Source organism: Chelonoidis abingdonii, chromosome 3, assembly GCF_003597395.2.
Source record: "Chelonoidis abingdonii isolate Lonesome George chromosome 3, CheloAbing_2.0, whole genome shotgun sequence".
Classification (NCBI taxonomy): domain Eukaryota; kingdom Metazoa; phylum Chordata; order Testudines; family Testudinidae; genus Chelonoidis; species Chelonoidis abingdonii.
This window is the reverse complement of record NC_133771.1, coordinates 76268121-76329850: the sequence shown is the minus strand read 5'-3', so window position 1 is coordinate 76329850 and position 61730 is coordinate 76268121. Positions and strand designations below refer to the sequence as shown.

The following is a 61730-nucleotide window of genomic DNA, read 5'->3' as shown; positions in this document are numbered from 1 at the left end:
GGTTGTGGAATCTCCATCTCTGGAGATATTTAAGAGTAGGTTAGATAAATGTCTATCAGGGATTTGGTCCTGCCATGAGGGCAGGGAACTGGACTTGATGACCTCTTGAGGTCCCTTCCAGAACCAGATAGTGCACCAGAACCAGATAGTATTTTCTTACTCTGTTAGGGCTCACCTTATCAGAGCACGAACCCCAGGGGCCGCGGAGAAGTGAGGAAGAGGGGTTAAGCACCCCAGTGGCGCCGCTCCTAGTTCTCCGCAGCCATCTGGAGTTCAATGTCCGAACTAGGAGAGTCTCATCTGGGGTGCCAGAAACTGTTACCGAAATATCGGGTCTGCCTAGCTGAAAGCCAATTAACAGCCTGACAGGGATAAGGAAAAAATGCTTTATTCTGCAGAAAAAGGAGAGCCTGTACCTTGGTACAAAAGACTCTGTCTTACATAAATTCCACAAACCTTTTATACACATTCAGACAAAGACCCTTGCGTGTTAATACATGATTAGTAAGTGTAAAATCTCACCTTCCCATTATCTGGGTAGTACTGACTGGTTTGGAGCAGGATTTTCCTGCCTTGAGGCAGAGGAAGAGAGAGTGCAAAAATGCAGGCTACTGTGACCATGAGCAGTACCTTCCCCACCCCCCACTGGCCGTTTGTAATCTATTAAGGGGGGGGTCAGCCAGCTTTCACATTACCTTCTCCAAACTTCAACTCCAAGTGTTCTTCCCTGATTCTTGAAAGGAACTTGCAGAATGGATACTATGTCTGTATACCCTGCCAGATTTGCCTTAAGCATTGAAAGCAAAGTGAAAACCTTCACTAATAAGGAGTATGAAGTGGGGTTAATCAGAGGATAATATGGAGATTAAAAGTCAGTTGCCCTTTCCTCAGAACCCAAAACAAGCTATTGCCACAATAGCCCTTCATAGCAACCTATTTCATGGGTGTAACCAGACCAGCCTGATCTGATCTAAACTTCTACGTCCACCCTCACAAATATCAGCATGGTATTTGTCATTAACAGGAGCCTCTTGAAGAGCTATCTTTCCCCTTTCATTTTGCTCCAGTTAGTTCACCTAAATTTCTCTTTTTAACCAAGGTTTAAATCCCTCAAAATTCATAAAAATAATTTAAAATCCCATTTCACTACTATATTGATCTTTGGCCTTTTTTAATGTATTCTTCAAATTACACTTTAAAAAGATAAGTAGTTATTTAAAATATCAGAGAGAAAGATTTCTGCTCTCACAATAAAGTATTTTAATAATCCAAAACCTTTAGATGACCATCACTTTTATGTTTCAGTTACAACCGTGCTTTTCATGACAGGAGTAAACTTCCTTCAAAAAGGCTACTGCTCTCACAGACGCGTACTGTAAAGAAAATGTTAAGGTCAAAAACATGAAGCCATTTGAAACATTAAGCCAAAGGTATACAGAGAGCTTTAACAAAAGTTCTAAATACCTATCAGAAACTCAGGACAACCTTTGTTAGATTACACCACCAATCTTAGACTGTACTCGTGCAAGTCATTTAAGTTGCGAGTACTATAGTTTTCAAATGCCACCACTTCTCAAAGGCTAACCTCAAGAGTTTCCCTGAGTAATCACACACTTGCTTTTTTTAAAGTCACTTTGGAAGAGACTATATACAAGAAATTTCATGGAGCATGTATTGTTAATGAGTGGAATGAGGGGGCAAGTTGGCGGAAGCAATGCTGCTCCCCAGCCCTTTTCTACAGAGTAATTTAAATGAAGCTACAATGTACATTTATCTGAAAAAGAAACAGGCACCCTTTTTTGTGAACTGAACATCTGATCATTAGGATAAGTAAGAATAATAGGAATCCTTTCCTTTTTCCTAACCTTAAGTCCAATATATATAGGGGGAAAAAAATCATTAGCAAAGTGTTTGAGGAAACAATATTCCATTTCTCTCTCTGATTAAGACACCTTTAACTAGGAACGCACTTGATAGACAGACAGCCAATACTTATTTTTTCTGGCATAGGAATACTGGTGAAGGTTTCTCATACTGAAATTAACCACTGAAAATTCCAGGAAGAGACCACCACTGGAATGTTAGTACTTCTTTCCTATCCTTTTTAAAGAATGTTTTATTACTCTCATCGTGTGGCCGATAATTTAAAAAATCTGTTGCATTATGTAGGAGACTTATAACAAGTTCATTATTATTATGTCTTACAACAGTATTAAGCAAAAGAGAAGCACTCAAAATTGCAAGTATAACAAATCAAACCGAGCATATTAACAACTGCAGGTTAAGCAACAAGTGCAAATCCAATCAATATATCCGCAGTTAAATCAACAGCAGAAACTATTTTATCCACTTAACCATTAACTTTATTAAAATAATTATATTTGCATAAAGATATCAGATTGTACAGTATTATTTACAAAATCATCAATGCCATTTAAAAGTGTGTACATTTAATATAGGAAAATTAGAACTATTTTGATTCAGTAACAAGAGGCTAAGTAAGTTTATTGTATGCAAACCATTTTTTTTAATAAAGTTAAAGCAGTCAGAATATTTTCCCCTTTTGCTTTTCTCTGACCCTTCTTTTCAGGTGACATGGTTGTACGGGGGCTTCTGGCTAGGACGATGGACACAAGTCTAAGTCTGGAGGGCAGAGAGTGGAGCTGCTCTTTTGTACAGGATCACTGCTGTTTTGTAAAGATATTATTGAATTTAATACAGTAATTTAGTGATTTTATATGTGATTCTGTTTTTTAAACTCCATTCTAAAAACATGCCTAAATGCAGTAAGACAAAAGTTCAGATCTCAAGTCACCTTTCTTTTGTTGCAATCACAGTTTTGGGGACATTTTTGGTTGACTTCTACCCAGTGCACACCACTGCACATGACCCGCAGGAATTTAACAGACAATGCTACTTGGTAACTTCTCTACAGTAGGTTTTTCTCAGTGCCAAAAAAGAGTTTTGGCAAGAGTGAGAGAATACTTAGAACAACTATTATTTTCATGGAACAGCAATGTCTATTACCTTACTATTCAGACTTGATTTTATGCAAGCAACTAGGTAACATTACAAGTATATATAATCATTGCATACTTCAGTGATAACAAGCTGAAACTGATTTGATAAATTAAAATTAAAACTGCTCCAAAACAAATAAAAAAATATACAACTGACATACAAAATGTATGTAATTAACTAATATCAGAAGGATTCTAGTTGGTATACTTTACACATATTTTCTCTAAGACACAGAATACACCCCATGTACAAATGAGGATGTAAATTACAACGGACATGACAAAAATATTGCTAAATAATATCAAATACCTCTGGGAATAGGTTAACACTAGAAAAAACACTGTAGAACATATCCAAAATGGTTAACATTTTCAGAATTTCTTTTAACAAACATACTGTAAAGTGAACAAAATTCTGAACCAAACTCTCTCAAATAAAAATGGCATATATAATAAATGTTTGCCCTTTAAGAAACCTCTCTAGGAATCCCTTCAGTTAAATGAACAAGCTAACTTGTATGCTAATTACAGAAGTCCTCACCTCACTCCCTCAAAAAAAACCAAAACAACTCAATACAGGTCACCTGCAGTTTTATGACAAATCATTAGCTAAGGGACATGAAATGAAAAATAATAGTGTGTGCAAAGTTCACTGGAATTCATTGAAAAAAATTCTAGAAATCCATCCTTAATTCAGCACCATAGCCTCTCTGGTTAATAACATTATTTGAACTGATCAGATATTTTTACTATTTTGTGCAGGTGTGCCTGACCACTTCATTATTAACCTCTGCACTGCTTAATATGCACTCCTGAAAAAGTTCAAATTCATGAGATCAAAAAAAGTAAAGATGACCTCTCATGCCATGCTATTACATACCTATAACCTTAATTTTAAAATGTAGCTGTGGAATCCAGACAAACGTTTACATTTTGATAATTACTATACAGGTAAAAAAAAGGGGAAGGGGGAATTCACATCTGAAAAGCAAATTATAAACTTATGGATATATGTATAAGAATTCTTAAGCATTTGAAAGAGCAAATATTTCCTGAAATACTACAGAAAGGCTCCATCTTAGAATTTTAATTACATAGCCAATTTAAGTGTTGCTATTAATGTCTTATGTAACAATGCATGCAATGTGGTAAAATATATTTTAAAGAATGTAAATCAAAATTCAGTTCCACCACTGCCTGTTATCCTTCAGGCTTCAATTCTATACGCAAAATTTTGGAAGCCAAGACTATCTCAACCATTCTTCACTACCCACAAAGTGAACTTCTTTCTCCTTTCAGAAAAAGATATTCTGACTGTTCGCTGGATTGAGATTTAATTAGAAGTTCACTCCTCTGTCACAGAAGATTTTCTGGGTCTGAGAACAAGATCTTTGAGAGAGGCGGTGATTTCTTGGAGTTCTTTTCGAATAGCATCTGGACATGCTTTCTCCCCTAGGTTATCATCCACTGTGTCATCATCCCCTTGTCCAATCTTATAATTCTGACTGATCAACTGTTTCACTACTAATCCCTGATATTTGACCAGAAGAGAATGCTGATCCTGAGGGGAGAAAAAAATTTAAGAAATGGGTTAAAGTTATTTAAAGGAGCACAGCTGACTTTGTGAGATTAAAGTAAGCAAATATTTTTCCATCAAGACATTTTACAATCTAAATTGTAACATGAATATTTTAAGGGACATCAAAAATAAAATGTCTGTAGTAATGAACAGGCATCTACACTACAGAAACAGCATGCTTAGCCACTGGAGGAGGGAGTGCTATGCCCTGATTGACAGCAGTTTGAAGCACATTTTTGGGTGCACCTTGGATTTTCTTTAAAATTAAATTGAAATAAGTCAGGATTGGGGAGAGGTAATGGTTAGAGAATGAGGACCTGTTCAATGGTCCACCCTAGGAAGGTGAATCCAATAAATTTGCAGATACCTGTAGACCAGGGGTGTGCAAACTATGGCCCAGGGGCCGCATCTGGCCCTTCAGATGTTTTCATCTGGCCCTCAAGCTCCTGCCAGGGAGCAGGGTTGGGCGCTTGCTCCATGCAGCTCGCAGAACCCCACCTCTAGTTCCTACATATAGGGGCTGCCAGGGGCTCCACACACTGCCCCCACCCCAAGCACCTCCCCTGTAGCTCTCACTGGCCAGCCAATGGAGCAAATGGGAACTGCAGGGGTGGTGCCTGCAGATGGGGCAGTGCGCAGAGCTGCCTGGCCGTGCCTCTGCATAGGGGCCAGAGCAGGGGGACATGCTGCTGCTTCTGGGAGCTGCTTGAGGTAAGCACCGCCCAGAGCCTGCACTCAGACTCCCTCCTGCGCCCCAACCCTGCCCCAGCCCTAACCCCCTCCTATCCTCCGAACCCTTCAGTCCCACCCTCCTGCACCCCAGATCCTGCACCCCCTGCCAAAACCCTCATCCCCTCCCACATCCAACCCCCAGTTTCATGAGCATTCATGGCTCATACAATTTCCATATCCAGATGTGGCCCTTGTGCCAAAAAGTCTGCCCACCCCTGCTCTAGACTCTGATAAACATTTATGCTGTTGATCTCATGAAACCACTCCATCAACGGCTCAATGAAATGACTACCTTTAAACTACAATCAAGGGTTGGAAATCGAGACAACTTAGCTCTGAATCATCCTCACAGATCACTAATTTACAGATGACATGTGACGGATGAAGCCACATGGAAGTGCTAGAGTGCTAACACCAACAAACAGATTGAGTCAGATAAAATAGAGAGACGTTTTATATTCTATACCTATAGATTCTATATCTTGATATTCTATACCTAGAACTATTCAGTGCTGGACAGTCCCATGTTTTTCTTAGAACAGTCAGACACTACAGGGTACTATTTCAAAAGCAGAATACCTCTGGGATCTTAGTAGTTAGGAAAGAAATGATTTGTGGTACGCATCTTCCTGGTGCATGAAGCATGCACTGTGTTGAAAACTGAAACAACAGGACCGATGTCAGGTGTAAAACAAGAGCTGGATCTTCTGTGACTTTCAGTTGTTCAATCAGAGCCTGTCTATGCTGAAACAGAATTTGCCTAAGAAAACAAAGTGCATAGAGAAAACATATTTGTTTCCATTTTGTTCTTTATCAGGTTGGAATTGCCAATACGTATTTAGATTTGATGGATATTAACTTTTTTCCTCCCAACAGACTGATTCTTAATATTAATGGGTGGCATTTTCAAAAATGCCATCCTGAGCTTTTAAAAAATGCCATCCTGAACTTTTAAAAGGACATCTCTGTAAAAAACGATATAGAGCAGCTAGCTCCACTATCAGAAAAATTAGTTTCAAACTTGGTACGCTATCTGCAAATTCAATATCTGATGTTTGGAAAGCTGCCTAAACTTTGTCTAAAAAAAGAAGACTCCTGAATTTATCTCCTCCTCCACATTTTATCTACCTACATGTTCCACTGCTACCAAGTTAATTATCTAAAATGTGTGCAGAAATGGTGCTATATTTCCCACTTTGCACAATTCTTTAAGGTAATAAATACAATTTAAAAAAGTTACCTTTCCTTCTTTTTGTCCCCTTTTTTAACCATAATATCACAAGCATCTGTTGAAGAATCGAGGCACAAAAGAAAGTCTTCTAAACTCTATAAAAAAAAATTAGACCCAGGTATAGACACTTAATTTGAAATAGTGGCTAAAAAACCTAGTTTACAAGCACACTGTTTTTCTCTCTTCAAAATGATGGCATTCAGATCATAGAGATGTAAAATAATTACCAATATAAGATGAGGGAAAGGATTCCGTTTAAAATAAAACACCACTAAACCTTTAAAAGTTTATATATTTAAATAGTAAAGGGTATAAAATTAAGTAAATGAATGTGGAAAAAAGTATACAATATATCATCTTCTAGAAAGTATTGCAATATTACCTTATATACTCGTTCATTAGCCTGTTCGTTTATAAGCTGACTCCCCAAGATGGTTAGGTAAAAATAGCAAAAACTGTATGACCCTTTCATAAGCCGACCCTATGTTTATGGGGTTGGCAAACTTTGGCTCCTCGCCCATTAGGGTAAGCCTCCAGTGGGCTTGGACGTTTTGTTTTACCTGAGGTGTTCACAGGCACGGAGCCCCTCAGCTTCCAGTGTTCACGGTTTGCCATTCCCAGCCAATGGGCACTGCAGGGCCACTTCCCGTGCCTGTGAACGCTCCAGGTAAACAAAATTTCCTGACCTGCTAGCAGCTTACCCTGATGGGCCGGGAGCCAAAGTTTGCCAACCGCTGCTACATTTTAAAAGCTGACATCACAAAAAACACTCAAAATTTTGCAAGAATTACTTTAATGTAACCTAATGAAAAACCTGTTTTTGTTATAATAACTGAACAAATATGTATTCACCTTCAAAATTAGTCAATATTTAAAATCAGTAAATGGATATTTAAAACAAGTAACTTAGAACAATATGAGACTTTAAAAAGTCTTAAAATCCTTCAAAGTATGAATCAGTCTCTGATTCACCAAAAACAGTTCATTAAACTCGGCTTCAATCAAAGCTGCACCCGCATTGTCATCGTAGATAGTGGCAGTGTCGTCTTCAGACTCAGATTCCTTCTCATCATCAGCCTGTTGTGTCATCATCAAATATGGCATCATCTTCTGACCTGTCGAGTGCATTGCTGATATTGCATTTCCCAAATGATTTTTCTATCATTTCCGAGAGAATGGACACCCACATGTCCTTGATCTACTGGGCGACCAGATTGATTTCAGGCTTCATAAGATTCCTGTCTTTTGTCAACTTTGCCATGCCTGAGCACATCCATTCAGACCACATGTTGCGTAGCCTGTCTTTAAAGGGTTTGTTCAGGCAGACATCAAGCGGTTGTAGAACTGAAGTTAAGCCTCCAGGTATTACAGTCAAAGTAGTTTTTGTGATGCTCTTTGATGCGTCACCTTTTTTACCAAAAATATTCGGCTTATGAATGAGTATACACAGTATCTACTTTTCTTAAGAAAAATATGATAAGCCTTTTTTGTACGTTAGGCACTAACTCGTTCTTTCCAGTTTTGTTCTACAGCTGCTGTAGTCCACAATTTAATGATTACGATGCCTAAATACCTATAGAGATGAGGGCTCAAGAATTTTAGGGGGAGGATATATGAATTATCAAGTGTTCTAAATAAAATTTAAAAAACTGCATTTTAATCTCTACTGCCAACATCATAAAGCTCCTTTAAAATGTTTATGAGATGAAGATTGACTTATTCTTACTGATTTACAAGAATTTGGATTGAGGATATTTGTATGCAGCCTTCACAGCAACAGTAATCACCTATCCGAATCTTTAACTCAGGTGGCTATTAGTATTACACTAGTAGAATGGATAATTTGAACTCTGGAAGTTTTTGGAGCAATTTACCTTGCCATTCAGAGAAGTATGTAGCTTAGTTAAAGGAACTCTGGTCTCTTCGGGTAATTTACCTAAAATCTTTTTCCTGACCTGTTGGGAAAAAAACATAATATTGTTTTACAAATAAATGTTAGGTTCATCTTCATATCAGTACTTTATAACTGAAAAGCTGTTGTGAATAGTTAGGAAAGAACATTAATATTGCGATTATTAAAATGAAACTGCCTTAAAGAGGAATGAAAGTGGTATCTACATACCTCACTTGTAATGGCAGTACAATCTTCTGATGCCATCATTAAATCGGTAGCAAGGAAGTTGAAAATAAGATTTGTGATGTCTGTACAAACTGTCTTCAGCATGTGTTTGGCAAGATTAGTTTGTGTCTCATCTGTAAGATATAATTTCTTTAAGTAAAAGAGTAAGAAAGTAACTTATTACGTTGTCTAATCCACCCACATGACAGTTCAGATTTCCCTACGGCAGTGGCTCCTATGCGGTGGGCTAAGGACTACTGGTGGTCCACAGAAAGGTAGCTGGACATGTGGTGCAAGCTCTTCTTGTTTCCAGCTGCTTCTACAGGGGTCCAAAGTTCCTCACTGCAAGCAAGAGCCTGGAGGCCTGAAAATGCAACTGGAACGGAGGAGTCAGAGCAGCTGATACCTAGGGAATGCAGTTACATAAAGAGGAGAAGAAACTGGTGCCAGAGGACAGCTCCTGAACCACAAATAAGACTGGAGCTGCCAGCCACCGTAAGACAGAAATATCCTGGAGAGCAGGAGAAAAGGGACTAAAGCAACAGGGTTCCAGGAACTAGGCAAAGAGGCATCACCTTCAGGGAACTAAACAGACAGTGCAGGAAGGAGTTGCACAGAAACACATGCAGGATGAAGAAGAACAGATTCTAGGGCTAAATGTAATGAAAGGCAAAAAGAGACAGTATGATTAATATATGTCAAAAAGGCAGAAAACTTACTGCTTTAGAGACAGCTAGAAATAGTTCATTTTTCCTCTAATGCTACTTTTTACATGTAAGCACAAACTGTAGTTGCCACAGGGATGCTATGCAAGTGTGAATGGCAGGGGAGACCTTCTAAATTAAGATGTTGTCCATAATGTGAAGAAATCTGAGAAGCCTTGACTATAGTATATTGCCTGGTGATTTGTCCATCCATGTTTTAAGTGACTCAAGTGATGAAGGCTCTACTACTTCACTTAGGAGACTATTCCATAATCAAACAAATGTCATCAGGATACTTTTCCTCATATTCAGCGTACTTTCCCTGTTCTTAGTTTCACCCTAAACTTCCCATAGATACATTTTACCACCTTACAGTACCACTGAAATTCCTCTCCCTCCTTGGAATTGAAATTATTTAAATAAAACTAGATTTTGCTAAAACAGACTCTACTCAATGACAGCATAGTTTGCATCCTTAATAATTTGTCGCTCTTTTACTAATATATTCAAATGTCATCACCTTTCTAGTATTGAGGTGTTCATTTTTTTTTTTTTTTTTTAAGGAAGTATTTGTTGTACCTGTAAAATGCTTTGTTCCCTTTTCAAATAATCGGATATTATTGTACAAGTTTGAAACCTCTTCCTGCAAATCCTTGATGGTCTGCCTCCTACTAGCTCCAGACAAAGAAGAGGTTGAAGACACGAATACTGAACGTACCACTTCCTGGTAGCTCTTTGTTAGGGACCTCAGAACAGGAAAAAAAAGGAAGATCTTAAAACTATTAAAAAAAAATTGGGTTTATCCAAATACATTCATTATTAATGAGAAGGTTGTTACACTCCTGTTCCAGAATGTGAAATAAGTGTATCTAAAAGTAATAGTGCATAAGTGAGGAGAGATTATTAAAATGTATGCATATTATGTATTTTTGGTACTTTTGGCAGCACAATTTGTTATGATCTAGTTAAGTCCTTGTCAATGTTTTCAATTTCACAGGCCTATAAAACTTGTCCCTAAATCCAAACAAGAGGGGAAAAAAAGCATATAAGATGTCCAGTGAGGATGCTATTTATATACTGGTCCAAATGGTCACTGAACTGATGTCAGATCAGACAGTTAAGATGCACTTAAAATGGTGTGGGTTTTTCTAAGGTCACTCTCACAGTACAGAATATGCTGGCTAGCAGATAAGGTAATACAAACTGCCACCATACAGAAACAGCACTTCCTAGAATGTCGTATCAGCACAGATTTCTGATATGCCAGGAGGTTTGCAATAATAGACTGAGCCACACCAAGCAGCAAGCACTACGATTCTGACTTCTCTCTCTCTCTCAGAAAAAAAAAGTACTATTCTTCCAGTCAAAGCAAGCAGGAGATTCATTTAGAATGAATCATTAAACACCTAATTTTACCAAGATGAATTAGTGCACTTACCGTATTAAATGTTCAGCAAGTTCTGTAATAAGCTCTTCGGGGCAGTCCTGTATATGGTTCCTTAAAACATCTTGAATCTCTTCCCGTGACATGAAAGGAATCTCCAGATGCTTATTCCTACCTGTAATGACCATGAGCAACATTTTAATGGCAGAACATTGAGATGATTTTAGTTAAAGCTACCCATGTGGCACAGGACATTACAATGTCCAGTAGCTCTGACCCCTAGCATGAAATGGATTAGCAGTGAATGTTAAGCCATATGACTTTTGCCACCGATGCAGTTACAACTCTCTCACAAATAAAAAGACTGATATTTCTGTTCAGATGACTTGAAAACTTCTACTATATTGTGGATAATTTATGAAATAAAGGTAAAAATGTCAGTTCTAGATTTTTCTCACATTTGTTATTTGGTGCCGAGATATTTTTGTATAGCACTCAAAAGCAAGACATAAAATGACAGAGTCCCCTTTATGCCAGGTTATCACCTACATTTCAAAACACAATGAATGAGTACAAGCAGCATTAGGGAGAGAACGGGGGTTTATAACAATACAATCACATGAATACTCAACTTAAGCTTAAACATATTTTGGTGGTTTTGTATTTTTCTTTTCTTTGTTTCCTTTTTTTTTTTTCTTTTTTTAAAACTTAGCATGACATTTATTGTGTACACTGCAGAAGAAATAAGTTTTCAGGGGATTAAAAGGAGTGCAAGATAATGACATGGAGAAGCAGAGTAGGAAAGGGATTATGCTACACCTTACACATGAAAAGAGATGCAGACCTGCTTGAAGAAGAAACAGATAAATGAGGCATCAAGAATGGCAGCACTGACGGTGTAGTGGCATAGAGGTGATAAAACAATAAAAGACAAGGTTGAATGAACAGGAAGAGGTGGAGCTATTTATTTAATGACTTGGAAGTGAGGAAATGGTTAAATTTGAATTTATAGTGTCAGTCAAGCTAGTTGTGTATCAGAAAGAGAGCTCAGTAGATAAAAAGTTGCCAAACAGCACTCACCAAATGCTATTAAACTCAGCACATTTATTACTACATATTAACATTTACAATGATTGATTTTAAACTAAACTATGGAGGCTTATACTTAAAAAAACCCATCTTGCTAGTATTTCACCTAGATGAACAGTCTGAAGAATTATCGCACTATGGCAGGGGTGGCCAAACTTACTGGCCCTCCGTGCTGCATACAACAATCTTCAGAAGTTTGAGAGCTGGAGCACATCTGCCAGGAGTTGGGGCTTGGGGCTTCCGCCCCACTCCTGCTGAAGCCCCGAGCCCTGGCAGGTGTGGCCTGCAGGGCTGAAGCCCTGAGACCCTCCTCCCCGCTTGACAGAAGTTCCTACCTCACCACCCCACTGGAAGGCAGAGGTCCCGAGATTCTCACGCCGCCCCTTTTCCCCAGTCTAGTAGGTGGAGAATAGGGGGGGAGGGGCATGCACAGAGGAGGCTTGCAAGCCACACTTTAATGGTGGAAGAGCCACATGTGGCTCGTGAGCCACAGTTTGGCCACGTCTGCACTACGGCCTGGTCCACATTTAAAAATGATCTAGCTGTGTCACTCAGGTCTAAAATGATCTAACCCCCTATGTAGACGCAGCTAAGTTGAGGGAAAAATTCTTCCATTAACCTAGCTATTGTCTCTTGGAGAAGTGGATTAACTATACTGATAGAACAGGGAAGTGTCGGCCAGCACATTCCTCGGTCCGCACCGCTTCCCGCAGTCCCCTTTGGCCTGGAGTGGCAAACTGCCGTCAGTGGGAGCCGCGATCGCCCGAACCTGAGGACACGGCAGGTAAACAAACCAGCCTGCGTGCCAAAGGTTGCCGATCCCTGTGACAGAAAAACCCCTTTTGCTGATGAAGAGGTATCTACACTATGGTACTGTAGCGGCTCAGATACAGAAGCATTCTAGCAGCTATAGTATAACCATACCCTATATGAACTACTCAAATCTGTTGAAAGAGCTTTTAGTTACTGTTAGGGATTCAAGAGACTTGTATAACCGGAATTAGCAGGATAAACCATAAAACTTCTGAGAGCGTTTTCACTCTTATTTCAATTATAACAGTCACCTTTAAAAAGCTAGAATTTACCAACATTTATAGCACCGCAAATTTCCCCCTTCATTTAGAAAAGAATCCAAGTTAAAACTGAATCAAAGTTAAAACTTTTGCTGGAGGTTTTCCTTTTCAAGGGAAAAAAGATCAGTTATTTCTACTCATCACTAGGATTTCCTAATTTAAGCTAGTTAAACTTTGGAACTAGATAAGAGTTGCTGGGTTTAATCATACATTATTCAGCAGATATTTAAAGACTAAGTATGATCTGCATCTTGAAATCAAGGTTGTTTATTTTCTATATTTTCTTGAATTTAGTAACAATTTTGCTCTAATTCCCTTTACTTTGATTTCTTTAAGAATTGCTGACAATGCTCACTATGAATGCATATTACAATACCACAATTTATATTGAGATACATTTTCATTTATACAATTTAACCTGCTCAACACACTAGTATCTTTTGATATTTTATCTGGGCAGATAGCTATAATGGGAGAAACACAAAGACTTACAAAAGCAGAAGATAACGTATGTCAGTGTAAGTAGATACTGGCTAAAACAAAATTACGAACTTGTGCTACTTGCTTGTGATTCCTCATCACTCTCCGTATCCTTTCTTCCTTTCTTCTTGGTTTTCTTAATCTTGATCTCTCTGGCATTTCCACCACCTCCTCCTCTCACACTTCCACTGCCCTCTGGTGGCAAATTATGTGTTTAGTACACACAGAAGCATTATCCCTTAATGTGATGTTTTTCATAGTTATGGTAACAGATGAGACTGAACTATTTGTTAAAGATACTAGTGAAATAATCTTATCAACCTATCATGAATGGAACCTACATTACATATTGCAAATTAGTGACAGTTTGATATTTAAAGAACATGAAAAAGAAACATACTGATTAATAACTTATTAGTTGTCACTTCATTACTAAAATAAACAGAACTTTCTAAAAATGTGACTACTCCTTATATCAAATTACAAATATCATGTAAACAACATTAGTAAAATAACTGCTCCCGACAGACAACAAAACCAGATATCATTGCTCAAAACACAAGAAAAGCAACCTGATGGCTGAAAATAAGATTTTTATTAATGCAGGTCAGCCCTGATGAACAATTGAACTACTCAACAAAATTTTTGCAGTTGTATTTAACATGTCATGAGCGGGGGAGGGATACCTCAGTGGTTTGAGCATTGGCCTGCTAAACCCAGGGTTGCAAGTTCAGTCCTTGAGGGGGCCATTTAGGGAACTGGGGTAAAAATCTGTCTGGGGATTGGCCCTGCTTTGAGCAGGGGGTTGGACAAGATGACCTTCTGAGGTCCCTTCCAACCCTAATCTTCTATGATTTTATGAATACTCCACATTACAGGACAAAATCCTGCACTATAAGCATTTATCGAATTGCTGATAGCATCTCAATTTTCAGTATGTTCCTTTTCTACCATGTAAATCCTTCTGCCCTTGTTTCTGCTTTTTTCATCTGCAAAATTTTACACTCTGTAGTAATTGCATTCCATACAAGAAATAACTTTGAAGTTTTTGCCCTCATATTTTAATGTAAAAATAATTACATTCTCAAGCGGCTAAACAATGGATTAATTCTACTATTGCTTAAGAAAAACATACAAAGGCAGTATTCAAATGCTTGTACCGTATAATTAGCCGGCTATGTATTTAATATGAATTCCCAAGCCCTGGTGCTCAGTCACGTCCTCGGACCCTATAGCGATAGCTGTGATACTTAAGCTGTAGGTTAGGAACAACTTATCTTTGGGTAAGCCCTGGCACCTTGTAACTTAGGAAAAAAACAGGCTTTTTGTAGGTTTATTTGAACTGTGACTGAATTAAATTGAGCAGGAATTGGTTGTTTAGTTAACAGTATAATAAGCAGAAACAATAAAAAGCTATTTTAAAAGAAGCTCTTTAATGATTTGCATCCTATCTTTCACACTGTGGGTCAGCACACAAAAGAAGTTGCTTATACTGTCGACATGTGCAACCAAGATCTGATCTGTGGAGAGCACGAACAAGACAGCATACAGGCTGTAATTTTCAAACAACAGAGTGAATGGGTTGTAAATCCAATGACAGCCTGGTTAGAGGAACTATAACACTGCAGGATTTTTAGGCCTCCCCGCCTTTTTTTNCGGGTGGACTGAGCTGAATACACAGGTGGTCTGTCGGCAGCTGGGATTTAAGTAAGATCCTTTTATATGAGTCAACTAAACTCTTGGTTTAGCAGTGGTGATAAAACTTTGCAAAATATCGTCTCTGTACTCTGCAAACTATGAAATGTGCTGTGTTGCCTTTTTTACCTAATATTTGCACAAGCATCACTTTTGTATTGTGAAAAACTTTGTATGCCGCACTGCAATAAGAAACAGAGCACTGAACAAAAACCAGAAAGTAATTTCCTAAATGATTTATGAAGCTGGTTGTTCTCAGATTTGGAAGAACATTACACAGTGCTGCTCTGAGCCAGTTTGATCTGTTTATGCCAGGGGTCGGCAACCTTTCAGAAGTGGTGTGCCGAGTCTTCATTTAGTCATTCTAATTTAAGGTTTTGCATGCCGGTAATACATTTTAACGTTTTTAGAAGGTCTCTTTCTATAAGTCTATAATATTTAACTAAACTATTGTTGTATGTAAAGTAAATAAAGTTTCTTAAATGTTTAAGAAGCTTCATTAAAAATTAAATTAAAATGCAGAGCCCCCTGGACCAGTGGCCAGGACCCAGGCAGTGTGAGTGCCAGTGAAAATCAGCTCGTGTGCTGCCTTTGGCACTCATGCCATAGCTTGCCTACCCCTGGTTTATGCTTATGAAGAGTAAGACACAAGCAAGGCTGGAAGTCATTCTATTTATGACAGTTCTATTAAAGTTCAAACTCCTCTTTAACAACTATGCCCTAGAAAAATCAGCTGTCTCTTGTGGTGAGAATAAGTTTGGTTTCCAGGCCAACTCAGTCCCAATCTCTTGAGAGTAGAAACTAATGTTCTATTTAAATATATGGTTATACTATATCCAATTAAGCTAGATATACCAGTGTTTTGATTCGGTAGCTTGTAATAGGACACAACATTGAGGGACTAAAACAAATTTCTGAATCACCCTATTAAAGTCTTTAAGAATTACTGCATTATGTTTAGCCTGATTTAAGTTCTTCAGTGATTACTGAAAACTGTAAAGGTTCAGAAAGATTTTATGTATATTTACATTCTGGAGCAAACTGAGATCTACTGTAAGATTTTTTTTTTTTTTTGCTAAATGGAGCTATGCATACTTAGACCCAGTATGAATTTAGCCCAGAACATATTAAAAAAACAACAACCTTGTGAACTTTCAAATAATTATGATCTTGCAGCATAACAGAGAGGAGGTTACCAAGTTGTGCTTGGAGAGGACTCTGACTTTAAAACTCACTCCGACTTCATCTGAAAGGGTCCGGATTTGATGAGTTTTGGAGTACCCTGCAAAGCCTATCAATTTCCCCTGCCATATGGAAAGTAGGACGAAGGAGGAGGATGGTGAGTTGGGGGGGAGGAGGGGTTTTCATTGCTTACTTTTTGCCTAACTATTGTCAGCTGGGGGGTTAGGTGAAACCGGTGGAGTTGTAAATGGGAGTACTTTTATAAATAAGTATGGCCAAGGGCAGACAGGTGCTCCTTTATATAAATAGAAATAATTCCGAATACCTTACCTGTTGCTTTCTTCCTTCTTTCATCCTTTCTGTCTTTTTTGTTAGCAGATGAATTTTCTAAAATAGAAGCCTCTTTCAGGTCCTCTTCAGTGACTAAATTAACAGGGTTATTTTTCATTTCCTGGAATGAAGATAATTCATTTAATGTCAAAATATAAATGCAGAATGTGACTAATAAAGCATCATTCATGCAGTCTAGACATTTTAAAACAGATTGTCTTAAACACAGAATGTGTTCTACATGCAGCACAGGAAAAAAAATACTTATTTTCCTCCTCCAAACCCAACAACCTGTCCTGCAAGCTTAATATGACCAAGGTAGTCAATGAATAATAGAACTGTAAAATAAATCCAATAAAAAACTACATTAATTTTACAGCAATGTATTTAGTCAAGAAACTTAAAGACAGTGTGAGTCTCAAATATTTTAATAAATCCTGAAGTCTAAACAGTACTTCATTATTTAAATAGATTGAGTAGAATTACAGTACTGAATTTTGTAACTCAATTCTATTACCAATATTATCTTCCAAAACATAATTCTCCAAAGAACCTGGGGTTCACGGGGTGCCAGAGGTTTGTATGTGCATTTTACTGAATTTAAGGTAATAGTGGACATGAATATCTTAGATAAACAACGCCTCAATTATGAATAAGTTTAGGCTGTTCCTGAGCTTTTTATATCTGCCTAACAGGCGAGGCTGGTTCCTCATCACATCTTCACACTATGGGGGGAAAAATAACAAAAACACACAACATTTCTCTGCCTCCCTAATTTCTCTCTTTTTGTGGTGGGGAAAACTGGCCTCCTAAACCCTCTTGGTTCAGCTATCCTGCTTTCCACTGCGTTAAGACGAGGATCTGATACTGCTTGACACCAGCTGCTCTAAGCTTTGCTAAAAGAGACACTAGTGAAAGCAGACAGCAGTCCAAGGCACTGAGAGCAGGTGGAGGGAACAAGCAGCCATCCAGCCCAGCAGCTGGGAGGGAGGGCCCCCAGAAGTAGGAGACAAGAGGCAGGGGGGTGGGGGTGGGGGGGGAGTGGAGGGAGGCAGTATATGTTGATCCAACAGAGGAGCTGGGACACTGTTTGGGACTCTTTTACTCAGACTGATTTAAGAATATTGGAATAGTCCTGGACAGATCAGGATGGCTGGAAGGGTTTTAATTTATTCTTTCTTTTCTCTGTGTGGTTAAAATTGCTTATGGAAAAATAAAAGCTTACATGGGCAAAACTGAGAATAAACATACTTTTTAAAAATCAGCCAATAAATAGCATGGGGAAATACAAGTTTTTCTTAAAGTGAAACTTTTTATTAAACAAACTGGAGTGCTGCAATAACACGGCAAATAGTCACTTAAAATTAGGGCTGTCGATTAGTTTCAGTTAACTCACACAATTATCTACAAAATTAATCGCAATTAATCACACTGTTAAACATAATACCAACTGAAATTTATTAATTAATATGGATGTTTTTCAATGTTTTCAAATATATTGATTTTAATTACAACACAGAATACCAAGTGTACAGTGTTCACTATATTTTTTACTACAAATATTTGCACTGTAAAATGATAAACAAAAGAAATAGTATTTTTCAATTCACCTCACTCAAATATTGTAGTGCAATTTCTTTTCTTGAAAGTGCAACTTACAAATATAGTATTTTTTGTTACATAACTACACTCAAAAACAAAACAATGTAAAACTTTAGAGCCTACAATTCCACTTAGTCCTACTTCTTGTGCAGCCAATTGGTAAGAGAAACAAGTTTGTTTACATTTACGAGAGATAATGCTGCCCACTTCTTAATTAAAATGTCACCTGAAAGTGAGAACAGGCATTTGCATGGCACTTTTGTAGCTGGCGTCACAAGATACTTATGTGACAGATGTGCTAAAGATTTGCACACCTCTTCATTCTTCGGCCATCGTTCCAAAGGACGAGTCCATGCTGTTGATGCTTGTTAAAAAAATAATGTGTTCATTAAATTTGAGACTGAGCTCCTTGGGGGAAAACTGTACTTCTCCTGCTGTTTCACCCACATTCTGCCTTATTATTTTATGTTATAGCAGGCTCAGATGACAACCCAGCACACGTGGTTTGTTTTAAGAACCCTTTTGCTTGAAATTTGACAAAATGCAAAGAAAATACCAATGTGAAATTTCTAAAGATAGCTATAGCATTCGACCCAAGATTTAAGAATCTGGCTCAGATGATGAAAATGAACATGCGCTGGTCTGTACTGCTTTGGATCGTTATTAAGCAGAACCCTTCACCAGCATGGATGCATATCCCTTGGAATGGTGATTGAAGCATCAAGGGACATATGAATCTTTAGCACATCTGGCATGTAAATATTTTGCAATGCTGGCTACAACAGTGCCATGCAAACACCTGTTCTCACTTTCAGATGACACTGTAAACAAGAAGAGGGCAGCATTATCTTCTGCAAACATAAACAAATTTGTTTGTCTGAGCGATTGGCTGAACAAGAAGTAGGCCTGATTAGACTCGTAGGCTCTAAAGTTTTACACCGTTTTATTTTTAAAAACAGGGTTTTTTGTACATAATTCATGTACATTTTGTAAGTTCAACCTTCATGATAAAGAGATTGCACTACAGTACTTGTATTAGGTGAACTGAAAAAATAATATTTACTTTGTTTTTTACAGTGCAAATATTTGTAATAAACATAAATATAAAGTAGGCACTGTACACTTTGTATTCTGTGTTGTAATTGAAATCAATATATGTGAAAATGTAGAAAACATCCAAAAATATTTAAATGGTATTCTATTATTTAATTGCACAATTAATTGCACAATTAATTTTTGTAATTGCTTGATAGCCCTATTTAAAATTATCTCTTTATATTGCATGAGATACTTAGAAATCTTCCAGACAAATCATTCACTAAAGCAGCCTTGGTCAACACCTTTTCATTTCCCTGATCTCACCTAGATAATACACTAGCAGAACTAGCAATCTGATATGTTAAGTGTGCATGGAAGTATTTCTCAACTTTGTTGTAGTAGAAACAAGTCAGTTACTGATCCTGAAACATTGTGAAAATATAAACATAGTTTTCAGGTTCTTATTGTATTTCCTCAACTTATTAATAAGGACACACTTGAATTTCTAAACATAGGAAATGGTCATTTTTCTTTATTTATAAATCACATAAATTTCAACAATAACTAAAATAGGGCCTGATCCCACACATACCACTTTTATGCCAGCAATTTCAGTAAAGTTCTCATTTACTTTGGATGTAGGTGGTATCAGAATAAGACTGAGGCTGTAAAACATGCTGAGATGTACAGTGCAGCTGTACAACTTTGATATCTATGGATTGATCTGATAGAACCTTTAAATCAGGTCGAGTAACAGATCTTTCAACTCACCCATATGAAATATTCAACAATGAATGATAAATATAAAATTATCTAGTGCTTTACGAACTTTATGTGGTCAAGATAAGAAAACTGGCTTTGTAAAAATGGCACCTTCAGTTGCTGAGATTTCCTCCAGCATGTATTCCTAATCATATCCCCTTAATTTACCACTTAGGACTTCAGGGAGAGCTGCACAAATGCATCCAACAACAGAACGTGGTCCTAAAATAATTTTCATCGTGTCATTACTTCAGATGCTTTACTGACAACATCAACAGAACTTAATTAAATTCTTTATACTGGTGATGATATGTTAGGTGGAAAGAACATACTTTCAGATCTGAAGCTTGCGAGATAGCATTGGAGAAAACATTTTTACTTTAAACAAGATTTGCTTTGAAAGACAATGACACACACATGGAATCAGATGACACCATTTTTACATGAATATGTTTTCAGACCTAAATCATATGAAATATAAAGTATAAAAAATTGCAGACTATTAAATTCAAATATGGTTAAAAACAGAAATACATATACACACATCCAGATATACAAGACATCATACCTTTTCGGCTTTGTGGCGCATCAACTCCCTGAACAGATCAGTACAGCTGTTTATAAATTTCTCACTGACTACAATAGTATCACTGAAGATTATAGTTGGCAAATGTTTGTTGAAAGATCTCATCACTTGCTGAAGCAAAATTCCAGAATCTTCTATGGATAGTGAACTGGGCAGAAGAGTCTAAGATTAAAAAACAAAATCATTTATATATACACTGCACATAATATTACATTATAAAGAACAGAAAAGGCCATTTTTTACATGTATTAAGAGGACCTACAATTATATGGTAACTGTTTAAAATATACTGTGCTACATCTGAGTTAGATGTGTCTTTATATTTTAAATAGATCTTTAATCATGAAAGATCCCAAAGTGGTTTAGGAATACTAATTAATTTCACTCAGCAATGATATACAGCTGCCTCTGTAATGGAAGATAGAAACTTAAAAGTGCCTCCCAATAGACTAGGGCAGAAAATAAGGCAGCATATTATTGCTAAAATTAGACCTTGTGTTCTAGCTAAATTCTAACATCCCCCTATTTTGGTGAAAAGTAAAACAGACAGTCTGTTTTAAAAATCTCATCTGACAAACGGCACTTCCAGAAGTAAAGTGTTCCCTAACACAATACTGGAGCAATGATTCTGTACTGATTCAGAAGAATGAGTTTGCTGTAGAAGTCTATCGACAAAGCCTGACTGAGCTTCAGGCAAGTTTAAGGGGGTGAAGCAGAAGTCATTTGTTTCAATGGTTATTAGACCTAAGTAAACTGAAAATTCTTCTTTAAAGTAACATTATTGGATGATATCTAATAAAATGGGGAAGAAATACATCCCACTGAAAAAAAGAGCATACCGCTATATCCACCCACGTTCCAGAGCTGATGGCTTCATCTACTGAAGCCTCCACCTGATCCACAATTTCCTGACCAACACAGGCTGCTTTCAAAAATAAGAGCTTTGTGGACTTGTATCTTTTCTTTATGTAGTTCACAGGGTCTGGGATGCCAAGTCTGGACAATGAATCAAATTCTGTAAAATTGTAAAAAGTTTATTAAGTTTTACCCATTCATTGGGCCTTCAAGAAATCAACATTTCCAAGAACAAATACACACACAGGGAAGATACTAAAACTCTTGGAGACAACGGTGCCTCATGAAAAAAACATTGTATTTAGAAACCATCCCACTGATTGCATACTCATGAACCCCACTAATACAATTTCAAACCTTAGTTTTTACATGTAAGGAGAGGATCTGAGAAATTTAACCTAAACATAAGTAGCACATAGGCTAAGTCTACTCTGCCAAGGGTGAAAAACACCCATGCTGCCACAACTTATTCAATTTAAAGGAATAAAAGCTGGTCAGTTTTCATTCTGCTTCTTTTTCAAGCTGCAGCAGAGGCACTGGGGTGATCCTTCTGCAGATCTAGATGCATTGGTTAACACTTGATCCATATTTGGAAGGTCATATGGAGGGTTTTTTTAATGTAAGCGTAGATTCTGAAAAAGTTACAGAACTCACATAGGAAAGCTTCCTGTTTATTCACCATAGGCTGGAGTGGGGAAAACTACGGCCTGGGGGCTGGATCCAGCCGATCTGGGCTTTGGATCTAGCCCGCGGGACTGTCAACCCCTTGGCGCTGCGGGGCTAAGGCACGCTCCCTGCATGCCCTGGCCCTGCGCCACTCCCAGAAGTGGTCGGCACCACTCCCGGAAGTGGCCGGCTCCTGGATGGTGGGGTGGAAGAGGGTTCCGTGCTCTGCCTTTGCCTGCGGGTACTTCCCCTGAAGCTCCCATTGTCCGTGGTTCCCTGTTCCCGGACAATGGGAACTGCAGGGGGGTGGTGCCTGCAGGCGAGGGCAGCGCATAGAGCCCTCTGCACCCTCACCCTGGGGCCACAGGGACATGGTGCCGGCCGTTTCCAGGTGCGGCGTGGGACCAGGGCAGATAGGGACCCTGTTTTAGCCCTGCTGCGCGCCGCTGCCACCCCAGAGCTACTCAAGGTAAGTGGCGCCAGGCCGGAACCCACACTATGAACCCCTCCTGCACCTCAACCCCCTGCCCTGAGCCCCCTCCTGTAGTCCGCACCCCTCCCTAAGCTCCCTTGTACTCTCTCCCACAACCCAACCACTTGCCCCAGCCCTACATTCATGGCCCTGCATGCAATTTCCCCACCCAGATGTGGCTCTTGGGCCAAAAAGTTTGGGCACCCCTGCATAGGCAATGCACTGAATGGATTTTTCAAACGCTGACACTTGCATTAAAAGAGTGCGTTTCTTTTTTAAAAGTTCGTTCACATTTCCAGTTTATTCCTTACTAGAAGTCATAATCCTCTGTGAAATTATATGCATCTCCATAGCAATCCATTGTGATGTCATAGAGGATTTGGACTTCAGATAAGAAATAGGAACTAGGAAGATATTCAGATTCCAAGGACAGAAGGGACCATTGTGATAATCTAGTCTGACCTCCTGTGCAACACTGTCCATAGAATTTTCCCAAAATATTTCCTAGAGCACATCTTTTAGAACCTCTAAAACCTGCCAGCCCAACTTTGGCACCCACCTGTACAATGAACAGGGAGAGCTAGGCCCTTATGAAAGGCATCCTCAGAAGACAGCAAGCTGAGCAGGAAACCACCTAAGCTAGCCAGTAGTGAAATTCAGAACACATCCACCTCATTACAGCCAATAGACCAAAGGTTAGGACACTCTCTTGGGAGGTGGGAAACATGAATTCAAGTCTTTGCTCCAAATCAGGCAGAGATTCAAACTTGGGTCCCTCACATCCCAGGTGAGTGCTCTAAGCATGGGAATAGTGGGCATGTCTTTTGTGCAGCACTGGAACAAGTAGCTACGCTAGAGTGCCTACCAGAGAGGGCTCTGCAGATGAGGCGGTGAAAGTGAGGGAGGTGGGTAAGCTGGGGCTCTGAGTAGCTCATTAGCTATAGAGCAACATCAGTGCTTAGGTCTCTCTGCACATGCTGATGTAAACTTGGGCACCACGCAAAGTTAGACCTCAGCTGAGCAGTCATGCCTAAATGTTGGACATAGGCACATAAAGAAGAAGCTAGGCGCCTAATTACCTTTGTTGGTCTAGCTCCAAATCCCCACCACCAGTCAGGCTTATGCAGGGGCAGCTCCAGGCACCAGCACAGCAAGCGCGTGCCTGGGACGGCAAGCCACTAGGGCGGCAGTCAGGCAGCCTTTGGCGGCGTTTCTGCAAGAGGTCGGTTTTGGCAGCAGGTTCTCCTGCAGAACCACCGCCAAATCCGCATGACCGGGGTGGACCTCCCACAGAAACGCTGCCGAAGGCTGCCTGACTGCCGTGCTTGGGGTGGCAAAAAACATTGAGCCACCTCTGGGCTTATGATATCTGCTCTTAAAGGGCCCAGCCCACACATTCAGCATGATACATATAAAGTAACAGAATAAGTGTCAAACTATCCTCCTGATAAATAAAGATACCCTGTAAATGTATCCATTGGCATTTCAAACATTCAAACTGTTCTCTCGTCGTTAAAGTAATATGTAGGACTTTATTTAGCTCAACTGTGCTTTCTATGTAGGCAAGGACAAACACAGAACAGCTTGCAAATTTAGGCACTGCAATTATGTAGTTATATACCGTATGCATGTATTTTGGAAGGCAGTAGCAAAGACTTTACCAAAGAAATACCAACTACAGTAGTAGCACTTCAATTATTCTTATAAGCCTCAGTCACACGTACTGGATTCTCTTCTCTCTTTTAGTTACCTAGATCAATTTCCAAAAAGACCTTTTATTCATAAAGAATAAAGATTAGTTACCTAGGTAGCCATTTTGCTTGAAAAAGGAGTCCACCCAGTTGCTCTGTGTTCTGGCATAGATGTCTGGAACAAACACAGCCTTATCCTGTCTCCCACCAACCACTGTGCCTTTCAGACGTCCAGTGTTAACAAGTTCTTCTAACACAGCTGAAAGAATACAATAAATGAAACAACAGTTTCAGTAAGATATATACATCATCAAAAATTTGGGATTATTTTTCCTCCTTTTTTCATTCATTCTTCTTGTATTTCCACTCCTCTTTTTACTACCAGTTGCTAACTGAAAGAAACCAATCACAAAACTACCAGTAGTTGTTTTAGAGAAGCAATTCTGAGCTCCCACAATTTTTAATTCTGATAATTTCCTGCCAAATGTACAGTTCCAAGGGAGAAAGCTCCTATGACAGTATCAGACTACTATTTTTTTTTTAATTAAAAACATACCTAAAAAGTTGGTCATAATGCTGCTCTTCTCTAGTCAGCAAACGAAATTCATGATTTTATTAACGTTCACACTGGACAGGTGTTAACTTTTCAGAACCAATACTGTGATCTTAACATTTTAAAATCAGGGCAAGAATGGATACCTATAACAAGTCAGATACGGAATCCTGTGCCCCTGCTGCTGACTACCGCTGATCTTCAAAAGTTCCAGTTAACCCCTGGACCCCGAGAATCAGCAGCCCACTGATATGAATATACACTGCTGGCAAAGGACACATTGGCAACCACTAATACTAAATTATTAACACAGCTTAACACAAAACATATTATTTTCAATTTATTCAAGTTGCATGGAAAGTTCAGGTCCCATAATCCTTCTCCGTTCTGTCACTTCTCCCTTACAAGTCATTGCTTATATAAAACTCTACAAAAGAAGGAGGCACCAAGCTCTGCTACTTTTGATGGTTCTACTGTAGGGGTTCTTAAAGTTCATTCCTTCCTACAACTACATGACTCGGAAAGGGGGTGGGGGGAGGGGAGGAAATGGGGTAGGTAAAGCCTGAACCTGCCCAAACCCCACTGCCCCGGCCCGGGGGTCAAAGCCGAAGCTCAAGAGCTTCAGCCCCAGGTGAGAGATCTGTAACCTGGGCCCTGCCACCCAGGACTGAAGCCCTCAGGATTTGGCTTTGGTCCCAGGCAGTGGAGTTTGGGCTTTGGCTTCGGCCCCCGGCAAGTCTAACGCCAGCCCTGGCGACCTCATTAAAATGAGGTTGCGACCCACTTTGGGATCCTGACCCACAGTGTGAGAACCACAGTTCTACTGAGTTTTTTATCCTAGGTTTTGTTTTATAGGATGTATTGAATTCTTCTTCTTTAAAGAAAGGGCAGAGTAGCCATGGGTTTATACCTGGAGTAAAACATATAATGCTCCTACTTCATTAACTGTTAAACAAGAATGGAACAGAAAGCAAGGGGAACACAACTGGAAAGAAACAGAGAGACCTTCCCCTATGGCAAAAACCCACTGAATCTGTCATGACTAGGGAATTTGTGACAGGAGTTCTACAACACAGAAATGGACAGGAGAGCAAACAGGTGATAAATTGCTTTTCCCCTTCCCTCCCAAAAAGGATAAACAAGGGATGTGTATCACCCCCAGGACGGAAAAAGAAAAAAGGGTTGAGGGACGCACTATAGAAACTGACATCTAAGAAAGTCATCGTCATGCCACTACTTGCAGTATGCTCGGAACCCATCTCAACAGTATAAGCTAGATGCGTGTGGCGATGCTAACTGAATCTGTCAGGATGGGACAATATAATATTCTACGGCAGTGATAAACACTGCCATAGTGGGAATTACAGCATCTTGAGATTTAGGGCTTGTGTACCTGGCAAAATTGACTGGAATAGCTATTGCGGAATAAACTAGCCTGCAATAGCTATGCAGGAATAACTCCCTATGTGGGCACCCTTATTCTGGAATACGAGTGTCCACACGGGATATTATTCTGAAGTAGCTATTGCACTTTAAATTCACACCCTACCATATTCCAGAATAACTTCTCCATGTAGACAAGACAATATACACAACCAGCTAGGCTGTGACGAATAAAGCTAAGCAACTGGTAGCAACACTGGAAAATTTTAGTAAGAAAAAAACAAAGATTGTTAAACAGACTGGCCAAAACTAACTGTTTTCCATACTGGTGCAGGGACAAACACTGCAGAAAACCATTTTCAGCAACAGTTCAATTACCTACCCTAGACAGGGCTTAACAGGCAGCTTTGGAAGATTAAAAAAAAAGTAAGTACTTATAACTACATGAAAAACAGAGGTTTACACTAACCACTTTTGAAAGCAAACTCTACATACTCATACTACCTAACATACAGAAACAATACAGCATATTGAATGTGCACTGCATTGATTTTATTACTCATTTTACATTTTCAATCTTACTTCCATTCAAATTTCATGAAAAAAAAAAAAAAAAAGCTTTATTTACAAGATTTTGACACAAAAATTAAAATACAGCCAAACTAGAAGTATTATTAATGGTAGAATGCTAACAGTGTGCCAGGTGCTTTACAGACAGGCGTGGAAGTGAAGCTCTCAAAATAGATGTAAAAATTGCTGGTTAAAAATGATACAGATCTACCCCGATATAACACGACCTGATATAAGATGGGTTCGCATACAAGGTGGTAAAGCTCTGACACGCTGCTCTGAGCAGCGTTAATGGTGCCGGGTAAATCCATGGCCGAGGGGTTCAATAAGGGGCAGACAGTCTCGGAGGTGGTCAGGGGCTCCCCTGCGCTGGGTCTGGGGGGCAGGAGCTGTGGGAGGGCACTTTTGGGGGCCCCGCAGTCCCAGAGTGGCCTGGGGAATTAGCGGGGGACTGGGAGCAGCCTGCTCTGCTTCCCTCGCCCCCCCACCCCCGCACTCACTAGCAGTGGCGGAAGTGGTGCAGCTCGGCCCAGGCCGCTCCACTCCGCCAGCTCCCAGCCGCAGTGCTCCGCTTCCCACCACAGGTGAGTATGGGGGGGTGTCCTTTCCCCAACCTCTCCGCGCTCACCTGCGGCGGGAAGTGGAGCGACACGTCCCCAGTCCGCTCCACTTCCCTTGTCCCGTCCCCAGCCATGTTACTGGGGGACGGCTGGGGAAAGGTCCTGCACTCACTTGCCCGGCAGGAAGTGGAGTGCCACGGCTGGAAGCTGGCAGAGTGGAACTGGCTGGGGCTGGGCTGCTCCGCTTCCCGCTGCCAGTGAGTGCGGGGAGATTGGGGAAAGGACATCCTCTGCACTCACCTGTGGCAGGAAGTGTAGCGACACGGCCCCAGCCTGCTCCACTCTGCCACCTCCCAGGGGGTGGGGATGGATAGGAGTCGGAGCAGTCAGGGGACAGGAGGGTTGGGTTGGGGGTGGGGTCCTGAGGGCGATTAGGGACAGGGGTCTCTGGAGGGGGTGGCCAGGAAACAAGGAACAGGGGGCCAAAGCAATTTTGATATAACGCGGTCTCACGTATAACACAGTGAGAGTCTTTGTCTCCCGAGAACTGCATTATATGGGGGTAGAGGTATATTTCTTACATTATAAGATTCCTACAGGACAAGGATTGCCCCTTTATAAGAGATTTTACAGCACAAAAGAGCCTTCATCTTGTTTGGACCCTTTAGATCAGAGGTGGGCAAACTACAGCCCGTGGGCCACATCCAGGCAGCAGTACCATCCTGCCTGGCTTCTGAGCTCCTGGCCCGGGAGGCTAGCCCCCAGTCCCTCCCCTGCTATTACCCCTCTCCTGCAACCTCAGCTCGCTCGCTCTGCTGCCGGCACAATGCTCTGGGAGGCGGGGCTGTGAGTTCCTGGGGCAGCGCAGCTGAAGAGCCAGGCCTGACCTGGTGCTTTGAGCTGTGTGGTAGTGGCGGCGGAGTGGTCCAGCTGTAGTGTCACCAGCCACCAGTGCTCCAGTTAGTACGGTAAGGGGGTACGCAGCAGGGGGAGGCGGGCAGGTTGGATAGAGGGCAGAGGAGTTTGGGGTAGTGAATAGTGGTCGTGGGGGAACACGGAGTTGAATGGGGGCAGGATTCCCAGGGGGGCAGTCAAGAAGTGGTGGGGGGTAGATGGGGCAGCGGGGGGCAATAGGGGCAGTGGTTCCGGGGGCAGTTAGGGACAGGGAGAAGGGGTGGTTGGGGCGGTAGGGGTCCGGGGGCAGTCGTGGGAGAGGGATGTATGATGGGGCAGGAGTCGGGGGGGGGAGATAGGAGGTGGGGGCTGGGACACAACCCCCTCCCCTAACCAGTCTTCCAAACAATTTATGAAACCCAATGCGGCCCTCAGGCCAAAAAGTTTGCCTGCCCCTGCTTTAGATGCTAGAACAACAAAAATAATGAAATATTTAAAATACAGTTTTAAATAAAAGTGAAAATAATTTAATATGCCTATCTCATAGAACTGGAAGGGACCCTGAAAGGTCATTGAGTCCAGCCCCCTGCCTTCACTAGCAGGACCAAGTACTGATTTTACCACAGATCCCTAAGTAGCCCCCTCAAGGACTAACCCTGGGTTTAGCAGGCCAATGCTCAAACCACTGAGCTATCCCTCCCCCCAGTTTATGTCCCATAAGGTCTTATCCAAAGACCACTGATGTTAATGAGAGTTTTTCCATTGACTGAAATGGGCTTTCAATTAGGGCTATAGTGCTCAGAAGTGAGAGAACTGATTTTTTTTTAAGCTTTGTAAATTTATTACTTCCTTAACTGAAACTATATTACATTTAAAAATATAAACATTCCTTATTATAAATAGCCTGATGTCATCTTCAGGTGAACAACGGCATGGCAATATTATAGGATCAAAGATGTTTATTTTCTTGATTTAAAATTTCAGTATCTGCTGGAATAATTATTAAATGGGGAATTAGTTAATAGCTTGTTTATACAACTTATTCACCAGACTTAAAAACATGAAAGAAATTTCTAAAGGATTTTTAATGAAAGAAGCCAGGACATTTAAAAACATCAAACTTTTAAAGTTTATATTTTACAGGTACTCTATATAAATAAAGTATCAGAGGGGTAGCCGTGTTAGTCTGGATCTGTGAAAGCAGCTTGCTTGCTAGCATATATATACCTGCCCCTGGAAATTTCCACTACCTGCGTCTGACGAAGTGGGTATTCACCCACGAAAGCTCACGCTCCAAAACCTCTGTAGTCTCATACAGGTGCATAAACTAGTTAAACAGATGGGATTTCTGCGCTTATATAACATAAATTAAACAAATTATCCATGCATTATAAATGGATAAATTAGTAAAATTAATTATGATATATAGTCATTTAGGGCTGTCAAGCTATTAACAAAATAACTGTGATTAATAACACAAAAAATAATATCAATTAATCACAATGTTAAATATTAATAGAATACCATTTATTTAATTTTTTTGATTGTTTTTCTACATTTTAATATAAATTGATTTCAGTTACAACACAGATACAAAGCGTACAGTGCTGTAAAAAACAAAATAAATAGCATTTTTCAATTCACCTAATACAAGTACTGTAGTGCAATCTCTTTATCATGAAAGCAAAATTTACAAATATACAATTAGTACAAAAAAATGGCATTCAAAAATCAAACAATGTTAAAATTTTAGACCTTGCAATCCACTCAGTCTACTCTTCTTCAGCCAATCTCTCAGACAAGAAGTTTCTTACTTTTTCAGGAGATAATACTGCCCTATGCTTGTTTACACTGTCACTGAAAGTGAGAACAGGCTCTCTCACGGCATTGTTGAGCCGGTGCCACAAGCAAATTACATACCCTGCACTAAAGGTTCATATGTCCCTTCATGCTCTCCAACTTCCATTCCACAGGACATGCGTCATCATGCTCACAACGGGTTCTCTTGCATAACCATCCAAAGCAGTGAGGACCAATGCATGTTCATTTTCATCATCTGAATCAGATGCCCTCAGCAGAAGGTTGATTTTCTTTTTTGGTGGTTGGGTTATGTAGTTTCCGCATCGGAGTGTTGCTCTTTAAGACTTCTGAAAGCATGCTCCCTATCTCATCCCGCTGAGATTTGGAAGGCCCCATCAGATTCTAAACCTTGGGTTGAGTGCTGTAGCCAGGACAGGCGCCTAGAGTTTCTCACGCCCTAGGCGCACGGCCATTTTTGCACCCCGCGTGCCGCTCCGGCGGCTCTGGTGGACGCTGCCGCAGCCATTTCTGCGGAGGGTCCGTTGGTCCGCGGCTCCATTGGAGCTTGCCGCAGCCATGCCTGGCGGGAGGTCCACCGGAGCCGCGCGGGACCAGCGGACCGTCCGCAGGCACGACTGCGGCAGTCCACTGGAGCACCTGCTGCCCCGCTCCAGCAAAATGCCGCCCCCGAAAATCCTGGCGCCCTAGGCGATTGCCTAGTTCGCCTCATGGAAGCGCCAGCCCTGGCTGTAGCTATCTTTAGAAATCTCACATTGGTACTTTTTTGCGTTTTGTCAAATCTGCAGTGAAAGTGTTCTTAAAATGAACAACATGCTGGGTCATCATCTGAGACGTGCTTAACATGAAATATATGGCAGAAGAAGGAAAACAGAACAGGAGACATACAATTCTCCCCAAGGAGTTCCGTCCCAAATTTAATACATTTTTTTTTAATGGAGCATGTCCTCTGGAATGGTGGCCGAAGCATAAAGGGGCATATGAATGTTTCGCATATCTGGCAAGTAAATACCTTGCAATGCCAGCTACAAAAGTACCAGACAAATGCCTGTTCTTATTTATGTAACCAGAAAGAGAGAAGAGAGCAGCAGTATCTCCTGTAAATGTAAACAAACTTGTTTGTTTTGGTGATTGGCAGAACAAGAAGCAGGACTGAGTGGACTTGTAAGCTCTGAAGTTTTACATTGTTTTATTTTTGAGCGCAGTTATGTAACAAAAAAACCTACATTTGTAAATTGCACTTTCATGATAGAGATTGCACTACAGCACTTGTATGAGGTGAACTGAAAAATACTATTTCTTTTGTTTATTATTTTTACAGTGCAAATATCTGTTATCAAAATATACACTTTGATTTCAATTACAACACAGAATACAAGATATATTTGAAAAAGTAGAAAAACACCCAAAATATTTAATAAATTTCAATTGGTAGTCTATTGTTTAACAGTGCAATTAAAATGGTGACTAATTTTTTGGGAGTAATCGCGTGAGTTAACTGAGATTAATCGATAGCCCTAACCATATTATATATTAAGAGACTTTGATACGGCCTATAGTTATACTAATTTGGAAAATGTTTTCAAGTACTCAAAAATTTGTGAAACTGAAATTATATTCAGAAAAATCGACAAAATTAAAGAAAAAGCTTTTACTTTGATAATTTCTTGTAAATTTTAAAAGTGAATAAAACACTCTGAAATTCATGAAAATAAGCCAAGAAACGGAGTATAGAAAGAAACATTGGAAAAACATGAAGAACAAAAGCTGTTCACTGAACAAAGAGAGAAGCATCAACAAACTTGGTTAGCCTGAGTGTTGATCTGCAGGAGGCTGTCACAACTAAAATTCAAACTTTAGTGGCTAAAAAGTCTTGCATAATAACGGCTAAGTGTTACATTAGCAATTGCTGAAATCAATTTTAAGTACATAATGAAATTGCATTGGACACAAATATTATTGCAACATAAGGTTTAACAGATTTTCCTGTTTAACTCTGTATAGCTGGACAATGTGTTCCTGGACATCATATATAGATTTCATAGACTATCAGGGTTGGAAGGGACCTTGGCAGGTCATCTAGTCCAATCCCCAGACAGATTTTTACCACAGATCCCTAAAGTGGCCCCCCTCAAGGATAGAACTCACAACCCTGGGTTTAGCAGGCCAATGCTCAAACCACTGAGCTATCCCTCCCCCCCAATGTCAAGTGCCAATGTAGATGAGTGTGGAAAAGGAGCTCTGTATGCTAAGAATTAGAGGAGAACAAGCTGTTTTAAGAATTTGTCCTTGGGGCCATCTATTATGCAGTGCAAATCTCTCACGGAGTTTGGTGTACTTGTGGAACTAGACAATATGCCAAATAGATTGACTTGAAGTGAACTGGAGAAGGTCTTTTAGGACATCTATAATGGTTTGCACATCATATGGGAAATGCAATCAACTAATGTTTAAAGACACTTGCAGTACTTGGGTACAGAAATTTACAGAAATTTAATCCTGAATTATCTTGGATAGTTATCTTGTAGGATGTAGTTAGATGCTTGAGGAGAAAATGTGTAAACTGCCTGAAATGTACCACAAATGTTTTAAATTCAGTCTAGGTAGCCAATTCTAGAAGTGAGGCCCTAAATATTTTTGGGTTCCAACTGGTCTACAACAAAAGATTTTACAGCAGAGAAGACAATTCTGAGAGAATTGAAATAGATTATGGCTTTGCATGATGCTTTTCATAATTATGATTCCCCAATGCACTGAACACACCAATGTATTAAATACTGTACTATGCAGCTGGACCTGGCAGTTATTTTGAGCTTCACAATAGCTCAGAGATAGCTTTAAATATTAAAACCTATTTTATTGAGAGAGAGAGAGAGAGAGAGAATATTAATGCCCTAGACTTTCTGAGGGCTGGAAATTGGGGGCCAAATTCTGCTCTGTAATAAATCTGGAGTAATGTCATTACAATCAATGGAGGTATTCTGGATTTACATCGGTGTTATTTTGAGCAGAATTTGGCACTAGAACTTTAACTTCCATCTGGACAGTCACTAAAGATGAGCAGGGGGCAGCTTAATTCGTTTATAAGAAAAAATGACAATTTCAATAATTAAAAGGTATATGTTGTTGGAGACAGAAAAGTTAACCACTGCATATATTTTCCTAACTGAAAGTCCCTGCTTCAAACCTGCAAAGGGAACTACACAGGTCAAGCTCTGGGCCTACAGGTTCTCAGTGAAGAACTGGGGCCTAAAAAGACAGCATTCAAATTAAAAGGAAATGGAAGGCAATGAACAAGTAGAATAACTAAATGAAGTTAAGCTCATGCCTTTCTAATGCTATTTATAAACAACCCCGCCCACACACATTTTTTTTAGTATATTTAGTGTGTATCACTAGATATCACTAGAGTTAGAGCTGCTCATTTTCTGTTGTGGCTGGGCTAATGTTATTTGGCTTGTTTGGTTTTAAGGAAAGAGGTTGGAGGAATCCTGGGGTCAGGGTCAGCGAGAGGATTGTAGGCATAAGGGAATTAGGCTCAGATGTAAGTGGGAGAGCCTAAAGGGGCAGTTAGCCATGTAGAATGAAAGAAGAAAGGGAAGACAGGAACATTAACAGAACAAGTCATGTGAGGCCCTGAAGGCAAAGAAAAAGAGATTAACTTTTATATGAGAAGAGATGAGAAGCCCACAAATGAAGATGGCAGGATGCGGTCAGTCCACAGACAAGACAGATGATCTTTGAGGGAGCATTTTGTATAGAACAGAGGAGACATGAGAGCTGCATAGTCCAAGAGTTGCAATAGTTGAGGTGAGAACAAATCAAAGACTACAAAAAGAAATCTTCCTGGATTGTAATTTTGTGAGGCTCTTTTTTAAATAAAAGAAAAAAACAAAAACAAAAGTGTGATTTATCTCCCTGCTTATTAAGACCTCTAGTTGTGAGCATAACAAAAGCTCTGCCTCAGCTATCGCAAAATAAAGTCAATAAATAAAAATCCTGTTCCATTAAAGTCATTCAGCTATGTGAAATCTGTCCCTTTTGTGTGCTCCATTGATATGTAGCTGAGAGCACATAATGAAATAGAAGACAAAAATGAATATTGCACTTCTTGCATCATTCCACTTCCTTAGAGGTACTCCATCAATGAGATTTCATTGCTGTCGATATAGAGACATTTCTTTGAGCTGTGGACAGCACAAGAAGTCTATTACTTATTAAACTGGAAAGCAGAACTATTGCTATTTATTGCAAAAACAATACTAAATACTAAAAGGTTTATTTGAAATGATTAATTTCAACAATAAAGAATCTAAATACATGAAACAAAATCTGAAAGAAACTCACAGTAAAGCAGTTGTTCCTGAAATCCATACCGAGTGATCAAGTTAGTTACAGGAGTAGGCCTATAAGGAATAAAAAGAATAAATATGAAACAGGCCTGGAGACTCTCAAATTGAAGTAGAATCTACAAACAAGACAAGCACCTCTGGACTTTTCCCTCAAGAAAGGTGTTTTCTGCAAAACTGATCAAGTGTATTAGCCAGACTGTTACTGCTGGGTTATTTAATTTATGAAATTTATAAATTCATACTGGTTTAAAACTGTATTAGAACTACCACTGTAAATATATATACACACACACACACAAACTTCTGCTAACTAAGTTCCTGATAGAACATTAAGATGGCTTTGAACTGATACATAAATTTCTGAAAAATGAAGTGTGGTTGTTGGGTATCAATCTATAATTATGTCAATGAGGGGGACCCTTTCCAGAAAATTAAGAATTCACAGTGAATTCATGACCAGTTTTAGCCAGTTTTTTCAAAATATTTTCCCATCGTAATGTAGCTCATTTTAGCTAACTAGTTTTCCCTTTTCTAGGAATAAGCCTTTCCTCCTGCTCAAGTACTTTTGTACATCAGCAGAGGACTGGGCTCACATTACATGTTGCTCCAAAAAGGTACGCAAAATTCTCTCTCTCTGTGTAAAATGAATTGTAATTGAAAAGGTCTCCTACATATGCCTTTATTTTCTTTTTTTGTTCATTAAAAATAAATCAGATGCATAAATAATGCTGTAAAACACATTTCTACATATAGATATTTGTTTTAGGGCTTACCTAGTAATGGCACTGAATAGACCACGAATGCGTGCCCGATGCCGGGCTACAAATGCCTTTGTAAAAATCACTCCTTTGTTGTCCTGATCTATTTGGCCACGGATAATCCTACCCAGACGGGGGGACAATGCCTGTGAACAGAAGTTATGATAAATGCTGGGAGGACAGTTTACAGTTACACAGGAAAGAAGAAAATCTATTTAAACTGTAGATTAGAAAGTTAATTTGTCTAAATAATCAATGTACTGAGAAATAAGAATGCATTTTAAATAGTAATTATTACTGAAGAGTATTGAGAAGGTACTATAAAAAACACAGAGATTGTGTGTGTGAGGTCGTGTTATTTTGACCCAACTGCAAGTGCCAGGTTAAAGTAGCATTCTTAATAATACATACAATGACCAGAATTATTTAATGACTATTCACTCTTCCACACATATTACAATCTTTACAGGTGAATGAAGAACGAACACATCTGGTCTTGGATTTCTGGGGCTGCAACATTCATGTTAAATCCTTTGTGTCTGTGACAAAGGAAGTCCCTGACCCACTCTTCCGAGATGTCAGAGTAGAAGTTAACAGCAAGAAATTAAAAATAAAATAAAAAAAACCCAGACAAAAGAAAAAAAGAGATTGGAACTGGTGTTCAAATTAGTAACTTAAAACATTCAGATTATCTGGGACAAAAAAAAAATAAACTGTATGTGTATATATTCTGGACAATATGTTTAGAAGATGAGTAAAGCCAGAAGCGACCATTGTGATCATCTAGTTTGACTACCTGCATAACACAGGCCATAGGACTTCCCTTTCAATGAGGACGTTGAGAAAGAGCTTTTCTCATTGAAAGCGAATTTCTATGGCCTGTGTTGGAAAAACATTCATTCTTAATTTAAAAATTTCCAGTGATAGAGGATCTACTGCACAACCCTTGGTAAGTTGTTCCAACGCTGAATTACTCGTACAGTTAAAAATGTGGATCTTAATATATAGTCTAAATTTGTCTAGTTTCAACTTCCAGCCAATGGATACTGTTGTACTTTTCTCCTCTAGATTGAAGAGCACTTCTATTATCAAATTTCTGTTCCCCAGGTAGGTACTTATAGATTGTGATCAAGTTCAGCCCTGAATCTTCGCTTTGATAAGCTAACTAGACTGAGCCCCTTAAGTCTTTCACCCAAAGGCAGTTTTTCAAACACTTTGATCACACTCTTAAAGTATGTTCATTCTTCTTTCCTAAAGGATCACAATGGCTCAGAGAAAACCTAGCTCAGTTCAGATACTGGAATTCTGTACTGGCAAATTTTAACCTAAAATCAGTTCATAGCTGCTAAAATGCAAACCTGACAGATTTAATACTGACGTGCTTAGTACACTACCCAAGACTTCATATAACTATCATCTTTGTCGCCTGGATAATAAAGTTGCTATGAGAGGGAAATATTTCTTCAAATCAGAATTCAATGTTTCTGTACGAAAGGGTAGATAACATGCAATAACCTGTATCAAGAAGTCTCCTGGAAGGTCGTATGCCTTGCAGAGTTCAGATATTGTCACCTGACCAGTTTCCTGTAGTTTATCGTTTATTTCTTCTGCTAATTGGTCCAGGTAACTCCTTATGTAAAACCAGGAAGAAAAGACATTAGTGTGACATTCCCAATTTAACTTTCATCTTTTTCATATAGTTATCCTGCCTCATTATTAATGTATTTGTTCTGAGTAAACATTTCTCCAGCGTATGCATAAATACACTGGAACTTCCTGTAAAATAGAAATAGATGGGTTGGGGGAACTCATCTTGCTCAGCACAACTATTACAGGGAAAAGGTTGTATTTTTAAAATTCTGCTAACCAACCCACTAGTCTGCAACCCGTTCCTTTATTTCCTTACATGGAACAGTAAGAATTAACTTCACAACCCCCTCATAAAAAACACACACATTTTTTCCTCTCAAACGGACCTGAATGTGGATTTTTATGGGAGATGAGGGTGCTCAGCACGTCACTGGTTCTGGTCCACAAAAGTCTATTCTCTGCCCCAAGAATAAGCTCTGAAGCATAATGAATAATAGAAGACTATAGTTATACTGCACCTATAACATCTAAAGTTGTATCTCTGGACCACTGTATACATTTCTCCTGAAGATACTCACTCATTTATAAACTGTCCCAGCACCAGCTGAATAGTTCTGTCTGATTTAACAATGTCATTAGCTCGGCTTTCAATATGCACCAGGTCTACATTTATTATCTGGAAAAAAACAAATCCGTCAGTCCCTTAAATTCACATTAATTTTCAGATATTAAGATGCTATACTTTGAAAAGGATATCTTCTTTTAATTTGCTCTATCATATTTATGTGCAAGTAAGTCTGGGGCTTGGAACAGAAGAGTTTGTGCTTTTAAAAAAATCTCTTGCAATTATGACTAGGTTAAAGGGTCCAAGAAAATTAAAATTTTTGTAAAGCTCTGAACAGAAACACTCATTGTCTTATAGAAAGTTCTCTGATTTCAAGCAATTTTGCTCCAGACAGAAGGAAAAATTAGTCACAGAAGATTCCTGGGGGATAGAGGTTAGTGGAAACAAGAGCTTAATGAGGGAAGAGAGGACCAAGAGGGACATGAAAAATTTATTATATTTCACTGTATGACCTTATAGCTCTAAATTTTAAACAAAGGCAGACATGTCTTATCCACTTGTACTTCTCAATTTAAGAAAGCAGAGATATTCAAATCATCAAGAAAGCTTCTTTTCTTAGGGGCAATTTTAAAGAGTGTCACAGTACTACAGAGTACAGTAATATTTATCTCAGAGTAAGCATGAATACAACAACATTTGTGAAGTGGTACACAAATGGACAAAGTAGTCAAAGTTAGTGAGAAGTGTCATCAATTTTGCAATTGCTGCTATACAGCACTTCACTATCAGCACAGTAACTTACTTGGAGACTGACTAATGCAGTATAAATGGAGAAACATAGAAACAAAAAGTATATGCATTTTTTTATAACAAAAAATTACCTGTTGTAAGTCAACAATGTTTATTCGACCTTTGAAAAAATACAAATATAATTTAAGTATTTAGTACATAAAATAGCTTTGAACAGGTTTATAGTGCAGCACAGCCAATCAAGCATGAACGTTATTTTATTTTTTCAGTGATCACAAGGAGTGTATCTGACAGTATTTTAAGCTGAAATCTGTTTAATCAGAGGAAAAAATCCACACAATGGCAGCCACAGTGCAACATTCCCCATGACACCCTACCCTTTGTGCCTAAAGACAACGTTAACACAGTCTCTCTAAAGGTAGAAGAATTGTTGAGACTTTCCCCTTTACCTCTGTGCAGAAACTGTCAAGTTATGATGCCAACAAAACAAGAAGAAATTGGTACTCATCCTGTGCAGTAACTGTGGTTCTTCAAGATGTGTACTGTCCCCCTATGAGCGTTCCACTTTAGGCGCACTTGCACTCCTTGCGCTTTTGATAGGAGATTGCTCATAGCAATGTCCATTCGGCCTGCACTTGTGTGTTACTCAGCCTCATGCCCCACGCTGTTGCTATATAGCATTCCGCAGGCTAACCTCCATGAAGGCCCATGACAGAAGGTAAGGAGAGCGGTTAGTGGAAAACACATGGGAACACACACCTCAAAGAACCAGTTACTGCACAGGGTGAATGGCCATTTCTTCTTCTTTGAGTAGTGTCCCGATGAATGTTCCACTCTAGCTGACTACCAAGCAGTTAGTTCCCTTTTAAGGAAGAGGGAACTTCAGAGTCCAGTTCAGTATAGAGGAAAGTACAGTTGAGCCATACATGGTATCAGAAGCAGTGTCATGAATTATTATAGCAAATGTATGGCTAGAAGTCCAAGTTGTGCCTTTACATACTACGATAGGAGTGATAGCATCATAACTGCAAGTGTCACCATTCTCAATTCTTGTGCCTTCACACGTGTTGAGTAGTCTCAAATCTAGGATTGGTCTCCAACCATCATTTTGTTTTTTTAATCGGACATCCAAAAATACCTGGAATAAAACCCCTTCCCTCTGAGCTGTGTGGAACCTGATTCTATAGTACACAGGTGTAGAAGAGAGTCTATTTCCTGCCATAGAAGGTTCTCGTGTGAGGAGTCCCTGAAGAGGAAAGGAGGGTTGGTGAGCAGAAGAGAATTGAAGTGGATAGAGTACCCTGTGTAAATGATCTCTAAAACCCAATTGCTCGTAGATATGGTGAAGGCAGTTACCAAATAGAGGCAGGCATGTGAAGCATTACAGCTGGTAAGAAAGGATAGCAGCTCAGGACCTCAACCATCCCTCAGAATTGATCTTTTGAAGAGGACGGCTGTGAAGTTGAAGGCTGGGAGACGGGTAGTTTCCTCCGCTGAAACCTCTGCCTCTTGTGGTGAGGTTTGTATGTCCTCTGCTAACTCAGAAACTGCACAGGATGGGAATCTCTGTGCTTTCGGGGACCTATTAAATTTTCTCTTCAGAGCATGTGTGTAGCTCCCCAGAGATTGTAAAGTGGCTCTGCAAACTTTTCACAATTGCAGGGATTTATCTGTATTGCCAGCAAACAACTTAGTGCCATCAAAAGGAAGGTCTTCTATCATATTCTGGACCTGCTTTGAGAAGCCAGGCCCTCTTCATAACTATTGCTGTAGAAATAGAATAAGTAGCAGTACTGGCAGCGTTAAGAGAAGCCTGCAGAGATATCCTGTGAGGAGTTGGCTTTCTGCAATAATTGACTGGAACTGCTCTCTGTGTTCTGTCAGCAGATGGTCAATAAAGGAGTTTAGCTTGGTATAATTTGTGTAGTTGTACTTCGCCAGCAAGGCCAGGGAGTTGACGATTCTAAACTGTAAAGTAGTTGAAGAATCAGATTTTGATGCTTATGATTTTTATCATAGAGTGTAGATTTAGTGTAGTTCTGCCTACCACCAAGGAATTAAGAGATGGGTGAGAAAATAAAAATTATGACTCCTTAGAGCAGGGATCGGCAACCTTTGTCACATGGCCTGCCAGGGTAAGCACCCTGGTGGGTTGGGCCGGTTTGTTTACCCGCTACGTCCGCAGGTTTGTCTGATTGCAGTTCCCACTGGCTGTGGTTTGCCGCTCCAGGCCAATGGGGGCTACGGGAAGCAGTGCGGGCTGAGAGATGTGCTGGCCGCCCCTTCCTGCAGCCCTCATTGGCCTGGAGCGGCAAAATAAGGCTAGTAGGAGCCACGATCAGCTGAATCTGCAGACGCAGCAGATAAATAAACCAGCCAGGCCCGCCGGAGTGCTTATCCTGGCAGGCCGTATGCCAAAGGGTGCCGATCCCTAACTTAGAGGGAAATATTTTTTGGTTGCCCTTTTGCACGTGTGAGAAATTGAGGCCAGAGTATGCCAGGTGACCTTTGCAGGATCCAGGAGTGCCTTGTTGATGGGCAGGGCAATGCGGGCAGAAGAGGCTATATGGAGGATGTCAAGCAGCTTCTGATGTGGTTCTTCAATGCTGTGACTCTCAACCTTTCCAGACTACTCTGAGGAGTCTGATTTGTCTTGTGTGCCCCCAAGTTTCACCTTATTTAAAAAAAAAATACTTGCTCACAAATCCAGACAAAAATACAAAAAGTATCACAACACACAATTACTGGAAAATTGCTTACTTTCTCATTTTTACCATATAATTATAAATCAATTGGAATATAAATATTGTACTTACATTCCAGCGTACAGTATACAGAGTAGAATAAACAAGTCATTCTCTGTATGAAATTTTAGTTTGCACTGATTTTGCTCGTGCTTTTTATGCAGCCTCTTGTAAAATTAGGCAAATCTCTAAATGAGTAGATGTACCCCCTGGAAGACCTCTGCGTACCCCTAGGGGTACACGTATCACTGGTTGAGCACTACTGCTTCAATCTCCCCAAGACTTATTTGTAAAGAATCCACAGTCCCCTTGATGAGATCCTGAAACTGCTTAAAATCACCAGCCAGGGATGGTGGAGGTGGCACGACAGCTTCATCCTGGGATGAAGAAAGATGTTCGCAGCTGGAGAAACCTCATGATCAGCCCTGGGCTCCTGTTCCTCAAAGGTCTCTTCCTGAGTCTCCGGTCTCCTGGAAGAGGAGGATAAAGAGGGTTGTCTCTCTCTATGAACAGCTGAACTTTAGGCCCCAGACAATTGGTGGCAATAAGCCACCCACGGGTTCTAGTATGGCCAAGAGGATGGCACATATTCATGGGTGGTGGAATCCATAGGTGGGATGGTAGCTGTGGACATCTGTCAGGCCCCTTAGGAAAAGGCTCCCATAGGGGTGGAGTGGAGAGCCTTGAACAGATATTTGGGAGGTTGAGGCAAAATCTTCCTTAGAATCCTTCTCCTCTAAGTCACTTGGTAATAGTGAGAGAGCAGAAGGAGTTTGAGGTATCACCATCAGTACGGGCAGGTGTCTGGAGATCTGGAAGTTCTTGGTGCCAAAAAGACATAGGCATTGAGCAATGGTGAATCAGGAGTCTTGAATGCTCTGAGGTCTTGGAGAAACCAGATATCTTACAGTACTGACAGCATTGTTGGTATCGTGTCCAGGGCTTGAGCTGAAGTAACAGTAGTGAAGGTAATGTGAGTATCAAACGCTCTGGGCAGAATCCAGACAGAGCCCAACCAATCTTTTCCAGTACCATGGCAGAGCTCTTCTTGTTGCTGCAGTCTCCTGTTAGTATCAAAAGTTTCTCAGTTTTTAGGGGTTCTTCACTTAGCAGAGCTCTCGGTACTTGAGAAATCAGCAGCCTCAGGGATACCATGTCTGAGACCGATTGGATCCGAGGGAGCTGAGGTATCTGATTTCTTTGATGTAGGTTCCCTACCTGGAGAACTTGGAGCATGGTCACTTGAAGACTTGAGAGGAATCTTGGGTCTTCGTCTTAGATGCCCTTGAGGAGTGTGGTTCAGAGACAGAAGAGGCAGCTGATTTTCTCGGAGACTGGTGCATGCAAGGGGGAGAAGGGCGAAGAGCTCTTGAACTGGATCAGAGCCCAGATGCAGCAAGTTTGCCATCTTAAGGAGTCAAAGTTTATCTCCCTGTTCTTTCTGGCTCTAGATTTTAATGCCCTACAGAAGTTGCACTTTTGGGAAATATGAGATTCCCTAAGGCAATGGATGCAGCGGGAGTGTCCATCACTCACTGGAATTTCCTCCCAGCATGACAGGCAACGCTTGAATCCGGGAGAACCAAGCATACCCTTGGAAAGAGCAAAACATCCTCGGGGTGGGGGAATGATCTAAAAGCTATATATAAAAAATTATATAATATATATAAACCTTTTTTTAAAATAAAACTAACTAATTACTTTAATACACTAAGTACAAAAGCTAAGAGAACACAGCTGAGCCAAAACCTGAGATGCTGGAACAATTTGTATAAGGCTGCTGAGAGCCATTGAATCAAACTATCAGAGGGTAGCCGTGTTAGTCTGTAGCCACAAAAACAACAACAAGGAGCCCAGTGGCACCTTAAAGACTAACAGATTTATTTGGGCATAAGCTTTCGTGGGTAAAAAACTCAACTCTTCAAATGTCAGAATCAAACTGTAAACCCTGCATATAGTGGAAACCACTTCAAGCCAGAGGGTGCGGCAGCACTTCAAGCACCCCTAGTTCCAGCACCTATGGCCAAAACTCAACATGAACAACTAGCTAAGGCTTCATCGTAAGCCATGAAAGTTGAGAACGGACTGAAAATGGTTAGCCCACACAGTGCCATATAGCAACGAGATGGAGCACAAGGCTGAATAACATGTATGCACAGGCCAAAAGGACACTGCTGAAGAAATCTCTAGTCAAAGGCGCAAGGGATTCAAGTGCACCTAAAGTGGAGCACCCATAGGGACACTACTAGAAGAGGAACACCAGTCTACTAGAGATGGAACTGAAACCACCAATCCTTTCCACATGTGCCAGAAAACTGCTATCAAGTGGTAACAACTTTTAACTTTTGCCAAGCTAACACACTGATGCAGCACACATTAAGGTAATCTTAGGAAAAATCAACTATGGTGCATGAATGTGGCAAGTGTATTAACTTATTTTCCAAACCATATGATGATATGAACTTCACACAAAATGGAAAGACTTTAGATTAACTAGAGGTAACATATGCTTTCTCCACATTCTAATTTAGGCCATGTCTATAGTAGGAATGTTTATCCAATACAGTATACTATATCAGCAAAGAGCACCTAGGGTGGACAGCTATACTGGGAACACAGAGCTTTGTATTAGAATAATAAAATCACTACACACAGGTAAAAACAAGCTGTACTGTTTAAAACTGTAGTTTTACTGGTATAACTGCATCTGCATTAGGGGCTTATGTTGACACAGCTGTTGGGCAGGGATGATGCCTCTTCACACCTCTGACTGACAGAGTTATGTTGGTAGAAATCTGTAGGCTAAACTACCCATTTGCTATAGACAAATCGGTAATTTAAGCCGTATATGCTCCTTGTGCATCTAAACCATACTAAAACAGCAAAGCTTTTTCTACTGTTCACTCTGTGATGTGATATATAGACATGGAAGAACAGGCTGGATATTATTCTACTTTCTACATCGACAAAACTGATTGAGACATTTTTATTGCTAGTGATGTTGTAAGAGGCAGAAACAAATATGATATTCAGATTCTGAGTCAAGGCTGCAGGCCTCGTTCTCAGGCCTCATCTATTTTAGAAAATTTGCACCGATGAAACTAAGTCAATTTAACATCAAATCTAGTTATACCAGTGCAAACTTCCAATACAGATGTTCTTAAATTGGTTTAAATTACAATTCCCATGGTTGTAATGCATCTATATTAGAGGTTTTCATTGGTGTAATTATATTGATTTTAAATTGATATTTATATTGTTGTAAGTTTTCTAACAGATATACACCTTTCAAAAATAATCTATTTGTGAAGTGAGTATTTGAGAAGTCAAACCTCATCATGGAATGTTTTAGATCCACTTTTCTGATAACTGTACACACATTTATTCCTTCACAGAGGAAAATGGTTGGTTAGTTGAGTGATTTGCTTGATTCAACAACCTTCTTTAACTTGTCTTTGAAAACTGTCTAAATATATTAGTCATGTTTAGATAATTTCTGACCATAAAGTAATAATGTTTAGTACAAAACCAAACCACACACATACACGTGCAAATACTTATTTTGTACTACAAGATCGGGCTCTAAGTGCCTATAAAAGTACAATGAATTTTTTCAGTCTTACTCACACTTTTAATCTGACAGCGATGGAGTCATTAACAATCATTACACAGAGTGCTACATTTACTGAATTTATAAAAATCTATTTTAATTTACTATACATACAAGGTATGAACAATATTAATGCCCAAAAATATTAAAGCACATATTTTAGCTTTTAAATTATATATATTATTTATAGACACACACACACAATAATATTAGCAAAATATTAAGGGGACTAAAAGATTTCTTTTTGCACATTGTAACATCCTTGTCCTATATTCTTGATACTACAAAATAAGGTAACATTGACAATTCTGGTTCACAACCAGCCAGTGGCCGGAGTTTGGAAGGGAGACACGGGTAGAAGAATTCTAACACGGAAATGAAGCAACAAGGAAATGAAAATTTAAGTCATAATAAGTTTATTGAAGGACAAAGGCAATCTTTGAATCCCCAAATTATTTTCTATGATCTTGCTATTAATTTATCTGAAGTGAAGAAAAACAAATGTAACTCTTACCACCACAAACATGAAGCTCATCCTGAATTTCTCTGCTAATCTGTGCTGGAGTGATATACTCCTTTCCATCAAGCGTATGCACTACATCCAGCTGCTTTTCAGCAATCAGTTTAGCAACAATCTCTATGCAGTTACGCTCAGACAGCCTGTGGATGTTATAACGAGTAATCAAGTCATTTTAAATGAGAATTTCTAATTTTGGGATAAATAACTGAAGCTTTTCAAATTTTACAAACAAAGATTATTTTGCCGTTCTCTGCACACAACTTTCAGTATGTCAATTTCATACAAAATCCTAATTCTCTTTTCATTTAAAAAAAATGATTTTAGTACCTGCAAACATTCCTACAAAAGATTAACTTTATTCATATGAGTAGTATCATTGAAGTCAATTTCCTTGCTCTCATGAATAGTCAATATTTCAATGAAACCACTGAAATCAGCAAAGTTAAGCTCTTTGTCAGTTTTGCAGGATGAGGCCCTATGATTGTAATTTGTTACTCTGGAGTTTGATTTTGAAATTAATTAAAATAATTAAGCAAATGACTGCCCCCATTTATACAAATCACAATTGTTTGTCAAGACAGATACAGACAAAGCACTACCAAAAGATTAAATATTTAGCTGATCCGCTGATGTGGATAAATATGAGGCTGGAACTGAGAAACTCGCTGTCAGTTTGAAACCCCACCAACTTTAAAATGTGAGTTAACAGTTTCACTTGCCCATTTCTGTAGGTTTACCATCACCGCTTTCTTGTTCCAAAAATGGGTTTTCTCCCGTAAGCTGCCAGACCCAAACAAACACTGACTGCCTCTGCAGTGACAGCCCAGGACGCACTGGGCACAGAGCAAGGAAAGTATTTTCTACTCCAATTTCAGCCACAGTAACCCTGTAGTGATCCGGGCCGCGGTGTGCACTGCCCGCCCCGCCCTCCACTGGGCGGAGTGCTCCTCCTTCCCCTCCACATAGTCCAGGGCACCGGACCTCCCCACAACCGTCAAACACGCGGTGCTCGGCGCTGTCCATCTCCCCAGCGCTTGGGCTCGGGGGTTCCGCAGGCCGAGTCCCGGGGGAGGGGACGCGCAGCCGGGCTCCTCCTCTCGGCCGTCAGGACTCGGCGGAGCGGGAACCCCAGTTCCCTCACCTCTGCGCCGCCTCGGCGAACTGCGCCCGCTGGAAGTCCGCAGCCAGTCTCCGGATCTCCTCCCAAGCCGCCGCCATCGCTCCCCCGCCGCAGCCACACGTCAGCCTAGCCTCCGGGCTACGGGCGGCGCGCAGGGACATACTGCTGCGGCGCGTCAACGATCGCGTTCGGCTCCCCACAGCGCCCTCTAGAGAGGGGAAGCAGTAGTGCCGGGAAAGCAGCTCCCCCCGCCCCCGAGTGGGAGAGACGGGCTCTCCCCTCCGCTCGTCCAGCCCTGGGCTTGCGGGGCTTCGGTCGCGCGTGGAGGCTGCACGGGACAGGAGCCTTGTTAAAGACCTGCCCCCGCTAAGCCCTCCAGCCTTCAGCCCAGGGCCGGCTCCTTTCCAGCCTGCCTGGGGCAAGTCATGCCAGCAGGTGGGAGCCTCCGCCCGGTGCCAGCCACAGACCTGCCATCGGCCATGGGTGACACTTATCACAGGAATGCCACGTAATGGGGAAGGTTTCTCAGGTGCAGGATGGAATAAACTGGAGTGATCCAGGAATAGCTAAATTCACACTCCACCATAATCCGAATTACCTTTCGAGTGTAGACAAGCCTTACCTAGCCCATTTAAACAAACCACTTTTTCCCCTAGTCTAGAAAAAGCCTTGGCTCAGGCACGGCAGCCCGGGGGTGAGGGCGAGTGGGGCAATTTGTCTCAGGCCTGGGCCCCGCAGGGGCCACCACTAGAGTTTTTTGGGGCCCTTGGAGCGGGGTCCTTCACTCACTCCAGGGGCCCCGGAGCTTCTTCCATTCTGGGTCTTCGGCAGCGGGGGGTCCTTCCACTTCGGCGCCAAATTACCACCGAAGCGGGACCCGTCGCTGCAGTGCAGCCACGTCTTCAGTGGCGGGAGGTCCTTCCGCTCTGGGACCCGCCGCCAAAGTGCCCCGAAGACCTGTGGTGGGGGTCCCCCACCGCTAAAGAGCACTGCATTTCGGTGGCGGTACCTGCTTCACCGGTAATTTGGCGGCGGGGGGCGCTGCCGTGGGTCTTCAGGGCACTTCGGCAGCGGGTCTTGGAGCGGAAGGACCACTCCCCGCCACCGAATTACCGCTGAAGGGGGGGCCGCCTGCCGCTGAAGACCCCATGTCCACCGAGTCCTCTGGGCGGCCCTGGGCTCAGGTTGAGTGATTGGGATTTGCTCGCTTGTTTGGCTTGAGCGCAGAGAGCAGCACCCAGTCTGGGCTCAGTCAGAAGAGTACTTTCCTTTCAGAGCATGGTGATGGGGGACTGGGCTGTGTGTTTGTATTTAGAAATTGATCCGCAGAACTGCCCTTGTATCTGGAATAAAAGTATGCATTGGTGGTGTGGCCCTGTTGGTCCCAGGATATTAAAGATTCATGGTGGGTGAAGTAATATCATTTATTGGACCAACTTCTGTTGGTGAGAGAGGCAAGCTTTTGAACCTACACAGAACTCTTCTTTAGGTATGGGAAAGTGACTTGCTTTAGTATAGCTTGTGTCCCTATAGCTCTGCTGGTCAATTTCCCTGTGCAAACAAGCCCTGTCTTGGAAAGGCCGAAGAAGAAATGCCAAGCAATGAGGAAATAAGGGGAGGGGAAGGGCAAGCAAATAAACTTACAAAATTGAGATTTCTAAGTACTTCTTTTAAAATAAAGTGCCTAAATACCATGTTGTACTGTTCAGTCAGCACTCAAAGATAGATTTTTTAAACAAGAAATGTCTTTCTCTTTGTATATATGTGTGTGCACACCTTGTATGTAGCTGACATTCTCAGTAGGTTTCCCAGACCTGAAGAACTCTGTGAAGCTTGAAAGCGTCTCTGTCTCACCAGCAGAAATTGGTCCAGTAAAATATATTATGTCACCTAGTTTGTCTTTCTAATATCCTGGACCAACATGGCTACAGCAAGTCTGTGTATACACAGTTTGTCCCCTGACATTTTCTACATCTAAATATTATTCATATAAACACAGGTATTTCTGCTATACAAGTCAGGAAGTTATTCAAATCAAATAAAACCATTTTTGGTTAAAAAAAGTAGTAAACAATTTCTTTAATTATCTCATATATACACAGTAGAACCACAGTGAATCGAACTCTGATATTATTAGAGGCTGCTTGGGAACTGAGACATATACAGTAGGTACATAGGATATAAATAATGTTTAATGGGTACACATTTCATTTCTCTCTAGTATTCTGATCTTTACTGATTCCAGAGTCATGAATATCACAAAATTTGCCTTATTCAATTGTTTCAGGCAATGTACACTCAAAATGAAGATTTATACAGGTTTAATGGAGGTAATTGATTCAAAATTCCTTATATTAATAATGTAATATGGATTGATGGTCATATTTCATGATGAATAAGTTTGCAATGTGTTATATGATCCACATACAGTATCCTATTGATTCGTTTTGGGAGCATCAAATCCCCATCTTTATTATGAATGATGAAAGAAAAGGATGGGGATATTAGTGCTGTCAAAATGAATCAATACTGTATGTGTGACATGAAATACATTAGAAAGTTTCATATTAGAATACCCAGAAAAGTTCACAGTGACTACTCTAAATTCTATCCTTTTAGGAGTTGAAAGTTCTTCTAGTTCATCAACCAAGCATGAGTTAAAGGAACATGTTATCAATTTTACTGCTGCTGCTCTGAGGTACTGAGGCATTATTTATCATAGGAACAATCCCTGAAGAACTGTGCAGTGTAACTGCTGGCTGCCAACCTGAAAAAGAAATTATACAATTAATGGCCAGTAATAACAGTCTATTGAACAAATCACATCTTGTAAAGGGATAAAACACTTGCTGCCCTAGTTACAATACAGAAGGAATCAGAGATAGTCTAATGATACACCCAAAATTGTCCATTGTGGTGTTCCTTAAAGAGATGGAGTGTACACATCTCTTCATGGTCGGTTGAATAGAAAAAGGGGCAGGATCATGGCCCCATATTTTCCATACTTTGACAACTAGGAGTTCTTGGATTTACGGGGGAACATTCACTATAATTCTGGCCAACCTTACATAGGAGGAAGCTACTTCTGCCTTCCACACCCTTGCAGAAGCTATTCAAAATCAGACGTGTTTGCATTCTTCCACTTTCCCTTCTGTTTGCTGCATTCACACACACTTTAGCTGTGTTTTTATATTCTTCAGTGTAATTCCCTTTTTTTCGTGTTCTTACTGAAAAGGGCTTCATAAAAATAATGAAAACAATTCACTACAGTGATGCAAACAAACCATAGGGACTATTTGAGATAATTTATGATCCAACAAGAATGTCCCAGTTTCCCATTCTCCACTGAGTAAACTGTTAGAAAACCAGACCAAGACTGTGAGGTTCAGGACAGACTGTGTGTATATGGACAGTATCTAGCAAAATGTGGGTGCTACTAAAATAATAATTTATGCAAAAAAGCTAACAAACACAAAACCACTTATGTTCAACGAATTTCAACCCATCCTGCCATTAATTTATCAAGAAATGAGAAGTAACAATAGTTGCTTATGGTTGTATGGAGTGTAAGAAAATAGCTTGCCCCAAGCACTGAACCTGTTACGAACAAGGGTTATTAATAGTAGTGTGTAATATTTTTGGTTGTTGAACAGCTAGGAAATATAAGCTGAAATGTATGTGTGTAACTTGACGAATCCACGTACATTGTAAAATGGATGATGAATTCATTAACAAGAAAAAGTCCATAGGATGATAAGGCAACATTTTATCAGTAATGTCAATGTAGTATGTAAAGGATGGCAGTACTGACTGTGCATGCTACAAATAAAGTTTAAGTGTTCTCTGAGTAGAGTTTTAAAAATATTAATTGGGATATGGAACATGCATTAAGAGCACAATACCTCCATCTAATGCAGCCATACTACACTGGCTGAGTGTGTCATGAATAGATGCAGTCCCTTTCTTTGTCACTATCCTTCATCAAGGCACAATTATAAATAATATCTTTTTCTTTTCACTGTAGTTTTCTCATCTCATGTCCTGTCTTTTCTCTTTTGTTCATGAGCTAGCAGCTGTGCTGAGTGCTAATGAGACAGCACTTAGTTCAATCTCAGGCAGCCTTTTCTACATAACTTCTTTGATTACTAAACAGCAAACCTGCAATTAATTAGGCAGATTACCTACCTACCTACCTGTGGATAGAAAAAAACAGATTCAGTCCTTCCTTAGCAGGGAATGTGGCTTTTCTAATAATGATACCTTTCTAGGTCAAAGCTTTAGTGATTGTACAATCCCTGCAACAGCACATACAAATGTGAAATTGTATTTGTATGTTGTACCGGGTAAAATACTAGTTCCATATGCAGTTATCTGATTTGTGCACAAATACGTGTTTTATGCATGAAATTTAGACACCTATAATTGAAAGTATAACCCTATTTATATCATTATTATTATTTTAAACAATTAACTTATTTTTGTAGCTACATCTAATATGGATTATTTATTCTTTTTTATCTCAAAATATTTAAGTCCAAATTCTATCCTGTTTGCAAATGATGTTTTTCTCCATTTGAATTGGAAAAATGAATATATTGAAGCATTTTGATGAGTAAACTCCCACACTGTATGTTGAATTAAGCCTCTTTGATCTTCCTCCAGGAAGACTGTGAAATATACTACCTGCGGTTTACTATAATCATTTGTTTATCTTCGAATATCATGCAAAATATGTAAGGGGAGGAGAGACATATTTTTGAACATTTTCAGCCCCTTACTCAGTTTTATGTCAAATTTACTAACTTCTTAGTACGACAAATTGAAGAGAATCAAAGATTAGCTACTGTTGTAATAATTGGGCCTATAAATTTACTTTAATTGTGAGTGCAACTGTAAAAAGTGAGGGAAAGTTCATAAAATGTTACAATAACTTACAACAAATGTTGAAGGGAAAAAGTGCAAAAGGGAGACAAAGATTGAATTAGTCCCCCCAAAAGGTCAACTGATGTAACTCAAAGACTGTGCTAAGATCTTGCCTCAGAAGCAAGAGAAGTGTGATACCAGAAATCAATGAACCCAAAGGGCTATTCCATCCATCACTGTCTTTTGAGGTCTTAAAAGAAAAGACATTGAGGGGGAAATCAAGAAGAAGAAACAGCTGTTCGCCAACAACTGCTGCAACAAGCTTTACCATCATGGCTTCACCATTTCCTGGGACTCTAGGATCTACTGTAACCAAGTTAAGCCTTCATTATTCTGATCCTAAGAGATGTCCTGACCACAGCAGCCAGAGAGAGAGGAACCTAGATGATATCACTACCTCCACCTACACTGGCTCCGGCTAAATCCCAGCCCCATCCAGGATGTGAGACTGTGTCAAACCCCATCTCCCACCTGCCAAAGAATCTTTTTCCCACTTTCTTCTCTTTCCTACCTCTCTGCTTTTGCGTTCTGTCTAATAAGAGTCTTCCTTAGCTGGCCAATGTTGTATATTTTGCAACACTGCTGTAAGCCTGTGACTAGGGTTGCCAGGCACCTGGTTTTCGACCAGAATGTCTGGTTGAAAAGGGACCTGGCGGCTTCAGTCAGCACCACTGATCGGGCCGTTAAAAGTTTGGTTGGTGGTGCAGTGGGGCTAAGGCAGACTTCCTACCTCCCCTGGCTCTGCACAGCTACCGGAAGCAGCCACCATGTCCTTGTGGCCCCTAGGGGCAGGGGCAATCAGGGAAGCTCTGTGCACTGCCCCAACCCCGAGCGCTGCCTCCTCAGCTCCCCTTGAGTGGGAACCATCGACAATGGGAGCTGCGGGAGTGGTGCCTGCAGGCATGGGTAGTGTCATGTGCACCACGCAGAGCTGCCTGATGGTGCCTCTGCCTGGAGCCAGACATACCAGCTGCTTCAGGGAGCAGTGTGGAGCCAGGGCAGGCAGGAGCCTATCTTAGCCCCACTGCACTGCCAATCAGGAGCTGCCTGAGGTAAACACTGCCCAGCCAGAGCTCGCACCCCAACCCCCCTGTCCCAGGTCAGAACCCGCTCCTGCACTCTAACTTCCTCCCAGAGCCTACACCCCCACCTGCAGCCCAACCCCCTAACCCAGGTTGAAACTCCCCTCTGCACCCAAACTCCCTCCCGGAGCCTTCACTCCACACCCCATCCCTAGCCCCCTGCCCCAGCCTGGAGCCCCCTTATTTACCCCGAACCCCTCATTTCTAGCCCCAATGTTGTATCAACCAGGCAAGGTACGAACAAACTTCAACAGGACTTTATTTTTAAATTGGAAACCTCTTTACCAAGCTGCTGCTGCACCCTCTGCCTTCTCAACTCCTCCCCGCTCCTTCCTGTTTCCTGTCCTTTCAGACTCCCAACAGCCAGTGCTCCCAGTTCTAATAATTACTAGCAACATCTAAACACCAGTCCAACCCACCCCAGAGCCCGCACCCTCTCCTGCATCCCAACCCGCTGCCCCAGCCCAGTGAAAGTGAGGGTGGGGTGAACGAGCAATGGAGGGAGAGGATCTGGAGTGAGTGGGGGGCAGGGCCTCAGAGAAGGGGTGAGGCAAGGTTTTGTGCAATTAGAAAGTTGGCAACCCTATCTGTGACCAGAGAAGCAGTTAGAAGCAATGCCCTAAACAGCCCAACACTGGTACAAGTTTGCCAGGCCTCAGATTATTTTTTCCCATCTGTGAGGCTGCAAGTGAAAGTCAACACAAGAGACAGAAGATGCATTTGTGCATGTTTATCTAGTTTGGGCATCTAGGAAACAGGATTGGACTTTAATAAGAACAGCAACAAAAGCAGCTTCAGCCTCTCTTAACTAACTTTTTCTCTCTTTCCAAAAGGGACAGATATTATCATCTAAAAGGCTGCCAAACAGTAGAATTTTTTTCTTTTAAAGACTCCCTAAGCTAGCAGGAACAAGGGATGTTGTTAAAATGAAAGCCTTACTTAACATTTTATATTTCAAATGCTTTTACTGTTTTTCCTTCTTTTCTGTATCTTTACTAAAAGGTCATGTTAACACCTTTAACTCTTTGGGCCCTTTGTTCCATCAAAACTGATATAACACTACCCACCTTGTGCCATGCAACTGAATATTTGACTTATGTAAGAAGCAAGGCCAGTCTATCATGGTGAGATATAACTTTGATTACATTACAGCAAACATCAAATATTTCTTACCCTTAGATACTAGCTGCAATGAAACAGAGCACTGAAAAATTTATAAAGGCTTTATTCACACAAAACACAAGCATTCATATAATGTTACAAACAATATATATATATATGCTATTGCCGAAATGAACATACATTTGTTCTATGGAAGGGAATAGCTCAACTATTTTAAATGGTATATTCAGGAGGAAAAATCACAAAATCCAACATCAAGAAAGGACTAGGGTAGCAATTAAAAAAATAGAAATACATGCAGCTAGTAAAGATGACACAAAAGTGTGGTTCTCTTTTTTATATAATTTTAAGTTGAGTTACACACACACAATGTAATTCAGACATTTCTGTTCTAAGAATATTTTTCCCCAGTAGTTTTTAAATGATGTTTCAGTTCATTGGTTTTGATTTTAAATTTCTGTTGCAGATGAAATGTCATTTATAGTTGTCAAGGTTTTTTCCCCACTTTGAACTTTAGAGTACAAAAAGTGGGGACCTGCACGAACACTTCTAAGCTTAATTACTAGCTTAGATCTGGTACACTGCCACCAGCCAGAATTTAGTGTCTGGCACACTTTCTGTTCTCCCAAAACCTTCCCTGGGGAACACAGATCCAAGCCCCTTGGATCTTAAAACAAGGAGAAATTAACCATCCCCCCTCTTTAGGAACTTTTAATTAAAGAAAGAAAAGGTAAAAATTATCTCTGTAAAATCAGGATGGAAAATGCTTTACAGGGTACTCAGATTCATATAGACCAGAGGGACCCCCCCACCCCTTAGCCTTAGATTCAAAGTTACAGCAAACAGAGGTAAAAATCCTTCCAGCAAAAAGAAACATTTACAAGTGGAGAAAACAAACATAAGACTAATCCGCCTTGCCTGGCTATTACTTACAATTTTGACAAATGAAGGACTGATTCAGAAAGATTTGGAGAGCCTAGATGTATGTCTGGTCCCTCTTAGTCCCAAGAGCGAACAACAAATAAAACAAAAAGCACAAACAAAGACTTCCCTCCACCAAGATTTGAAAGTATCTTGTCCTTTGGTCAGGTGTTAGCCAGGTTTACTGAGCTTCTTAACCCTTTACAGGAAAAAGAGACATTAACCCTTAACCTTCTGTTTATGACAATAGTCTTAGACCAGCAGTGGACTAGGGATTTCCATAGTGTTGTAATGCCAGTCTCTGGAAAAGGGATTAGAAAGTGGATCAGATCTGTCAGCTAAGGTCTTGTCTACACTACAGGGGAAATTCGATCTAAGCTACGCAATTTGAATTACTTTAATAGCATAACTCAAATTGATATAGCTTAGATCTACTTACTGCAGGGGCCACACTAGGCGATGTCGATGGGAGACGGTCTCCCATCCACTCCCCCTACTCTTCTTAATCTGGTGGAGTACAGGAGTCGATGAGAGAGAAATCTGCAGTCGATGCATTGATCGCTGCTCGTCGATCCCCCAGTAAGCGTTGACAAAACCTGAGAAGAGCTAGCTCAATCCGGTAGTGTAATTCTAAGAATTACTTCTGGTGCCAGTGGTTCATTTTTTGCTTTCTCTAGTATGAAGCTGTAGATGAAATAGCTTATGGCCTTCCAATATTTTGTCGTTTTTCATCCAACTAAATCCAGTATTTGTGTTTAGTATATGACATTCCCCCGGGCATGTGTTTTGGTTTAATTTATATGCAGTAGGACAAGCCATGCAATATTATATACCAATCTAACATTTAAAACCAGTGATATTAGAACACATGCTACGGTCAAGTCACCAGTTTCAACAGAGGGACCCCAATTTCTCTCTAGATATGTCTCTCACTCTTCCTTCACAATAGACAGTCTTAGGATGTTTTTGCATTTATTGTGTTGTAAGCCTATTAATACATTTATCTGTTGCTTCATAACTAGTACAGTGTAATTTTCAAAACTGAAATATCCAAGTCAATTTGTTGCCCAAAACTCTGCACCAGAAGAAAATATTCAATGAAATGTAACAATTATTCATATATTGTGGATTATTCAGGCATCTAAAACAAGACAACGTAAGAAACCTGGGTCAAACTTTGGCTTATATAAACACATGTAGCTTTATTAACTTCAGTAGGGCTATATCATTTTACAACAGCCAAGGAACTGGCCCAATATTTAGGGTTGCCACCTTTCTATCTGCAGAAAACTGAACACTCTTGCTCTGCCCCCTGCCTGCCCCTTTTCTGAAGCTATGCCTACGCTCACTCCATCCCCCCCCACCCCATTGCTTGCTCTCCTCCACCCTTGCTCATTTTCACCAGGCTGCGACAGGGGGTGAGAGGGGGTGAGGGCTCCGGCTGCAGGCTCTGGGGTGGGGCTGGAGGTTGGGGTGTGGGAGGGGGTGAGAGCTCCAGTTCGAGGTGCGGCTCTGGGGTGGGGCCAGGGATGAGGGGTTTGGGGTGCAGGATGGGGCTCTAGGCTGGGGTGGGGGCTGGGGTGTGAGAGGGTTTGAGGGCTCTGGCTGGGGGTGTGGGCTCTGGGGATGGGGCTGGAGATGAGGAGTTTGAGGTGCAGGAGAAGGCTTCAGGCTGGGGCAGGGGGTTGGGCTGTGGGAAGGGGCTCTGGGCTGGGGCTCAGGGTTGGTGTGTAGGAGGGGGTATGGGCTTTGGGCTGGGGGTGTGCGCTCCAGAATGGGGCCAGAAATGCGGGGCTCAGTGTGCAGGAGAGGGCTCAGAGATGGGGAAGGGGTTGCGGCATGGGAGAGGGTTTGGGGTGAGGACTCCGGGTAGCGATTACCTCAGGCGGCTCCTGGGAAGCAGTGACATCTCCCTCCAGCTCCTAGGCAGAGGGGTGACCATGTGGCTCTGTGTGCTGCCCGTGCCTGCAGGCACCACCCCCTCAACACCCATTGGCCATGATTCCTGGCCAATGGGAGCTGCTGAGCTGGTGTTGGGGGCAGAGGCAGTGCACAGAGGCCCCATGGCCATATCTCTCCCTATGAGCCAGAGGGAGATGCTGGCAGCTTCCTGTGAGTCACACGGAGCCAGGTAGGGAGCTTGCCTGCACCGCCAACTAGACTTTTAATGGCCAAGTCAGCAGTGCTGACCAGAGCCACCAGGTCCCTTTTTGACTGGGTGTTCTGGTAAAAAACTGGACACCTGGCAATCCTACCAATATTTGCTGTAATATATATATGGGGCCAGATTCTGGCCTACCCTGTTATGAGTTTGCAAGAAGGAATGGAACATGACAAAACATTTTCCCTTTACCTTGCACTCCTGGAGAAGAGCTGTCAAAATCTCCTTATGAAGGCTCTGCTCCCTGCCAATGCCCCTGTATACTAGCTGTCTGAAGGTGGCAAGTCAGGAGTGGCAGGTTTATGGCCTTCCCTTCTGCACCATTCAGCAGAGTTGAGTGTGTAGTAGGAAATGGATTTCACTCTTCCTGTGGATGGTGATGCTACTGCTGAGGGGGGCAAACCCTATTAACTCCCGAGACAATTCTGACTCCCTTTGGCTGCAGTTGTAACCTTTCCATGCCATTTCCAGTATGCATCTCACATCCATAATACTGCATTTGTACCTTTTATTAGAGGATTGCCCCAACAGTGCCATAGACTTCCTCTGTGACCTTTGTCGAGTCACTTAGGGTATGTCTACACGGCAGTTATACACCTGCAGTTGACTAGGAGTCATGGGGTCCTGCTTCAGGACTGTTTTCACTGCAGTTAGACTTCTTAGCTCTGGCTGGAGCCGAGGCTCTAGGACCTTGCAAAATGGGAGGGCCCCAGAGCTGCAGTAAAATAGCCCAGAAGTCGGAGCCCCATGAGCCTTAGTCAGCTGGCACAGGCCAGACATGGGATTTTAATTGCAGTATAGACATACCCTTAGGGTATCTCTACACTAGCAACTGTACATATGTCCATGCATGGACATGTGTCATAACCTCCCCATTGTCCACACTTAAGTCTCTGAAACACATGTCCCAAGGGGAGGAGGGCGAGTAAGCTAGCACATCTGAGATGGTTTTATAAGTACAGCCAGCTGTGGCATGGCCACGTACCTGTGCCAGTTCGCAGTTTGAATGGGGTTAAGGGGAGTGTACCTGGAGTTACAATAGTCCTCCACCCCCTTTTTCCCAATGCACTGAACCCTTTCCTTCCTGACTGTTACACTAGCTAGGTTGTTGTCCCCCAGTGCACCTGTAGTGGTGTGCTGCACTGACCACAGCAGAACAGCTTTCTGCTGTACTCCTTACAGGTGACAATGGATCCAGCTCCAAGCATACCCAGGTGCTGATCAATGTGTGGACTGAGTAAATTGTTCTCCATGAATTTGGCCAGAACAGCAAGAACATTCACTTGGACCGGGAAATTTTACACACCTGGAAGGCACTCAGCAGGTTCTGGCAGAGTGCCGTGAATGCATGAAGCGTTTGAAGCTCCTGTACAGAAATGTCAAAGACTTCAGCAGTCAGTCTGAGAGGTCTTATACATGCCCCTTCTATAGGAGCTTGACTGGGTGCTGTCAAGTTCCTCCAGGACTGAGGCGGAAGTGGCTCATGGCCCCCTCCTAAACTCTGCCAGCCTTGTCTGACAGGACACAGAGGTGGGCCAGGGCAAGCAGGCAGCAAGGATTGTTGAGGATGCCCCAGAAATGTGGAAGACAGGAGCCCACGATTCTGCACTGTTACTCAGAGCAGCTGGTTGAAGAAGCCCCCCATGACTTTTATTCCCCTCTATTTGGCACTGGAGAGGCCACACCTGGAGTATTGCATCCAGTTTGGGGCTCCCCCCAGGGCAATAGCAACCTGCTTCTGAACTGGTATGGTGTCCTTGGATTGAGTATTGTGATGCTGAAGGGTTGGTGCAAACTCCTCACCCAGCTCCATGAGGGTCTGTTCCTCATTCTGAAGTTCTGAAGGCCCTCTGGTCATCCCAGATTTCCAAAACTATGTGATTCCCCCCTCATGGTGCTGGTTCTTCGGCACCAGAAGTGACGGTCCATCCAATGGCATACTGTGCAATATCGGCATTCACCATATCTGTACAGTGTGAGCTGAATAAATTGTCATAGACCCTCAAGGTCAGCCGTCTTTGACTTGACACAGACAAATGTGTGAAGGCAGGTGTAGTACCAACAAAACAAAGCACTCCTAGAACATCTTCCTATGATCCACAGAGCCCTGGGATATTACCCCTGAAATGGAGCTCCACAGCGGCAGTGTAGACGTGGTATATGAATGTACATGGCATTATACCCATGTCCAGCCATGTGGACGTGTGCATGTATGGGGAGTACACGCAAGGTGAACATAATCCAGTACTCAGGTATTTGCACAAGTGTAGACATAGCCAGTGTAGATGTAGCCTTAAGGTGGAATCCATAAAGGGACTTGGGCATTGTGTTTGCAGGGCTAATGTGAGTTTTACATGGCATTCCTTGTGTAGTTGCATTTCAATCCTGTATCAACTCTCTGCGATTACATTCTCAAGCGGAACAATTGCTTCCTCTTTTAGCCAACACATTAATCCATTCCATTCTGTATCATTTTATTAAAGAGTGCCCACATGTTACACACACTGCAAGTAGCATGGACGTGCTAGGATAAAAAAACAACTCTAGCAAGCAATTAGTTTTTAGATGGATCTTTATGGAATGCCAACTCCTGATGAGAAACAAGTTAATCCTTCTGTAAAAACAAACTCACCAAATGAATAAATAAATAAATTTATGTCCTTCTCTCCCACAATTATGATGACAAATATTACTTTTGGGAAAGCAAAATACTTCCTGAGTGGTAGTTAATCAAGTTAGTGTATCAGATCTTTAAATGAGTTTGGTCTCTTTGACTGTATGCTGCACTATATTACAATATTTCTGGTGGGGAATGTTATAAGATTTGACTCAGAAAATTAATCTGTAGAGATCTTCATTTTACTCTCTGTTTCTCACACATAATGTCACATTCCCCAGGGATGTTTGGTATTACATAATTAACTCTCTCCTTATGGCATTCATCTTTTTTTAATACAGTATCAGACTAATGAAAAAGCACAGGGGAACCTGCTGCTGGAGCTTGATTTGAGGATTAAATTAACAAAATTAGCTTTACAATGCATTGTCTTTATACCTCCTAACAGGACATGGATGATGTGAGTGAATTATGGTGCATTTTCTTGTGTCAGCCTAAGGTTTTATATTTATTTTAATCCTTTATTTAATTCTGTGCCTTTATTGCTGGGGAAGCTTTCTTAAATTAACTTGAAAAATAAGAGAAAGGGCTTACAGACAGACCAGTTTAAGAGCTGACAGTTCTTGGGGAATGTATATTTTCTTACAACAATTAGTGGTTGGGCTGCTGGTGTGCAGCATACCTCGCACGCTGATCACTATTGTCTCAACAAAGAGTCCTGTGAATATCCACTTCGTCGGATGCAACCCATGAAAGCTCATGCTCCAATACGTCTGTTAGTCTACAAGGTGCCACAGGACTCTTTGCTGCTTTTACAGATCCAGACTAACACGGCTACCCCTCTGATACTATTGTCTCACTGATTCCTTGTTCTCCCCCATCTATCAGTCTGTATCCATCTGTTTTCTCTTATCTCAGATTGTAAAGTCTTTGGACCAGGGACTGTGTTTTTGTTCTGTGTTTGTAGGGCACCTAGCACAATGGGTCCTGGTCCATGACAGAGTTCCTAGGTGTTCTGATAAAACACGTAAATAAATAAATAGTAATAATAGCCATTCTTCTTTCTTTAGAGGTGGCAAGACGGTGGTATGACGGGTCTCCCCCCGACCTAGGTGCGACCTAGAACTGGGGTACTGCTCTTACCAGCCTGGGCTACCTCTCACACTGTGTACTGCTGTGACAAGCTGCAGATCGCTCCTGATCCTGCACTTCCCAGACCTTTACAAAGGTAGGGACACAGTCAGCTTCACTTACATGAATGCTTCTCCTAAGTCACTCAAGGACTGACAATAGAGCGGTTCCAGCCAAAATACCCTCAGCTACCCAGCCTAGGACCCCGGAGCTGCCTGGTTAAAAGCCTGACCAGTATGAGAGTTATTACCCAGTTCGCCACTTCTACAAAGGAAAGTGGATGTGCAGACCGACTCTTGTTCCTGAGCTGAGATTTTCCCCCAAGCACTTTACTCAAACCACACTGCTTCAGGTAAAAATTATAAAATAGATTTTATTAACTACAGAAAGATAGATTTTTAAGTGATTACAAGTGATAGCAAACAGATCAAAGTCGATTACCTAGCAAATAAACAAAAATGTAAACTAAGCCTAATACACTAGATAGGATTTGAATCAAGTAGTGTCTCATCCTGTTAGATAGTATAAACAGTCATCAAGGCTTCACACACAGGCAGGCTTTCTTCTTTCCCACCTGGGACTTCCTTCCCCAGTTCAGTCTTTGCTCCTTAGGTGTTTTCAGGTGCCATGTTGTAGGCAGAAACCCCTTTGTTCCAAGCCAAGTTCCCAGCCCAGTTTGTGTAAAAATACAAAATGGAGTTCAGTTTCATGTGATCTAGTCACAAGCCCTTGCATGCTTTGATGAGTCATGGGAGCCATTATCCATATGCTGACTGAAGCATTCACAGGAAGGCTCACCAGGTGGGGATATGCTTCTCCTAAGGCCCAATGTTTTCCCTAATGGTCCATTACCTTGAATAGACCTTTCACAATTGACTGTCTAGACTGAAAGCATCTTGACTTGTGGATGTCATCCAGGTGCAAACAGATTTTAAATACAGATGCATAGTCAATATTCATAACTCCAGATACAAAAATGATACATGCCTACAAATAGGATAATCATATTCAGAAAATCATAACTTTTCCATTGACTTCTCATGTTACACATTTTGTTCAAGTTGCATCATAATTATGTCATAATCATATCATAATCATATCACTATGATTAATATGGGGCCCTGAGTGTCACAGGTAGATTACATTATTACCTCAAGCTACCGCCAAATGGTGCCATAAGATGTACAAGACGAGCCATCTGCGCAGAAATTGTTCCCAAATATTACCACAAGTACCCTCATCATTGTCTGTTACAGCTATCCCCCTATTCCATTTTGTCTCTTACAGCTGTCCCCATACTCCATTTTGTTTTTGTTCTACTGTGGCCTCCCCTCCCTGGCTGTTAAGTTGTTTACCAGGGCCACTGCCCTTTTCAAAGGGAGGGTCCCTTAAAGTTGTTTACCAAGAGCCATTGCCCTTCTCAAAGGGATGGCCACTTGTGCTAAGTGGGACCACTGCCCTGTTCAAAGGGTTAGTCCTGTTATCACCTTGTTAAACCTGGGCTCGGTGTAGGGTGGACAACGTCCAGCTGCAAGGCCTATTGTGTTTTTAAGGTCCTGGGCATGAGTCATCAGCCTCATGTGCTTTTGAGTCACCTACTGCACAGGACTCTGCCCAGACATGTCTCTGTGCTCACCTGTTTTTTTTTTCTCTTTCCCCTGCCTCTGAGCCAATCAGAAGTACTGGTGGGAGACTG

The 61730-nt window shown here is 41.1% G+C and overlaps 1 protein-coding gene across 1 annotated transcript; it reads right to left on the bottom strand.

The window, feature by feature from the left end:
* Nucleotides 1–2340: 2340 nt before the first annotated feature.
* On the bottom strand, nt 2341–46213 carry UFL1 (UFM1 specific ligase 1). Its single transcript, XM_032774062.2, has 19 exons — nt 46099–46213; nt 44952–45097; nt 38215–38243; nt 37347–37444; nt 36694–36808; nt 35194–35324; nt 34416–34474; nt 24403–24549; nt 21446–21621; nt 20589–20768; nt 16619–16739; nt 13484–13606; nt 10824–10944; nt 9965–10131; nt 8685–8815; nt 8437–8517; nt 6572–6657; nt 5911–6091; nt 2341–4581 (listed from the first exon to the last, which is right to left on the bottom strand). The coding sequence occupies exons 1-19, from the start codon at nt 46173–46175 to the stop codon at nt 4366–4368; spliced, it is 2385 nt and encodes a 794-aa protein (XP_032629953.1). The 5' UTR covers nt 46176–46213; the 3' UTR covers nt 2341–4365.
* Nucleotides 46214–61730: the final 15517 nt, after the last annotated feature.

What these genes read in the sequence shown, in the direction of transcription:
- UFL1 (XM_032774062.2), bottom strand. Translation starts at nt 46,175, where the DNA reads ATGGCGGCGGCTTGGGAGGAGATCCGGAGACTGGCTGCGGACTTCCAG. An exon ending in TCAGGAACAACTGCTTTACT is followed by an intron (nt 24,550 to 34,415) that starts GTGAGTTTCTTT and finishes GTATTCTTTCAG; the next exon opens with CTGTGTTAGAAGAACTTGTT. An exon ending in ATCACAAGCAAGTAGCACAA is followed by an intron (nt 10,945 to 13,483) that starts GTTCGTAATTTT and finishes TGGTCATTACAG; the next exon opens with GTAGGAATAAGCATCTGGAG.